At 39.3% G+C, this 72,089-nt stretch overlaps 4 pseudogenes; 3 read left to right on the top strand and 1 right to left on the bottom strand.

Moving 5' to 3' along the window:
- Window positions 1-863: 863 nt before the first annotated feature.
- On the bottom strand, window positions 864-1,682 carry LOC124973286 (zinc finger protein 24-like; annotated as a pseudogene).
- A 15,855-nt stretch (window positions 1,683-17,537) lies between these two features.
- On the top strand, window positions 17,538-18,176 carry LOC124973285 (homer protein homolog 1-like; annotated as a pseudogene).
- An 11,596-nt stretch (window positions 18,177-29,772) lies between these two features.
- On the top strand, window positions 29,773-42,511 carry LOC124973284 (ELAV-like protein 1; annotated as a pseudogene).
- A 1,525-nt stretch (window positions 42,512-44,036) lies between these two features.
- On the top strand, window positions 44,037-45,417 carry LOC124973291 (elongation factor 1-alpha 1-like; annotated as a pseudogene).
- The last annotated feature ends 26,672 nt before the right edge of the window (window positions 45,418-72,089 follow it).

Here is a 72,089-nt window from a genome sequence, read left to right as displayed (position 1 = left end):
GTACCTAGCACAGTGCCTTGTCGGTAGAAAATGTTTTAATAATAAATGCATGGTTGTTTTAGCCTGGTGTTCAACCCTTTTGTACCAAAGGAATAAAAATAGCAAACCTGATACTTGATGCCTGTTAGTTAATCTTCTGTCCTTAACAAAGATGAAGGCAAAAAGAATGACAAATTAGATCTTTGAGTTTCTTTTCCCAAAAGCCAAAACAGACCATTAACTTGTTTACATTTGCCTTTCAACATTGCCATTCCTAGTGTTAAAATTTCTACCTTCAAACTTACAATTATTGTTTAAACTACTTTTAAATAATAAATGGAAGAATAATTATTTTCATTAGTAACAGGCCCCAAATTAAGATAGAATGACCAGTTTTTCAGTTCCTTGTGGGAGAGGGACTATACTTAAATTCATACATTTAAATGCAGAGATCAAAGTATTTGTATATCTTCCCCAATCTAGACATCCCATTCACTTTTTTGAAATTTTATCACAATCACTTCTCTGAGATCGTAAGGCTCCTTTTACTTTGATGCTTTCAGCCATTGTTTATCTTCTATTTTCTCAAATGTATATTCTAATTGGGTAAAAGAAAACAGAAAGGTATATTTTAAAAAGACCATTTTTAAATTGTTTAAGATGGTTTTCAGACATAATAGTTCCTATGTTACCCTTTAAAGTAGAAGGGAATGTATCCTTACAAAGAACATTTCAATGATCAACACAGAAAAAACATATTTGTCTAGAAATGAAACTCAAAAGATATGGAAAAACAATCAGGTAGCTCATTATTTGGAAAAAATAGAGAATATAAAAATCACATGGAAAAATTAGGCATTAACACCTGAATTAAGTTTAAAATTTCAGTTTATTTGATGAAGAATAAGAGCTGAACCCTGACTGAAGTGTTTTCCACATTCATCACATATATGCTGTTTCTTCTGGGAGGAATTTCTCTTTCTTTCAAACCTGCCCTTTGGAAAACAGGATTCTCCATATTTAAAAATTTGAGGAACACCTATATTGAGAGTACCAGGAACTTTATGAGATTCTACTGCCGAAGGAATTTCCTGTTTTGGAGCTAGTGCTCCATTTTCAGTTTGAACATCATCATCACAGTGCCTTAAGAAATGGAGCTCCCAGGAAGGCCATTTGAGCTGTTTCTCCACAGCATCAAGCTCAGGACTCAGCAATCCCTGAGCTTCTTCTTGAGATACTATCTCCTCTACTAGTACTTCCCATTTCCGACGACGGAGAGAAACCGGCTGTCCAGGGTCATCTAGTTCACTCTCCAAATCCTCTAGCTCTGTCACTGCCTCTTCTCCATTCTCTGGATGATGATCTCAAACCCAAGTCTGTAGCTCTTTGGGTAGGATGGCAACAAACTGCTCCAGCACTACTAGTTCCAAGATTTGTTCTTTTGTGTGCGTCTCCAGCATGAGCCATAGACAACAAAGTTCTCTGAGCTGGCTTACTGCTTCATGGGGCCCTGCTGAATCCTGGTATCCAAACTGCCTGAATCACTGCCAGAAAACCTCTGGGTCAGGGAGATGGTTCCAGGTGATACTTGATCCCTCTTCACCATCAGGATACTCTTCCAATTTCACTCTGAGAATTTTTTCTTCTTCATCTGGAGTTGGGATGATAAATATTGAATCTTCTTCCACTGACTGTGCAGACATCCTGATTTGTAATACTCTAGCTCAGGAACCGCAGCAGCTTCGCAGTCCAAGGCAGATGCAGAAACCTTATTCCTGTTTTTATTGTTCTCTTTTTTCAGTGTTAAAGTACTTGAAACAATGAGAAATTGATGTATCAATGCAATAACATTGTGGAAAGAGTTCTTTAACTATGTGATCTTGATTTTTACAAAAGATACTGGGGCTTTCTTGGTGAGTCTGCACACAGATGGGTGGGCTACCTGAAGTTTTCCAGAAGCCACTGTGGTGACAGCTGTGGCAATACATGCCAGACTACACTGCTCAGAAACCCTGGGGGTACTTGGACATACATACAGCTACAGATCCCACAGTCCTTTATGGAGAAGGCTAGGAAGATAGGATTCTGAGCTACACTACTCAGAATCCTTGGGATACCAGGGAAAGAACATAGTCCAAAGTTTCTGGGGGCCATATTTGTCATTGCTGGGTAGCAGAATGCTGGACCACATTGCCCAGAGTTCTCAGGGTAGACTGGTGGGGAATGTAGCAAGAAGCTCCTAGGAGGCTCTCAGGTGCAATGAACTGCACTGCCCAGAGTCCTTCAGGGTCTATAGTATCCAGGGCCCAGTGTAATGAGGGCAGCAGAGACCAAATGACAGTGTGCACCACCAATAGCCCTTGGAGACCTGCAGCTCACAGAGACTTCTGCAGTTAGGGATTGGCAAGCAAAATGACTAACTGTGCTACATGTTACCCTTTGGTACCTGCTGTTCCCAGGAGCCTTTGGAGTAAGAACTGCAAGAACAGAATACCAAACTTCAGTGCACAAATACCCTGGGGATGCCTGTACTCTGAAACTTCTAGAGGTTTCTGTGATGGGGGCTGCAATGTTAGAGCACACTACCTGGAAACTTCAGGGTACCAGGAAAGCAGAGTTTGCAGTTACTGTGGCCCTTTTCCAAGCAGGTCTGTGCACATAAAATACTAGATTAAATTATCTAGAACTCTCAGGCGCTGCAACTCCCAGTATTCTCTGTGGTGATCAGATAAACAATTAGCCTTGTGTACCCACAATCCTCAGGTGCTCTAGCTTCCAAGATTATGTGTAATTATTGAGCAAGAACACTGTTCTTCATTACCTATAGTCCTATGGGACTGCCAGTATCCTCTGTGTTGAGTGAGCAAACCACTGGACTACATTACCCACAATTGTAATAGGACTTGAACTACCAGGTATCTCTGTGTGGAATGGGCAAAGCACAAGACTACATTATCCACAATACATAGTGCCAGAAACTCCCAAGCTCCTCTGCATTGAGAACTGTAGGGTTATACTATCTAAAATCCTTGAGAGTGTTGCTGAGGTGAGTTTCAGTCTGCAACTTTAAGAGGACGCCACAGTGAGGGCTGGACATACTTAAGGTCAAACTACACTACCCATAAGTCCTGACTAACTTACATGTGAAGCCTAGAGTTTCCAGAGACCTCCACAGTGAGGACTGCATTGGTACAGGACTGTATTCCATTAGAATTCTCAGGGTACCAAGGCAAACATACGCCTTGATGTTCTCATGGCTCTTCCAGCAGGGGCACATGGGCAAAACACTGAAATACATTGCTTAGAATCCTCAGGGACCAGAATATCCCAGAATTCTCATTGTTGATTACAATGGGGTAGAGAAATAAACTTCACTACCCAAGATTCTTGGAGGAGCCCAGGTGCCTGTGTGGCCTACCACTCACAAAGGGCTCCACAGTGAGGGTTCTTCAGACAGAAGGCCAGACTACAATATCCAGAATACCCCAGGGCCTGTAGTTCCTACACCACTTCCTATTGAGGACTACATGTATGAGCTTTGCATTGCACTATCCAGACTCCTCAGGGATATAGAGGCAGGCTTGCAGTATTCAAATCCTGGGAGTCTTCAAATCTGAAGGTTAGTTTTGCTGAGTATAGCATTCTTGATTGGAAACCATGTTCTTTCAGAGATTGAAATATGTTGTTCCAGGCACTTCTAGCTTTTAGTCTGGGTTGAGAAGTCAGCTGGTATCCGTATTGGTTTTCCCCTATAGGTAATCTGATGCTTTTCTCTCCCAGCCTTCAAAATTATATCTTTATTTTGAATGTTAAACATTTTCATTATAATGTGCCTTGCTGTGGATCTGTTGTGATTTTGTGCATTTGGTGTTCTGTAAGCCTCTTGTAATTGATTTTCCATTTCAGTCTTCAAGCTTGGGAAATTTTCTGGTATTATTTCATTGAATAAGTTATTCAATCCTTTGGTTTGTATCTCAGTGCCTTCCTCAATCCCAATAATTCTTAAATTTGGTCTTTTCATGATGTCCCATTGTTCTTGAAGATTCTGTTCATGATTTCTTACTATCTTCTCTGTTTGGGAAACTTTATTTTTAAGATGAAATATTTTGTCTTCATTATCTGAGGTTCTGTCTTCCAAGTGGTCTAGTCTTTTGGTGATGTTTTCCATTGGGTTTTTTATTTGGTTTTTTCCATCCAGCAGAACCAGCTTGGAGAAAGGAGACACCACCAATCTTTAGTTGACCAGATTTATTGCGGCCTCCCTGTTTTTCTGCCTCCTGTGTTCTGCCACTATCTCCCTTCTTCTACCCTCTCCCTCTCTCCTCCCCCAGGCTCCTAGTTCATCAGCCAATTACAGCAAAGCTTTCTCTCATGCAGGATAGCATGCAGAGGAATGTCAGCATAGCACTGTATGAATCATGAACTTCCACACACAGCATGATATTGGATAGCCAATCCTAGAGCCTGGCATTGACATGTCATAAGTTTCCAAGGAACTAGTAGACAAGCAATCTTTTTGGGTACTTTCTTATTTGGGTAGCCAGTGCCCTTTGGCTCACTGCCAGGTGCCATCTGGTCCAAGATGGTGCTCAACAGGCTCCCCCTTTTTGTTATAAAAAGAAAAGTACAGCAACTGTGCCTGTCTTAGGTGCCAGAGTCAGACTTTATCCTTACCTGTTATTGGGAGTCAAAGAGCTGTTGGCATGCTTTGATCCCTGTCTTAGGTTGGTATAAAGTCCACCCTGTGCTTACTCATCATTAACTACCAGTCCTGTAATTGGGAGAGCCAAATCTGAGAATCAGAGCCTAGGTCCATGGCAATAAGGGCTTGCCGTACCACTAAGGCTTGCCATCTTTGATGACTCCTTAGAGACACCAATATCTGAGCAGCAATAATAACAGCAAGAACAACAATCTCATCATAGAAAATTTCCCATCCATTGTTTACCAAATTTTAACACTGACTGTAAGAAACTAATGACTTCTTCCATACCCGGGACCTTGACCTGAGTACACCTTACCACAAATATAGAATTTCTTAATAGGGTAGTCAAATTAGTAAACTCTTTAGTCAATGTCCCATTAAGCATGTTTCCAAGCTGTTTGAACAGATTTGTAGCAGCAGTAATATTAGAATAGGGTATAGGGGTAACACATAGTGCTTGGGTGTGCACTAGACAGCCCGTCTGTGTGGTAACAGTCAAAATGTACTTATTCTTGTAGTAAGTCCACTCTTTGGTTTAGAATCAGGATTCCCATGGCGAAATGGGAATTGATGTTTTTCTGGGTTGTCAATGTTTCAGCAGTGACTTGTGACAGATTGTTGAGTGCATGAGCAGTAGGAATAGCAGTTCCTAGGGCAAGTCCAGCATCAGTGGCAGCAGCCGCAGCAGCCACCACAGCAACAGCGATGGCTATAATGGCTGAGAGATCAAAATCTCTTTTTGCTTTCACGGGTAGGAAATTCCACTCACTATGAATTAAGGTCACTGGGACTGGAATGAATTTTGGAATCCTGGCAATCACAGAGGAAATAGTGAAGTATCCCAACAACTAGACACATAACACTCTTAACACATAAAACATATCACTCTTAACACATAACACAGTTAAGGACTTCAGTATCATTATTATTGTTATTAGTAATGTTAATATTAAACTTAGAACTGTTAGACAGAATGAACACAAATGTAGTTGTGACACATACGGGAGTAGCGGGGAAAGCCTGAAAAAAGGAAGAGTAATTGGCCTCGCACCCTGTATAACTATAAACAGGTGTATTACTTCCCTATATATAGGTTTGCTTTAGACTATACCTTCATTGAATGAGAGAGAGATTGCCTCCCTGTATTATGGCAGTTTCTGAGGTGGCTAACCAGAGGAAGCAAAGACTATCTCTTAACTTGAAGCTTAGACTAATAATAAGTGGCTTTACAGTGGAACCAGCTGGTAGGTAAGGAATACCTAGAAGTTATGAACTAGGAAATAATTGAGGGAAAACTTGTGTGCCATGAATGATATATCCCCAAAAGTTTTAGGAAGAGCTAACAACAGCAGGCTTACCACCATCACCATCATTCTGTGTTTCGGTGCCATTTTCTTTATTATGGATAGTTCTTACCAAGCGCTCCAGGACCCAGATAGGTTGTGTTGGTCCTGAGGAAAAACACAAACAGATCCTCTCTCCCAAATTAATACTGGGTCAGGTCCTTTCCAGGACACAGTCAAGATGTCTTTCCACATTGCTTGTGGATGGCCACCAGACTTTCCACTAAAATGTCTATCAGTAGCAGTACAGCCCGTAGCATCCAAAGTTAAGAAATTGAGGGTGAGTAAAGCAAGGTTAAGTCTGTTCTTGGGAGGGGCTAATGCCCCTATTCCCCCTTTTTGTTTAGTTAAGCAGACTTTCAATGTTTGATTGGCCCTTTCTATGATAGCTTGTCCTTGTGGATTATAGGACAATCCTGTAGAATGATAGATATTAAACTTTGAGCAAAACTGTTAAAATGAAGAAGTATACACAGGCCCATTATCTATTTTAAATGATTTTGGCCTTCCCATAGTAGCAAAGGCTTGAGGGCAATGACTGATTACATCTTTTGTCTTTTCCCCTGTATGGGCGGTAGCAAATATGTATCCTGAGTAGGTATCTACAGTTACATGTACAAATCTTAAAGTAACAAATTCAGGGATATGGGTGACATCCATCTGCCATAGATGATTTGGAAGGAGTCCTCTAGGATTGACTCCAAAATTAGGAACAGATAAATGAGGCACACAGGCAGGACACTGTTTTACTATATTTCTGGCTTGTTCTTTTGTAATGTTATATTTTATTTTGAGAGTAGTAGCATTGACATGAAAATCTTTATGGAAATTAATTGATTTTTGTACAATGTTAAAGACATGAGGATCTCGAGTAGCTGAGTCTGCAGTAGAATTTCCTTGAGCTAAAGGCCCAGGTAAGCCGAAATGTGCTCTGATATGGCCTATATATAAAGGTTCTTTGCAAGCCCACAGAAGAGTTTGTACTTGATAAAAGCATTGTTGTAAAGTAGATAGAGGACTAATGGGTCCAGCTGTCTCAAGTTGGGGCACAAGCTGGGCAATATAGGGACTGTCAGTGTAAATATTTAAAGGTTCCTCAGAAAATGTTTGTAAGGCAGTTATTATTGCTTCAGGTTTTTGAGCAGACTTATGAGAAGTAATAATAGTCTGTACTTTATCAGAAACTACTGTAGCTGTACCGTAGGAGGAGCCATCTGTAAAGATTTTATTTGCTGCTGGGATAGACTGAGCCTTAACAACCTGAGGGAAAATAACAGGATGTCTTTTAAAGAAGCTGACAATAGGTGAACTTGGCAAGTGATTGTCAAATGTGGCCATGGTGGAACAATAGACAATTGTTCAATCTTTATTATTGTTAGTAAGTATTTCAATCTGTTTAGCCGTGTATGTGACAATAACTGTCTGGGGATAAACTCCAAAAACTTGAAGGGCTGTCTTAAGTACTAATGTAACTAGATTTTCTACCATCACAGGATACAGGAAAACAACATTTTTTGAGGACGTTGGTAAATGGATCCATATCAGGGCTCCAGTTTGCCACAACAGATCTGTAGGAGTATATTCAGTATCTAACATTATGAGGCTAAAAGGCAAGGATAGATCAACTCTATCACTATGAACATTTTCTAAAGCTTGTTCTACTTACCTCAAGGCTTTTCTACCTTCAGGAGTTAAATTTCTGGGAGATGTAGGGTCTGAATCTTGGAGAATACCAAAGAGATGTTCAAGTTGACCAGTGGTGATTTCCAAATTTGGTCTTACCCAATTTATATCACCTAATAATTTTTGGAAATCATTATGCTTTCCTGTGGCTAATAGAATTTTTTGTGGCCTAACACAGGTATCTAATATTTGATGTCCTAGAAAGGTAATAGGCCTGCAGGTTTGCACCTTTTCTAGGGCCACATGTAATCCCCATTTTTTTAGGGTTTTGATAATATCATCAAATACCCCTAATAAGGTCTCCTGTTACTTATGAGCCAAAAGAATATCATCCATATAATGGAGACAATAAAGTCCTTTACAATTTTGTCTAATCTGTGATATAGCCTGGCCAACATATATTTGACACATAGTGAGACTATTTGCCATTCCCTGGGGAAGGACCATGCATTGGTATCTAGTATTAGGCCCTTCATTATTTAAAGAGGGAATGGAAAAGGCAAATCAAGGGCTATCCTCAGGATGCACAGGAATGGAAAAGAAACAATCTTTTATGTCTATAGAAATGATATGATATTGTTTTAGAATAGCAGCTAATGAGGGGAGAATCAGTTGCACCGGGCCCATAATCTGCATACTGGAATTTATGGCTCTCAGATCTCGCAAGAGTTACCATTTCCCAGACTATGACAAAAATGGATGTATTCCAAGGGGAAGTGGAAGGAATGATATGGTTTTCCTTCAATTGCTGATTAACTATTTCCTGGGCCACCTCTATTTTTTCTTTAGAAAGGGGCCACTGGGGGACCCAGATAGGATTATTGAATTTCCATGTTATCTTTAATTGTTCAGTGGCCCCTCCAGAAAACCCAGCCCCTTAGTCCCTATTTGTCCTTCGGCTTGAATGGGGCAGGTAATACCTTGTAGATTCTTGCCTAGTCTTTTTCCAGGGGTATAACCTTGTCCCTCCATGACTGGTAAAATGGTTGGGTTTGGACAGGAAATATTTTGTTCAACTGAGGAAGAAATGACAACATCCATCTGTGTTAAAATGTCTCTTCCCCAAAGAGTGAAAGGCAGGTGAGCTAATACCTAAGTTTGGAATGTCCCCCTTTTCCCATCAGGGTCCTCCCAAGATAACACAGATGAATATTGTCATGGGGTTTAGGCAAATCCAAGTCCCTGTAAGGTAGTACTGGATGCTGTAACAGGCCATGATTTGTTCCAGTCCTTCTGTCTTATAATAGAGATGTCAGCACCTGTGTCTATTAGACCCACTATGGGAGTACTATTAACTTTCAATTTAAGCATAGGTCTATTTTTTGTTGATTGTGCCCAAAAGACACCCAATCCTATGGATCCAAACCTGTTGTCTCCTCCAGTCCTTTGTGAACTGTGAAAAGTCCCATGATGGTCAGGCAATATCAATATTTGTGCTATTTTGTCTCCTGGAGAAACAACAGATACCCCTTGAGGGGAAGATAACATAATCTTTATTTCCCCAGTATAATCAGAATCAATGACTCCTGGAAATACTTGTAATCCTGACAGAGTTGTGGAACTCCGCCACAACAATAATCCTACTGTGCCCTCAGGGAGTGGTCCATGTATGCCCGTGGGGACCACTTGTACTCCCATCTCTGGGGTTAGAACAAGTGCATTGGAGCCACAGAGGTCCAATCTCCCACTCCCTGATGTTCCTCGGGACAACAAGGAGATAGTTGGAAAGGATTGTGAGTGGGGATCTGGACTATGGGATTCTGAAAGGTCCCGTATATTTGAGTGCCCTGGGTTGGGACCCCTGGCTGTTTTTTGACTGGGTATGAAGAGGATTTCTCTCTATGTCAATTCTTGATGTACAAAATCTCACCCAGTGCCTTCCTTTCTGGCACCAGGGACATAGACCTGGGGCAGGTTGATTTGTCCCTTGCTGTTCTCTAGTCTTAGGTGTTCCCCTGGGCTTTAATACTGTGGGCCCTTCAGGGCAGTCTCTTCTGAAGTGCCCTTCTTGCCCACACTTAATGCATATTATTCCTTTAGTTCTTGATTGTCCCTGATTTGGCCATGAAGAGCAGCAGCTATTACTTGTCCTGTAATGACTGCATCATTGATATCCCTGAAGACCTCTATATAGGTACTTAAATCTTTATTTTTCCATGGTCTTATAGCTTCTTTACACCATCTATTTGCTTGCTCATAAGCTAATTTTTTTTTTTTATTAAGGGCATAGCTTGTTCTGAATCCCCAAATACTCTAGTAGCTGTTTGGATTGGTCTATCAACAAAATCTGCAAATGGTTCCTTACTCCCCTGAATCACCTTAGACAACTGCCCCTGTAAATCTCCTGACCCTTGAATTAACTTCCAGGCTTTCGTGGCAGCAGCAGCAATTTGTGCATATACCCCAGGATCATAAATAATCTTCTGTTGAATACCTTCATAGTTTCCTTCTTCTGTTAGCATTTCTACATTTCTTTGAGAAAAGCCTGTGGCAGTGTTATGGCGTGCCATTTCTAATGAGGCTTCCTGCCATGCAGTTTTCCACACTAGGTACTGCCCCCCTGATAGCACAGCTTTACATAGCCTTTTCCAATCTTCCAGCATAAATTTAGCCCCAGTACTGATTCCAACATACTAATTGTAAATGGGGCCTGTGGACCATACGTAGCCACTGCTTCCTTAAATTATTTACTGTTTTGAAATCCAGAGGTTGGTGGAATCTTTGTCTATTTTGGTCCCCTAGCACAGGGAAGATTTGTGGGACTGCTGAGGTTTCCTTAAGGGGGATTTCTCCCCTTGGTAAAAAACTCATCTGATTTATAGCATAAGATAACTCCTCCCAAGGGTACTTTGGGGGATATAGGAGGCAGGCTACTTGAGGGGGAATGACTGCCTCCAGGAAGGGCTTGGTATTCCTTCCCGATATAACTGATGGGGGCGACCGTGTCTTTGATGCTCTTTCTAATTCCCCCCAGTAAGCCCCTCCTCCTCCTCTTCCTCTTTATGAGAAGTTACACTTAGTTGTTTCTTTATCTCTTCCAGACACATATTTCCTTTTTTACTAAAGTTATTATTTTACCTTTTTTAGATGTTAGACATTCCTTAATGAGCTGCCACATGGGAAAAGTACCTCTAGGTAATGGGGATTGCTTTTCTGCTTTAATAAGATCCTCTTTATCATGTTTCCATTGTGGAATATTTAGGACTCTCTCTTCCAAAAAACAAGGACTAACCTTGGCCAGTGTAGTTACATATGCTGTTACAGTAGATCATTTTACAGCAGTTCCATTAGACTTAAGTACATATTGTATGATTCCTATCATTTGATTTCTTGACACTTGTGACCCCATCCTGAGTTACGAGATCTCCCTTTACCGGGCTATGCAGGCTCCCTTCACCGGGGTTATGTGGCCTCCCTTTACCGGGGTTATCCTACAGTTTTCCTATAGCTTACCTAAAGTTACTTAGTTTTCTTATAGCTTACTTTAAGTTACTTATGTGGGAGAATGCAGAAAGAGGAAGAAGTTCCCTGTGCAGGCCACCACTTGTTCTGTCCGGTGGAACCAGCATGGAGAAAGGAGACACCACCAATCTTTAGTTGACCAGATTTATTGTGTCCTCCCTGTTTTCCTGCCTCCTTTGTTCTGCCACTATCTCCCTTCTTCTACCCTCTCCCTCTCTCCTCCCCCAGGCTCTTAGCTTATCAGCCAATTATAGCAAAGCTTTCTCTCACACAGGAGAGCATGCAGAGGAATATCAGCATAGCACTATATGAATCACGAACTGTCCACTCCCGGCATGATATTAGATAGCCAATCCTGGAGCCTGTAGTCAACATGTCATAAGTCTCCAAGGAACTAGTAGGCAAGCAACCTTTTTGGGCACTTCCTTATTTTGGTATCCAGTGCCCTTTGACTCACTGCCAGGTGCCATCTTGTCCAAGATGGCCCTCAACAGTAAAGTATAGCTGAAAATAAATACTTTTTTTTGGAGGGGAATTAATGGACAGTCTGGTCAAATTCAAAGATTTTGATGTATAAACTTTATATATGGAACTGTTCCATCAATAGGTAAAGTGTAACAAAACCTGTCTAGATGGACAGTGTATAATTTCTTCACAGGTGTCTGCTTATAAATATATCACTGTATACCAGGCAGGAATCTTGCTCCGGTACTGGAACATAAAGATTTGGGGTTGAGGGGAAGAAAAACAGGGAAAGGGAGAAAATAGTGGTAGAAATTTATTTATATGTATGTTGCCTCACCAACTAACACTAGAGCTATAGCCTCTAATTTTTTTATTCTTCATAGCTGTCTGGGGAAGCATGAAAAGTCAGATGCACTTAAATTTTATGCTGTCTTTAGTTTTCAAAAATTCAAGGTAAAATAGTAGTTATTTTGAGAAAATATTATACACATGAACCAGACATAGTTAGAAAAATAGCTAAGAATAAAATTAGATTACTCTTCTTTTTCCTTTCTTATCTACAAATTGAATCATTACTATTTTGAGCATGTTCTATGTGTTAAATGCCAGATTCTTGTCTTGCCTATCCAACCTCTATAGGTCTTTTTCAGTGAATTCAAAGGAATTTCTGTGGTCAAGAAGGTATGAGCATGTATAACAGAAAAATGAGGCTTCATTTTTATTTGGTATAAAGGAGATATCAATGGAACAACAAAGATAAAATAAAAGGAAATAGTTCATCATTGCAAATGTAGGTACTGGTACACTGTTAAACACAATGAAATAAAATATAAAATAAGAACCTAAACTTTTAAGGCATAAAAGGTGAGTGTTTTATACTAGTGTTAGTTTGAAAATATACTTTTGTATCTTTTTTTCCATGGCATCAAAATAACCTTGAATGCTGTAACACAATAAATGCTTGATTCAATTTGGATCACAAGCAAAGTCAAAAATATTTCTAATTTTAATTTATATTGTTTTCTTAGAAATATATTAAATTAATAGCCATTTTACCTTTTCCATTTAATATTTTTTTTTAAAAATAACCAACATCCTTGTTTTAATTTATTTTTTTTTAGTTTGACCTATTCCAGAACTTTACCAGAAACTTATACCTGGATTTGAGAAACTGTGGTGAACAATATCAATAAGACTTTCATTTTCCATAAAGTTGAATAGTGTAAGGCTCCACCCTGAAGTGACTGTAACACACAGGATTCAGCAGCATCTCCCAACATCTTGCAATATGTTTATACAATGATACAAGTAAGAGGTAAGCAATTCCAAGACACAGGAATCTTATTCCCTCTTTTATGTTTAATACACTAGCATACATTTGATAATAAAATCTTGATTTTTTTGTTTATATAAGCCCATTTTATTTTTAATTGATTCTTACAGGAAATAATAATTATATGAAAACTCAGTTTTAGTTCTTGTCACAGAGGTGAGGGGTGACAATAGCTCCTTGCTAAAAGGTATTACTTTTATATGGCACAAGTTCTGTTCTGGCACAAGTCCATTTTCTTTCAAAAACCAATATTATTTCTTAAAATAATTTGACTATTTGCTACAAATTTCTTGAAAACTGTTTTTAAAAATAAATGGTTTTAAGGAAATGAATCAAATCTTATGGGTAATTTCAAACACTATAAAAGCTGTTCACCTTTCATGGAATTTAAATTATTTACCATGTGATAATATGCAGTCAAAAAAATAAATAAATGAAAACAACAACAGAAACAGTCTATGCTGAACTAGTGATTAGTACTGAAAATATCCACGCTAAAGAGGATATTTCCTTTGTTTTATCTACATAACTTATTTAGTTGTATGGCCTATAAAATGTTTCTAATTTTGAAATATCTATTTTTAAAATCCTATGTTAATGATTTTCTTAGTCCCAATTTTGATAACTGATTAGCAGTATTCCCTGTGTAAAATGTAGCACAGCTTAGTTCATTGCAAAATCAATTAGTCTTACTTCCTTTCTTCAAAATAATTAAGAGGCAGTATAGAGATAATCTCCATTGACCAACTTAATATATACATTTCAATTTTATTTCTCTGTTATTTCTCCCCCTCACTGCACAAAAAGAAAGACAAGAAAAAATTAAGGATTATTCTTGTTTCTTTTCTTTCCTATATTTGTGGATTCAGATGAAAATCAATATTAATAATTAATACAAGTACTTAAAGAAGAAAAATCATATTAAAAGTGTTTGATTTATCTTCTACATGAAAGAAGCCAGACTCAGAGAGTCAAAGTTTGAATGTGGAAGCTCAGGATTGGGGGAATAAGAAAAAAGGTGTCTCAGGCAAATAGAAAAAGACCAATAGAAGAGAAGATGAGAATCAAGATGAAGGGAGGAAAGGAGGACGTAAAGAAGTCTTAGGTACAAAATCTACCAAATGATGCTATGTTCATGTATAAACATACTACAGTGAGTCATTGTGTGTGTGTGTATAACTATAATGCACTAACTAAAATAAAAGCAATAATAGAAGAGAGATTAGCAGAGTACTGCAAAAAGGTTGGAAGGAAAGTAGGGAGGGAAAGGGAAAGTACTGGGGAATGAGATTAATCCAATTATGTTATGTGACTATACGAATATAGTGTAATGAATCCCTATACTACCCATAATTAAAATATACCAAAATGTTTTACAAAGATTTTAATTTAGATCTGTCCAAATTCAACCACTGACTTATGTTATGACTTTGTATGAGTCACTTAGCTTTTCATATTGTTTTCCTACCCTAAAATAAGATACCCCCTCTTCCTCTATTGAGGGATATGAAAATTATTCCATGTTGGCATAACACTTAGAGATTATGAGAAAGAAAATGACATAGGGGAATTGAGCATCTTTATGGGATAGGTTACTCTAAGTACAGACACTGAGATGGAGACAAAAGTTCCACTAGAACTATCAAAAAATAAAGCCAGAGGAGTGGGTTTATCCCCATGTCCAGGATAGTAACTGGCATACAGTAAATGCTAAATTACCCACAAGGTGTCTTTCACAATGCTGTGTTCCAAATGAAAGAGAAAACTGCAACTATATGCTATATATAGACACATTATCATGCTTATGTGTTTACATCAATGCATTTCATCACAAATACTGCTCAAGAAAATTAAATTGAAATGAGAATAATGTATATCATTAAAGACCAATGTGAGAAATTTAAATCACATTTGGAAAAGCAGCATCTAAACAATAAAACTTGGGGCTCTCTATATTTGTCTTTCAATTGATAGTTCCAATTTTAGTGATGGATCAACACAATTTACTGTTCAGTTTTTAAAAACATAGACATTAGCCAGGCGTGGTGGTGCACACCTGTGATCTCAGCAGCTTGGGAGGCTAAGGCAGAAGGATCAGGAGTTTATCAACCTCAGCAATTTAGTAACTCACTGGGACCCTGTCTCTAAATAAAAGATAAAAAAGGGCTGTGGATGTGGCTCAGTGGTTAAGCACCCCTAGGTTCAATCCCCATTACCAAAAACAAAAGTAAATCAAATAAAATAGACATTAGCATTTTGAACAACTGAATCCCCATTTTTTTTTTTAATACAAGAGAAGGAGTGGATTCAGGAAGACTGTATAATATAAAGGAATAAGATGATACCTTTTTAAGGGCACAATAAAAAAAATGAGTGAACAGATGACCTGGAAAATGAGAAAAGGACAATTTATTAGAATAATTGTTATCAAACACTTATGCTCACCAACAAATGGGCTTGCCTCCACTCCTCAAGGATACTTACATATGTTAATAGGGAAAAAAGTTTTCTACTTAGTTCATTACACTCTCAAAGAGCAAATTCAATTGAGACACAAACTAGAGTCAATCTTCAGCATTCAAACAGATTTTGTTCTATTGTTTTATAAACTTTTTTTTCAGAGAAAACATTTGGCCTTTGGTTTCTTGGGTTTGAATTTTAATAAAAATATTTCATATTTTTTAAATTTTTTCATTTTTTCTAACTATTGCTTTTAAAGGGATATTTTAGAATTACTAGATTTAGGCCTGGAATGGTGGCACACACCTGTTATCTCAGTGGCTTGGGAGACTGAGGCAGGAGGCTCACAATTTCAAAGCCAACCTCAGCCATTTAGCAAGGCCCTAAGCAACTTAGTGAGACCCTGTCTCAAAGTTAAAAATTAAAAGGACTAGTGATGTAACCGTGTGGTTAAGTGCATCTGGATTCAATCCCCAGTATTAAATAATGATAATGATGACAATAATTACAAGACATATCCACACAGATTTATTTTTTTCATTTGACCCCTCTCAAGAATCTATTCATTTCTATCAGTAAAGTCACTAATCATAGCAAAATTAAAATGGAAAGTGGATTACCAAATTGATCTTGAAGAACAGGCTCATGAATTGTAATTAGTATGCTCTGAGAACGAAAGGTTTATTTCTGATAAATAGAGGAAAGAGCTACAGTGATCACGTTGTCATTTAATAAATTTTGCTATCCAAATGGCATTCTCCATAAGACGTCTCAGGAACAGGCCCCTTAGATATATCATACCTGCCCCCTGCAGCCCACTGAGCTGCCTGCTCACTTCGCGCCCCTGGTGCTGATCCAGCAAGCAGCGCCTATCCGGGAAGCAGTGTCCTCTACTCTGCATGCGGGACCTTGGAGGCAGAGGCAGCGGTGGCTTCAGGCTGCTGAGGCTGGCATTGCTCTGCTCAGCGGGAGCAGGAGCCCTATGGAGGCAGGTGGTGAGGCAAGTGTGAGGAGACAGCAGGCGCCAGCAATGTGAGGTGGCCTGTTGGGGGTGGAGGGTGCGCGGAGCATGAGAGAGAGCAGAGGGGCTCTGGAGCTGTGGTTCTCCCAAAGTTTCCAGCCTTGCTCCCTGCCCCCAACGTGGAGTTAGCCTCCCACCTCAGCTCAGGCTTGTGCCAGTCACCTCTTCAGCGCCCTCCACCTCCACTTGTGCTATCCAGGAGCTTGGGGCAGAGAGCCAGGGGAAAGATCGAGCGTGGCTCTCTTCTTCATTCATTCCCCACCAGCAGGAACTGCAGAATCGCTTCCTAGAGAGAAGAGTGAAGAGGGGCCAGCCTCTGATGAAGAGCCAGGCACAAGCAAGCTGGCCTCCACTGAGCTTGGAGGCACCAGGCAAGAAGGGGCTGAGGGAGTTGGGATCCACCCCATGTCCTGCTCCCAGGCGTGCACTAGGCACCCATCTCTCCTGAAAATGGCTCCTTTTTACTCTTAAGAGAATGAATCCACCCAGCACAACCTTCTCTTTCTCCTCCCCACCTCCTTTCCGTTCCAAGTCTTAGGGGGAAATTAAAAAGACAGATTCCATTGTGGAGTACCCTGAACGCTGCAAGCAGCTGGGTTTGCACTTCAAGGAGATTGTTCTATGGAGTTTTTTTCTAATGTGAGCACAGGAAAGAATGGCATTACTGTTTTTAGGATTTTTATTAAAATGTGGCACATTGGGTTGCACAGCTCATCCCCAGGGACGTGGTGTGGTGAAGAAATTTGAACCCACAGCCTTAGCACCAAAAAGGCTGAATTAGCAGACCCTCCCTGAGTGTTGTGGAGAACATGAGCAAAATGACCAGCAAACTCATTTTTCAGAGGACTCCGCGAGGGGGGCTTCTGCATTTTCCTACTATACACTCATTTTGTGGGATACAGTTGACGCTATCTCCTCCAGGCAGCATTTTAACTCTTAATAAGCAAATGCCACCTCTGTTTGAAGGTTTTGGTACTGATGAGAGAAATAATTTGTCCTAAGAGAAATAATTGAATTATCAGCATCATTGAAATATCTTTGGTAAAGGATGGGGGGGGGGAGTGGAAAGCAACTGTGAAGTAGCAAATGGAGAAATTCCTTTGGAAGTTATTCCATAGCATAGTAACAGAAACTCCACAACAGATTTTCATTGGGCAAAGTGGGGGAAAACCTATCTTCAGCACTGGAACTCCTGTCTTCCAGATTGACCCAAACACAGGAAGAACTGGGCAGCCATCAGCAAGCACACGGTTACTGTGACTTATTTTTATGATGGCACAAGAAAAGTGTAGGATAATCAGTTTAGATGACTGAAAGGCAACAGTAAATAGCACCATCGCTCCAAACAGGACACTTACTAAAACATCTCAGAAGTTTGGCCAGTGGGCCTTCAGCCCAGCAAACACATTTTATGGATTAGGGATTCTCTTCTGAGCATCATCTTTCAAAATTTGTAGAACAGTGTCAGGAGTTTAAAGAAACTGCTCCACTAGCAAAGGAGAAATCCCAAGAGAAGATGGAACTTATTAGTACACCTTCACAGCAATCAGCAGGTGGACTCTTCAGTCTCCTTTAACACCATGAAGTATCAATGGAAAAGAAGATGAAAGAACACATGATGGGACATAGAACTCAGAGCTAAGGGCTGAACCAACTCAGAATGCATTGTCCTTTTAACCTAGGTACAGATTCCATTCACCAATCATGGTTAAGTATAATGTGTAAATATGGGAATGTATTTTGTTTCAGAAACTCTGTAGTTACTTCAGAATTTATAAACTTTGAGTGAAAAATTCCAGGTCAGACTTCTTTTAATTTATTGTTTATAGTTGTCTGGATGGGCCAGAGCAAACATTTCCTTTACCTGTGTAGAAAAAGGAGTATAGACCTAATTACAGAGGAGTTGTTTTTCAGTGAAACAAAATACTGTTAATCCCTTCTATTTTTAAAAACATTGACCCTTAAAGACCTCCTTTGTTAGCCTGATTTCTATTAAATTGTATTTTTATAGGTCTTCCACTCTGAAATTAAGCTATATCTTAGTCTTAGAGGTGACATTGTCCCATGATTTCAAAGAAGGAAAAATTAGATAATTGTAGCATGGCAGATTTGTTTTTGGAAACCAATAGGAGATAAATTCATTGCCTTTCTAAATTTTTTAAATAATTTGGTAATATAAAAAAGACAGTTTGTCCTAAATGTGTCCCAAACCAGTTACATAAATTATTGGTCATACTGTGGTAGCTTTAGAATGTAAGGAAATCTATGACATTGTAGTATTGTAGACAAAAAAAAAAACAAAAAAAACAAAACAACAACAACAAAAAAAAAAACAAATATCTGTCAGTTATCTGTCTTGAAGTTAATTTATATGCTTCCTTGAATGCTTTTCATTAGGTTTTGGTTAAAATTAAGGAAAGATTTTTCTAGGATCATGCTTCCAAACAGGGCAATAATAGTACCATTAAAATCAATCTCCATGAAATGAGCCATTAATAGAATGCAGACTAAAATAAAGGGGAGCATTCAATTTAAACCCAAAGGCCTTTTTAAATACACTGCTCTATCTTCATTCTTGGAATGCTACACCAGGGCAATGGATCAGGGTCCCTCTGCAGATAAAGGGGAGATTAAGGAGGTAAATCTCAGGAGGTGGGGAAGTGGTTCCGGCCAGAAGCAAAGGGAACCAAGGTTTATCCAGTGCCCACTGCATGCCAGATGCTTGACATACAATTCTTTCATTTGGTCTCTGCTCCAGTCCTAGAGGGAGGTATTATTATTCCCAGATTACAGGGGCAGTATAAAACTGCAATTGAGAGCTTAGTGCATACAGCAGAGTGCCCTCATTTAGATTCAAGATTCACTTTTTACTAACTGTGTGAACTTGGGCAAGAGGCCTTATCTACCTGTGCCTCAGTTTCTTCTTCTTTAAAATAGGAAAATTCTAGTTATTCTCCCCCCACAACATAGACTTACTGGGAGATTCATGTAGACTCTTATACCCTGCAGGCAGCAGAGGCAAGGGCCTGGACTCAGCAAGAGTTTGCTGTTACTAGGGTCAGAGAATGGGACTGGGTGAAGGTCAAGGCCACAAGTATCAGATAGCCCAGTTCAGTCTGAGTCCTGAATTTGTCATTGTACCATGTTACAGGCCAAGGGGGAAGTAATCTCTCCTCACAACAATCATACCAAAAGTAAGTCCAATATCTTAATAATTCTTTTCAAAGGCACCAAAAATGAATCAGGTCATGGCAACACTGCCATTGGGAAAGAGAGCACTAACATGCCCCCCATCGGTTCCCAGATCCCTGGCTTGGAACTACCTCTGGGCTTCTCCAGCTGTCTGAATCCTAAAGGATTTAACATTGAAGAATTTGCTCCCACCTGCATTCTGGGACCCTCTTGACCATCAGCACCTTCTCCAGCAGTCCACTCCAAATTTCCCAGAGTCTAGAAGGGCATTGAGCAGTCATTGGATTGGAAAGCTGGGGGTGAGGAGGCTAAAGTCCCCCACACCACATCCCCCTACCTCACCAGCTCCAGCCCCTTAGGGACTTCACTGCACATTAAATCTGGGTCACCATCACAAACCATAACCCCAGCAGGAAAATAATATTCACAAATAAAGAAGGCAAAAAGAAGTTTCCATCTAGAAAGCACCTGTGAGTGTTTTTGGGTGCATTGCATTAAGTTCATTGCACCTGAGCTCAGAACTGACCCATCCAGGCAGCCATCTTGCCTCCATCAAGGGCTCTAGGCACACAACAGGGTCCACAGACCCTTTAGGGTCAGGCTGTCAGGCACAGCAGGGCTGGAGACAGGCATCAAGTGTCTTCAAACAAGAAATCTACATGTAACAAGTCAGACATAAAATGAAGAACACTGGGTAGAATCTGGCCCTCTCACAAGATTTTTGAGTCCACCTACCTTCCCAAAACAAAACAACAGCTTTGAAATATTTTTTTGAAATATGCAGCTGTATTCAATATCAGCTTCACCCCCAAGGCAAAGAAGCCATCTTCTGTCACCAAATGGGCTGGAGCTGAATTCAGGGAAAGAAGACAACCTTGCCTCATACCTCTCTGCAGTGGGGGTCTCTGAGACCCCCCAAAGCCTGTTAATACCAAAGGGAGACTTCTCCAGTCCCAGGTGTCAGGCTGTGCTCTTCCTCTCCAGAGTCTCATGCCCTCTTGCTGCCAGCACATTTAGTGTTCCATAGTGAAGGTTCTTAGTGCCACTAAACTGTACACTTCAGAATAGGTGTGGTGATGTGTTTATGTATAATGTATCAAAGTAAAAAATAAAATTCCCTCTTTCTTTTCAATGGTTTTAATTTAATTTCTATTGGGGCTTCTTTTCAATGTTTTATGGGATTTTGACTAAAATATTTGTAAAATAACCCATTCGTGGAAATTTCATTTTGGATCACCGAGGACAGGCCATTACCTGTTGCACTATCAATTAATTTAAGATATTGGAGGATACTGGCAGATTTGCTGGATATAAAACACAAAATAGGGCTGGTGATGTGGCTCAGTAGTTGAGTGCTCCTGAGTTCAATCACCTGTACCCCCAAAAAATTCCCACTGTCAATAGAACCAAATCTAGATTATGTGCCCATTGCAAAATATACTCTACCACAGTTGCTTTTATGTACTAACCATATACCATGAGATAGAATAAGGGCAATGTTGTATGTATCTATTTCATTCTTTACCATTCCACCATTACCACTATCAAATTCCACAACATTTATATCACTCCAAAAAGAAACTCCTGGTCCATTATTCATCATACTGTAATCTCTCATCCCTCAATCACAACTAATATACCTTTCATCTCTGTGGATTTGTATCTTTTGAGCAGTTTTTATAAATTAAATCACCTAACATGTGTCTTTGTGTCAGAGTGTGAACAAAAGAGGGGCTCAATAAATATTTGCTGAACCAATGGAAAAGCACTAAAAAAAGAAAGAATTCATGGTGTAGAAAAAGATTACACAATTTTAGAGGTTGGAGGAACTTTAAATGACATCTAGACCAATTATCTAATTTTCTAGGTGAGAAAATCCATGAAAATCCTTGACTAACCCATGGGCAGTCAACCATTTAGTGACAGAAGTGAGACTTACTAATATAAAAAGTTTGATTCAAAATGTAGGAATTTTACTGGACTGACTCCCCAAAATAAAAGTTCCCTTTTTCTTTCACTTCATCAAATAGGATTCATTGACCTTACCTCCCTAGGTATTGGACTTGCTTACTTGCTTTTGTTTAAACATGGTTGGGTCTTTTTCTGCTGTTTTAGGATGAGTGTTCTTCAAGAAAAAGACCCAAATCATTTTATCAAAATAATCAGCACCTTTCAACCTCTAATTTTCTGTTGCTACTGTTGTTTTTCCCTTTGAACAGGTGTTTTGTGGTGGTCTCCTACTATAGTAAGAGCCCTGTTTAATTTTGAAATCTCACAGCATGACAGTCCCAGGAAGTATGACTCTAGCTGGAGTTCACACACTCTAAGAGAGTAGATCTGATGTGTGTTGTATCACCTTGCTCTGATTCATTATCTAAAAACCAAAAAGAGATTTCACAACGATGGGTTTAGGAACAGAACTCTAAAATGTCATTTGCTGGGGCGATCCAAGATGGCGGCGTAGAGGGAGACTGCACCCCCAGTCGCTCCAGAACCGGGAGTTAAGAAGGGGAGGCATTGAGAGACTCGGACTGAAATAGAGCCACAGGTGAGTCTGCCCACTGGGTAAATCTTGGCCCGGGTGGCAGGCCCAGATAGAGGTGGCTTATCGGAGCCGGGCAGGGCAGCTAGAGTCATCCACAGGAAGCCCTGCACACTCCGGCGGTGGGCTCCGCCCACACAGCCAGCTTCTCCAGGTTCTCAGAATGGAACTGGCCCGCTAGTGAGAACCTTTCTGACCAGAACAAGCTCTGAGTCCCAGAGCCAGTGCAGCACAACGTACTCCGGCACACAAGCAGCTTCAGGGACCAGGATAGGGCAGTCAGAGACCTCCCCAAGTAGCCTGGACCCCTGCGATGGGAGGTGCCTTCCAAGGCTAGCTTCTCAGAACAGACCGCCCAGTGAGAGGTTTTCTACATAGAACCAGCCACAAGTCCCCGAACCAACGGAGAGCTTCGATCTGCAAGCAGCCTCTGGGATCAGGGCAGGGCAGCCAGAGAACTCCTCAGGCGGCTCTGCCCACTCCGGCTGCAGACTCTCTTCACGGGGCGATCCAATGGTGGCCTAGAGGGAGACTGCACCCCCAGTCGCTCCAAAACCCAGGAGTTAAGAAGGGGAGGCATTGAGAGACTCGGACTGAAATAGAGCCACAGGTGAGTCTGCCCACTGGGTAAAGCTCGGCCTGGGTGGCAGGCCCAGATAGAGGTGACTTATCGGAGCCAGGCAGGGCAGCTAGAGTGTCCCAAGGTAGCCTTCCACACTCCGGCAGTGGGCTCCTCCCACATGGCCAGCTGCACGGTGCAGGCCCACAGTGAGAGCATTTCCGCACAGAACCAGCTCCAAACCATGGAACCAGTAGGGGGCTAGGGGCAGTTTTCTTCAGATGCGCTGCTTTATCAGATACCTCCAAGACATCAGGCTACTGAAGGCTGGGAGGTGAAACACTGGAAATCTACCGGGACACTATAAGCCCAGTAGCGGAAAACTGCAATATCTCAGGGTCCCAATGACAGCTGACCAATATGAGGAAACAAGGGAAGAAAATGTCCCAAACAAACCTAGATACTACATCAATAAAACCCAATGACAGCACAGCAGAAGAAATGTCAGAAAGGGAGTTCAGAATGTACGTAATTAAAACAATCAGGGAAGCTAATGAGGAGATGAAAGAGCAAATGCAGGCATTGAAGGAGGAGATGAAAGAGCAAATGCAGGCATTAAATGATCACACCAATCAACAGTTAAAAGACCAAATATGGGAAGCAAGAGATCATTTCAATAAAGAGTTAGAAATACTGAAAAAAAAAAAACAAACTGAAATACTTGAAATGAAGGAAACAATAAACCAAGTTAAAAACTCCATAGAAAGCATAACCAATAGGATAGAACACCTGGAAGACAGAACCTCAGACATTGAAGACAAATTATTTAATCTTGAAAGCAAAGTTGGCCAAACAGAAAAGATGGTAAGAAATCATGAACAGAATCTACAAGAATTATGGGATATCATGAAAAGGCCAAATTTAAGAATTATTGGGATTGAGGAAGGCTTAGAGAAACAAACCAAAGGAATGAACAATCTATTCAATGAAATAATAACAGAAAATTTCCCAAATCTGAAGAATGAAATGGAAAACCAAGTACAAGAGGCTTATAGAACTCCAAACATACAAAATTACAACAGACCCACACCAAGGCACATTATTATGAAAATACCTAACATACAAAATAAAGACAGAATTTTAAAGGCCACGAGAGAAAAGAATCAAGTTACATTCAGAGGGAAACCAATAAGAATATCAGCAGATTTTTCAATCCAGACCCTAAAAGCTAGAAGGACCTGGAACAACATATACCAAGCCCTGAAAGAAAATGGATGCCAACCAAGAATCTTATACCCAGCAAAACTTACCTTCAAATTTGACGATGAAATAAGATCCTTCCATGATAAACAAAAGCTAAAGGAATTTACAAAAAGAAAGCCAGCATTACAGAACATTCTCAGCAAAATATTCCATGAGGAAGAGATGAAAAACAACGATGCAAATCAGCAACAGGAGGCGCTAGCCTAAAGGAATAGCCAAATAAAGGAGAAACCAAATCATGTCAAAAACAAATATGAGTCAATTGACAGGGAATACAAATCATATCACAAAATAACCCTGAATGTTAATGGCCTGAATTCATCAATCAAAAGACACAGACTGGCAGATTGGATTAAAAAGAAAAATCCAACAATATGCTGCCTGCAAGAGACTCATCTCATAGAAAGAGACACCCATAGACTAAAGGTGAAAGGATGGGGAAAAACATACCATGCACACGGACACAGCAAAAAAGCTGGAGTATCCATCCTCATTTCAGATAATGTGGACTTCAAACCAAAACTAGTCAGAAGGGATAAAGAAGGACATTACATGCTGCTTAAGGGAAGCATAAATCAGCAAGACATAACAATCATAAATATCTATGCCCCGAACATTGGCTCATCCACGTACGTCAAACAAATCCTTCTCAATTCCAGAATTCAAATAGACCACAACACAATAATACTAGGCAATTTTAACACACCTCTCTCACCACTGGATAGATCGTCCAAACAAAAATTGAATAAAGAAACTATAGATCTCAACAACACAATCAGCAATTTAGACTTAACGGACATATATAGAATATACCATCCAACAAAGAACGAATACACTTTCTTCTCAGCAGCACATGGATCCTTCTCTAAAATAGACCATATTTTATGCCACAAAGCTGCTATTAGCAAATACAAGAAGATAGAGATACTACCTTGTACTCTATCAGATCATAATGGATTGAAATTAGAAATAAATGACAGAATAAAAAACAGAAACTTCTCCAATACCTGGAGATTAAATAATACACTATTATATGATGAATGGATAACAGAAGACATCAGGAGGGAAATAAAAAATTCTTAGAAGTAAACGAGAACAAAGACACATCATATCAAAATCTCTGGGACACTATGAAAGCAGTACTTAGAGGAAGATTTATTTCATGGGGTGCATTCAAAAAAGAAGTAGAAATCAACAAATAAACTGACTTAACACTACAGCTCAAAGCACTAGAAAAAGAAGAGCAGACCAATACCAAAAGTAGTAGAAGACAGGAAATAGTCAAAATCAGAGCCGAAATCAACGAAATTGAAACAAAAGAATCAATTGGAAAAATTAACAAAATAAATAGTTGGTTCTTTGAAATACTAAATAAAATTGATAAAACCTTAGCCACACTAACAAAGAGAAAGAGGGAGAAAACACAAATTACTAAAATTCGGAATGAACAAGGAAACATCACAACAGACACGAGTGAAATACAAAACATAATTAGAAGCTATTTCAAAAATCTATACTCCAACAAAACAGAAAACCTCGAAGACATCAACAAATTTCTAGAGACATATGAATTACCTAAACTGAATGAGGAGGACATACACAACTTAAATAAACCAACTTCAAGCAATGAAATAGAAGAGGTCATCAAAAGCCTACCAACAAAGAAAAGTCCAGGACTAGATGGGTTCTCAGCCAAGTTCTACAAAACCTTTAAAGAAGAGCTCATTCCAATACTCCTCAAACTATTCCATGAAATAGAAGAGGAGGGAACCCTCCCAAACTCGTTCTATGAAGCCAATATCACCCTGATACCTAAACCAGACAGAGACACATCGAGGAAAGAAAATTTCAGACCAATATCCTTAATGAACATCGACGCAAAATTCTCAACAAAATTTTAGCAAATTGCATACAAATATATATTAAAAAGATAGTGCACCACGATCAAGTGGGTTTTATCCCAGGGATGCAAGGTTGGTTCAACATTCGGAAATCAACAAATGTCATTCACCATATCAACAGACTTAAAGTTAAGAATCACATGATTATTTCAATAGATGCAGAAAAAGCATTCGATAAAATACAGCATCCCTTCATGCTCAAAACACTAGAAAAAATTGGGGTAGTAGGAACATTCCTTAACATTATAAAGGCAATCTACGCTAAGCCCATGACTAATATCATTCTAAATGGTGAAAAACTGAAAGCGTTCCCCCTAAAAACTGGAACAAGGCAGGGATGCCCTCTTTCACCGCTTCTATTCAACATCGTCCTTGAGACTCTAGCCAGAGCAATCAGACAAATCAAAGAAATTAAAGGGATACGAATAGGAAAAGAAGAACTCAAACTATCCCTGTTCACTGATGACATGATTATATATTTAGAGGAACCTGGAAATTCCACCAGAAAACTTTTAGAACTCATAAGTGAATTCAGTAAAGTAGCAGGTTACAAGATCAATGCTCATAAATCCAATGCATTTTTATACATAAGTGATGAATCTTCAGAAAGAGAAATTAGGAAAACTACCCCATTCACAATAGCATCGAAAAAAATAAAATACTTGGGAATCAATCTCACAAAAGAGGTGAAAGACCTCTACAATGAGAACTACAGAACACTAAAGAAAGAAATTAAAGAAAACCTTAGAAGATGGAAAGATCTCTCATGTTCCTGGATAGGTAGAATTAATATTGTCAAAATGGCTATAATACCTAAAGTGCTATACAGATTCAATGCAATTCCAATTAAAATCCCAATGATGTACCTTGCAGAAATAGAGCAAGCAATTATGAAATTCATCTGGAACCTAGAATAGCTAAAGCAATCCTCAGTAGCAAGAGCAAAGCAGTGGGTATTGCTATACCAAATCTTCAACTCTACTGAAAAGCAATAGTAAGAAAAATGGCATGGTATTGGTACCAAAATAGACAGGTAGATCAATGGTACAGAATAGAGGACATGGACACAAACCCAAATAAATACAATTTTCTCATACTAGACAAAGGTTCCAACAATATGCAATGGAGGAAAGATAGCCTCTTCAACAAATGGTGCTGGGAAAACTGGAAAACCATATGCAATAGAATGAAATTAAACCCCTATCTCTCACCCTACACAAAACTCAACTCAAAATGGATCAAGGACCTCGGAATCAGACCAGAGACCCTGTATCATATAGAAGAAAAAGTAGGTCCAAATCTTCAACTTGTTGGCTTAGGATCAGACTTCCTTAACAGGACTCCCATAGCACAAGAAATAAAAGCAAGAATCAACAACTGGGATAGATTCAAACTAAAAAGCTTTCTCTCAGCAAAGGAAACTATCAGAAATGTGAAGAGAGAGCCTACAGAGTGGGAGAATATCTTTGCCAACCATACCTCAGATAGAGCGCTAATTTCCAGAATCTATAAAGAACTCAAAAAACTCTACACGAAGAATACAAATAATCCAATCAACAAATGGGCTAAGGAAATGAACAGACACTTCACAGAAGAAGATGTACAAGTAATCAACAGATATATGAAGAAATGTTCAACATCCCTAGTAATAAGGGAAATGCAAATCAAAACTACCCTAAGATTTCATCTCACCCCAATTAGAATGGTGATTATCAAGAATACAAGCAACAATAGGTGTTGGCGAGGATGTGGTGTAAAAGGAACACTCATACATTGCTGGTGGGGTTGCAAATTAGTGCAGCCACTCTGGAAAGCAGTGTGGAGATTCCTCAGAAAGCTTGGAATGGAAACACCATTTGACCCCGCTATCCCACTCCTTGGCCTATACCCAAAGGACTTAAAATCATCATACTACAGAGATACAGCCACATCAATGTTCATTGCTGCTCAATTCACCATAGCCAGATTGTGGAACCAACCTAGATGCCCTTCAGTTGGTGAATGGATAAAGAAAGTGTGGCATATTTCTACAATGGAATATTACTCCACAATGAAGAATGATAAAATTATGGCATTTGTAGGCAAATGGATGAAATTGGAGAATATCATGCTAAGTGAGATAAGCCAATCTCAAAAAACTAAAGGACGAATGATCTCGCTGATAAGCGGATGAGGACATATAATGGGGGGTGGGAGGGGTTAGCATTAGGTTTAGGGTTAGGTTTAGGGTTAGGGATAAGGAGAGCGGTAAGAATGAAGGAAAGAAGGACTGTATAGAGGGAAAAGAGGGGTGGGAGGGGCAGGGGGAAGGGAAATAAAATAAACATCATTGCCCTATGTAAACATATGATTACACAAATGGTATGCCTTGACTCTATGTACAAATAGAGAAACATGTATCCCATTTGTATACAATTAAAAATAAAAAATAAATAAATAAATAAATAAATAAAATAAAATGTCATTTGCTTATCTATTCGATTGTATACTGGATCCACAAACATCTGATACTTCACAGGGCATCCATATCACTGATTTGCTTGATATGTTGTCTCTGTAATTAATCATCTGCAGAGTCAAGATTTCTGTGTTCCTTTGGGAAAACAATTTACTCCAGGCTTACCTCCTGACCTACATCTCAACTACTCTGTTTTTAATGGGCACAATTACTGTTTTACCCCATCTGTGTGTGAAGCCAAAATAAAGGAGAGCCAGCTGTTGTTTTGCTAGTGGGACCTAAACCACCTTTCTTCCCCCATTCCAAGTGAACCATAATCCACAGTTTGTTAGTTTTTGTCCTAGAAATTCATATTAGATACTCTAAGAATTTCTATACATTTTCACCAAACTTCCAAACATAGTTCCAAAACCATAGCTTTTACAGGAAAATTCCCTATCAACTGAACAATATCCAATAGATGAATTCTGAATTTCAACCAGATGACCTTCTTTACATATATATGATATGAAGGATGACTTTGCTCAAAGGGAGTACATGTCAGGAGAAATGGGTTGAAAAAATTTACAAAGCTGGGTGGGAACAGATATTTCTTGTAATATTAATATGACCCCTTCATTTTTGAAGATGAGGAAAGTGAACTTAGTGAAGAAAGGACAGTCTTTTCAACAAAGAGTGTTAGAACAAGAGGATGTCCCAAGCAGAAAGGGCGAAGGGCAAAAGGAAGGAAGAAAGGAGAGAAGAAATGAAACACCCTAAAACTCACACCATGTACAAGTATTAATTCAAAGTGGATTATGGATTTCAATTTAAACATAAAGCCATAAAGAAAAGGAAAGTTAAGTTCATCAAGGGAACTTTGTTTGCCAAAGCTCACCTAGTGACTTAGACCTGACACAGAGCTTGCTTTGATAAATTATTATTCACTAATTTAACAAATTCCATTTGGCTCTAATTCTGCTATTCCTTGCTCATTCAGAGTAAATGGTTTCCACTCTATTAACGAGATATTTGTTCATGCTCTTTCGGTCTTGAAATACCTTTTTCATGCTACTTCAATTACTCATTCATCATTAACTGGGCAACTTCCCTGGGCTAGGTATCCTGCAGGATCAAAAGTCTTAGGACATGGTTCAAGGGTCAAGGGACTCAGTCCATATTGGAGAGAGTGCATTCTCAGCCTAATGAGATTTAAACCCATGTAGGGGCACCAATTGAGGTTTTCCTTTCTTTTCACCAGGTGAGCACCGTCAGCCGGTACTCTGCACACCTGACACATTTTGGTGATTGGTCATCTTGAGTTCCAGGACACTGGATGCCCCTCCTCTTTGGATGACTGAAGTCCATGGAACACATGCTCCATAAGGTGAAAGAAGAGCATGGGCTATCCCAGGGGACTGGCGGCCATGTCATTTATTTCTTGGTCTGCACCAGACGTTGGTGACAGGGAGACAAACCAATGGCAGAGGGAACCTGGCCAGGTCACGGAAACCAACCCCAAAGCCCCACAGGCGGCTCCTCCAAGTGCACAGCCCGGCTGCCTGGTGGATAATGATGACTGCCACGTCCTCACCCATGCCCATCCTACAGCTCCTCGAAAGTGAATCTTAAAGCTGCTGGATGGTGGGATGTGCGTGTCCCTCTGCATTTCTATTTCCTTCTCCATCTCCTTTTAGTAATGTGTGGAATTTTTGCTCTGCAAAGTCAGGGTGGGGAGGAGTCACCTATAAGCCTCCCTTCTGCTGCCTCCTCAGCCTGGAGTTTTTACTTCTCAGAAAATCTTGTACCCCCGTGAAAACTAATGAGGCCCAAGCACCCTTTCTCCAGAGACCTGGACACTGCACAGCGCTCACTTCAATGCTGGAACCTCCAACTCACCAGACTCCTAGGCCTTTTCCAGCCCCAACCGACATCCTCAGGCTCATGAATAATCAGGCCGGCCTTCCTGGGCGGGGCGACACTTCCCGATGAATAATGTATTGTCTCTCCGCCTTTCCCCAGCAGGAGGCGGAGCTCACCCTCATGAATATGCAAAACAGAGGCGAGTAGCTGATAATTCTCGGTTGACAGGCGGGCCCCTCATGGCAGGTTCTGGCGCCAGCTTGGGCTCCTAGTCTGAAGTCCTACAGCAGCCGGCCCAGCATCTCTCCCGCCCTTTGAAGGGCTCACGCTGCTCCAGGGCTTGAAGGACCCTCACGGGGTTCAGAGTTCATGCTGCCTTTGGAGTCAGGTGTGGTCAGGAACACCCAACACATTCATAGGGGACTCCGGAAGCTTGTGCCCCAAGCCTCCCTGCCTGGGAAACCTGTATGAAGATGACAGCCTCCTGGGGTTTCCCAAGGCAGTGCCTGCCCTCTAAGATGAGGCGCTGACCTGGGCAGGTGAGGGCCCCAGGGACTTTGGGGCTGATAGGACCGGCTGCTCTGTTGTGGTCCCAGAGATGCCAGAGGTCAGTGCAGGGCAGCGGGGGTGGGGCATACTAGACCCTGCAGGGACCTGGGGTGGAACAGAAGGATGGATTAGGGATCCAAAGCAAATTTGACCCAGAAATAGAAATGGAAGCAGAGAGAGTGACAAAGAGAAAGTGTCCAGACCATGGGCTTGATTTGAGCACCTATGGCCAGTAAGACAGGCACCTCATCTGTGTCCAGTTATCAGTATTCACCAGGACCACCAGCCCTCCACTCTAGAGAAGCCTTTGAGGAACTAAAAGTACATAGTGGACATTGAGCACTCAGGCCTAGGGATCAGGACAGCTGGGTTTCAATTGAGATGACCTAGCAATAACTACATGGATTTGTCCTTCAAAAGCTAGACTCTTCAACTTGTTGGGAGCTGGTTTTATTCACCCTTTTTGGTTGAACAACTTTGAGAATCACATGAAGGTATGAAGTTTAACCTGAGAAAAAATACAGTACATACAAAATCTAATATAAAATTTCTGAAAAATCACAAGCCTCTGGTCTCTGCATCCCAGGCAAAGCATCCTTGAAAGTTTTTGACCCCACTTTGGCCAGTCTCCAAAGCATCACCATTGTTAAAACTAGTGCCTTGACTGAGCGTTCTTGGTAAGGGGATCTCTGCCTACTTAGAAACAGGAAACCATGAATTTGTCAAGTGAATCCAAGCGGTGATTCCTCCACAAGGAAGATTCCCTAGCTTAGTGATTTCCCTAATGACCGTGTGTTTTGTATTGCTGCTTTCAATGGTTCATCATGTTTGAAACTTGGTAGGAGAGTAGAGGGCAAGGGACAAATGGGGGTAGAAATGAAGATTCTCAGATTCTCTGCCTGGGCTTTTACTTATCTTGTACCTTACTGGTACCCTAAGTACAGTGTTTGGCAAGTAGTAAAATTGAGTAAATGTTTGTTGAAGGATTGAATTTGCAGATGTATTTGTATCATGAATAATTACAACAAGCAACAGAACCTTGTTGTTAGTCAAGTTGAGAAGTTTGTGTGATCAGCATTTAGTGATCAGTACATTAGTACATGTTGTCATAGTATGATGACTTTTGCTCCCTAAGCCTTACAGTTCCTGGCATTCTGATAACAAAAATTGTTTTGGTACTGGGAATCGCACCCAGGGGAGCTTTACCACTGAGCCATACCCACTTTTTTTTTTTTTTTTTAATTTTGAGACAGAGCCTTGCCAAGTTGCTAAGGGTCTTGTTAAGTTGCTAAGGCAGGCCTCTAACTTGTGATCCTCCTGTCCCAGCCTCCTAAGTCTCTAGAATTGCAGGCATGTGCCATTGCACCTAGCTGGATAACATATATTTTGATAATGAAGATCGCTTGTATTAAGATTTTTTCTTTCTTATTCCTCTTATTATTGTAATGCACACATTCAGAAAGTGCACAAAAACAAGCACAGTATCAATTGTAGATCAAATAGTGATATAACCTCCACCCAGGTAAGAAATAGAATATTACTAGCAATATTGACACCACTCATGTCCTTTTCCAGTTACAACCATCTCTGTTCCCCATAGGTAAACATTATCCTGACTTTGGAGTAGTTTCCTTGCTTATCTTTATACTTTCACCAGCTACGTGTGCTTTCCTAAATTTACTTGAACTTCACACTATTGGTATTTTGTTTTTCTTATGCATTCTTTTGAGTTTTGCTTCTTTATTTTAAAATGTTTGTGATGTTCATCCTTTGAGTATGGTTCATTTTCATTATTGTATGGAAGTTCATTTTATGAATATGCCACAAGTTACTTATTGACTTATTGTCATAACTGAACATTTTTGGAGTTTTGGGCTATTACAGTGTAGGTACAAAACTCTCATTTATGTGTCCTGGTACATGGTTACTTGTATTTTTTTAAATGGACTATGAATCTAGGAGTGAAATGGCTGGGTCAGAGACTATGCCTATTTTCAGTAGTGCTGGATGTTCTCAACTGTATTCCAAAATGCTTGTACCAATTTGCACCATCATGAAGAGTATGAATTTCTGTTGCTCTATATCTTCACCACCACGTGCTGTTATGGAGTTTTTAGCTTTTGTCAATCTCATGGGTATTTCATGAATGGTATCTTATTGTGGTTTTCTTTTGCATTTCTCTGGTTACTTATGACTTTGAGTATCTTTTGTATTTTCTATTTTTGTGAAGTACCCAGTCAGGTCTTTTGCACATTTTCTATTAGATTGTGTATCTTTTTCATCTCATTAATTTACAGTTTTCCATGTATTTGTTTTTGATTTCTTTGTTGTTTTATATGGGTTTTCAATATCTTCTCATTGGTATTTTTAGTTTTTTAAATAATTGGTCCTTGGACAATGATTTTAACATGCTAAGATTTATCAATTCTTTTTGTTTATGGTTTGAACTTTTTTGATCTTATTCCATTTAGTGTCAATTATTGTTAAATGGAAGTAGGGATCAATTTCAATTTTTCTCTAGACAGATAAGCTGTTACTCTAGCAGCATTTATTGAAAAGAACACCTTTGGTCAGGGATGGTGGTGCATACCTGTAATCCCAGGGACTTCCAAGGCTGAGGCAGGAGATTTGTAAGTTCAAGGCCAGGAAGGGCAATTTAACTGGACCTTGTCTACAAAAAAAAAAAAAAAGAAAAAAAAAAAAGCCCCTCTATATACTGATCTGCTGTGCCATCTGTTATCTATCAAGTGTTTGTGAGCATGTTTCTTAACTCCTCTCTATGCTTTTGTAGTACATTCCTTTGTGAACAAGATGTTTTCTCAGTTAACCAAAGTTTTTAATATCTGGTAGAGCAGGTCCTTATACTTTATTCTTCTACCAGAGTATCTCAATCAGCCTTGTCCTTTACATTTTGTAAATAGCACTATAAAAACTTTTTTTCTGGATTTCTGGGGGTATATTTTGAATATTGTATTGAATTTATAAACCAATTAAGGAGAATAAATACCATTACAATAAGAAGTCTTCTGATCCATATCTTTAGGTTTTGATGCCTCACAATAATATTTTATAATCTTTTTCCTGAAAGATTCTTTACATTGTGAAGTTTATTTTTAGATATTTCATAATTTTATGGTATTACAAAAATATTTTTAATTTTGGTTTTCTAATTATGATAGGAATTTGATTAACTTTTTATAGTGGTTTTTATATTAAACTATCTGATGAATTCTCTTACTTATTCTAATGATTTATTTGTACAATTATTCTGCACATGTGATCATATTTTCTAGGAAGATGGGCAATTTTTGTTTCTTTTCAATCATAATAACTGCTATTTGATTTTTCTTGCCTCATTGTTCTGGATAGGATCTTCAGTAAATGATGGATAGGTGTAATATTGGATATTTGGGCCTGTTCCTTATCTAAGGATAATTTAAATTTCACAAATAAGTATTTTACAGTTTTTAATAAACACACTTCATCAGATCAACAAGGTTCTCTTTCAGTCCTAGTTTGTTAAGTTTTTCTTAGATATTGATTACCAATGAGTTTTCTGCATTTGTTGGGATGATCATTTAAATTTATACTTTCACTATGTTGATGTGATGCATTATATTAATTGAGTTAAGTTTGTGGTTAACTAAAAATCAGTAATACACTCACATATCTCTGAAACCTCTGTCCCTTTGCTTTTTCCATCTTCTAATGGTAAACACTTTTATTAATTCTGCTTATTCAAGTGTTTATTTTTGAAAATAGAGGTATACATATGTATATGTGTGTATGTATATGGCCTTATTTCCATCTCTTTGTGTTAATGTGATTTATAATTAAATCAACCTTGCATTATCAGGATAAGAAAAGTTGAGGTATATCTTAAAAGTGTATGTACTTTACTACATATAAATTATATCTAAATTATATATATATATTTATACATATATATATATATAAATTGTTGCAACCTCCCTCAGAGGCTTTGTGTTTTATCTAACAAATTTTATCATTTCAGAAATCAAAGTGGAGAAATTTTAAAGTTTTTTAACTCATTAAAAATAACAATAACAAATTTATCATATGTTAACATCTTTATGAAAAATAACTATTTTCTAAAACAGAAAGTGAACAGTAACATTGATATTCTCTTTAGTGAGCGGAGTGACATTATATTTTTGCAAATTTCTTTAATGTCCGCCTTTAAAAAAAAGAGAGAGCTGGGTTATTAAACCTACTTTTGCATCTAATTTGTTAAAAACTCAGGTCATGCAACCTTTGAAAACTTTAGTTTACAATTGTACAAAAAAGCAAGTGGAAAGATGATAGCTTAGAATTATTAAGAAAATAGCTTAAACCTCAAAACCCTCTTAAGTAAGAGAAAAGGGGGATTAATATTTGATGAGCACTTTCTACACAAAACTCTATGCTAGGTGCTTTCCATATATGTATTTGCTTCTTGCAAGAGATGTTATTGGTTTCTCTCTATCATAAATGACTAAAGGAAATTAGAGAATCACACAACTATTAAGTGTCCAAGTTAAGATCCAGGTCTCTCCCATATGTTTCTGTTGAACTTGAACACATTACTTAATTTTTTTTTTTATGTGTAAATTGGGATAATTGCTTTTCATTGTCTGTAGGATGATGAAATAATGGATATTAAAGCTTCTGAAAAGCTCAAAGTCTCCATCAACCCTAACTTCTGGCATCCTTTCATAATCATTGCTCTGGGTTGTATATTCCTAGAGGCAGCTTGCAGAATGCTGAAGAGCACAGGCCTAAAACTCTGTTATTTGAATGGAGTTCTGGACCTTGTCATTTATCAGCTGGTGAGTTTGTGTAAATTTCTTAATCTCTTTGTACTCAACTGTAAAATGTGAATGTTGCTGTATATACCTCCTAGAAGGATTATACCTGTAACATTCTTAGAACAGTGATAGGCATTTGTAAGCTCAATGTGTTGACTTCTAATGCTTTTATGTTTGTCACTCACTTAAAGGTAGAATTTGAAAGCTGGAAATATAGTGCATAGATTAACAATTGAAACCAGAGTTTCTCAGACTAGGAGTAGTTCAGCAGAAATAACTATGATTTGATTTCTGTTTAGGGCTAAATAATTTACACAGATTCATGATGAAATAAGATGACACTAATTAGCATTATTTTAGCAGTCATTCACTGTGCAGTTCCTGTGCACTCAGTCTTGAGTACTTCGAACACACCCTTGGTAATGGGTGCACAACAATGTGACTGTGCTTAATGCTACAGAACTGTAACTTTAAAATAGTTTGAACTAAATTTATTTTGTGTGTCATACAATCTATTCTAATTCATGCTCTTGAAATGCCTATGAGGTATTATTTCTACTTTATAAGTGAGGAGACAGACCTAGAGGAATTTAATCACTTGCCCAAAGTCCCAAAGTTAATTTGCTGCAGAGATATGAACACTTGTGCAGCTGTGCCCCAAGAGGAGACCCTGTGGTACCCTGACTCCTCTAAGGTGCAGTTAGAATGGATAAGGTACATGAGGTTCAAGTACTGTGTCGTAGATGTAATGAACTGAAAATATGGACTTCTTAGAAGCTGTGTAGCAGCCATTTGTTTGGATGTAAAACTTCATTCCTTGATTTAGGAACATGGCTATATTAATAAGGATAAATTTCACATGGCCTAGACATATACACCAATCACCAATTTATGTTCCTTTGTCATTTGTTTTTATTTTTAGAGGTCAGTTTTGAATTTTTGAAGTTTGGTAATGAAATATATTTTGATAATTCCTACTACCACTAAAGTTAATATTCCAAATGTTACATCTTAACTCTGAATTTTAGTTCTTCTGATTGCAGATGACAATTGCTATATATATTTGTTCTCCAGTCAACTTTTTAATTAGTATATCTTTTATTTTACTTATTAATAAAAGAAGAAGGGTCTAAAATGCTTTTGTTTCCATTGTACTTTGGTTATTATTTTTTGAGGGGGTTACTGGGGATTGAATTCAGGGACACTGAACCACTGAGCCACATCACCAAACCTATTTCCTATTTTATTTAGAAACAGTGTCTCTCTGAGTAGCTTAGTGTCTCAATTTTGCTGAGGCTGGCTGTGAAGTGCCAATCCTCCTGCCTCAGCCTCTGGATCCACTAGGATTTCAGGCCTGCACCAGTGTTAAAATTTTCATTTTAACATTTTATTTTCATTGTATTGCTATTTTTGAGGCCATACTCAGGAATAGCACTGTGATGTATTTATCTCCTATTCTGCCAATATTCTGATAAAGGAATTTCTTGAACACTCAAAATTGTCTTCTGCAATAGAGCTACTTTTGTTTTTTGGTACTGGGGATTGAACTCAGAAGCATTCGACTACTGAACCACATCTGCAGTCTTATTTTGTATTTTATTTAGAGAGAGGGTCAAACCAAGTTGCTTAGAATGTTGATTTTACTGAGGCTGGCTTGGAACTCCTGATGCTCTTGCCTCTGCCTCCTGAACCACTGAGATTACAGATGTGGGCCACCATGCCCAGCCTAGATACATGTTTTAAATCAGTGTAGACTATCTTGATTTTTCTTACACCAGTATTTGAGAAATGATAAATGGTTAAGTTTAGAGATTATAATTTCTTAACATTAAAAATTGATAATTATGAATATTTAACTTCTCATCTTGAAGCTTTTTATAATGGACTTAAATATAAACTGATTAAAGATCTGATCAAGTTGATAGTCTCAAAATATTTGACTGGGGTTGTCTCTGAGAGGAGTACACTAGCACTTTACCCTTGATCTTAACATTATTGTAACAAAATGTAACAATAGTTTATGTCATTAATAATAATATTTATTATATAATTACAATGTGCCACACAGCATACAAGACTTCTCATGTTTTATATAATTTGTTTTATTGTATAATGCTGAAATAGATACAAATACTATTCCAAATTTTTATAGATAAGGGAATTGAGGCACACAGAATTTAAGCTAATTTGTTCATGATGTCATTGCTATTATATAGTACCAACATTCGAATTGGCTCTGGAGCCCTCACTAGTCTTCACAAGATAGAAAATTAGAAAGAATAGTCAATCTGAGACAGATGCAATTACAATTCAAAACATTTTGGTAGGTAGAAGCACTATACTTAAGCAAATGAAAGACTATTAATAGGATTATTAATACAGTGTGATAGTATTGAAGTTTTATCTTTGGTTCAACACAAAACCTGTTGGGAATGCAGCTTTGAAAAGCAAATTAAATAGCCACTTGCAGTGGTGCACTCCTGTCATCCCAGCCCTGAGTCAGAATCTGGGACACTAAGCCTCTAATGATCTTTGCTAGTTGGCAACATCTCACATATGTTGCTATAACTCATTGCTGGAGGAATTAAATATTCCTCTGTGATTCTGCTGGGAGAAGACTCTGGAAGCCTGCAGCTGATTTCCTCTGAGCTTTACCTCCTATGACTTTTTCCTTTGCTGATTTTGGATTATGTTTTTCAGTGTAGTAAATCTTAGCAAAGATGGTGACTACATTTTGAGTCCTCTGTGTTCTAGCAAATCATTGAAACTGGAAGTGGTCTTGGGACTCCTGACACAGATAGATTAGTGATATTCTTGTTTGTGAAAAGGCAGAATTAGTAGCAGTGGATGGGGATTAGAGAAAATAGTTGATTGACTGTAAAGATAATTTTCTGCCACTTAAGCTTTCTTCAGTCGTGGATCAGGCTGCTTTCTGGTAGCAGATTCCTCCACTGTTTAAAAGGTTCCAATAAACTGTGGATGCAAGATAAGTAATGTGTGCATTGAGTACAAGAACAGTGGATCAATTTTTTGGATGCTTTACTCTTAAAATTTGATTACATAATATCTAAACAGGTTCCATGTCATGAAAATCAAATAACACACAGTTTTTAAAAGCCCACCCTGGTTGCTTGATTCCTTGAGCCTATCAGACCCCTTTCTGTAGAGAAACCACTTATATAACCAGTCCTGTGTATCCTTTCAGTTCTTTCTCTGGAGATAGATGCAGATAGGTAGATAGTAGTGTTTTGTGAGTTTTAAAAATACAGATAGCACTATTCTGTGTGTATTGTACAACTTGCTTTCAATAACTTGTCTTAGAGTGTCAGGGACCAAGAAGAAGTTCTCATTCTGAGAGTGTTCTGACCTTTACAATAAGCAGCAGCCCAGGGAACATTTTGCGGTTGCCTCCCCTGCGCAAACACCCTGCAGCTGATTCAGGCACCCTGCAGCTGATGGCTGACGGATTCCTGGAGCACACCCCTTCCCACTCCCGGCTGATAGTTCTGCCTATGGCCCGCCCCTGCTTCTCTTCCGGGTTTTCACCTTCCTGCTGGCTCTAACTTGTACCTTATCAGGAGCCCAAAAGAAAAACACAGCCAACCAGCCTGTGTCTCATCATACCCCTCATTCCCTCAGCATAAATTTCTGGGAGAACAATAAAAATTTGCAGCTTGATCAGAATTCCTGTCTTGCTGTAACTCCCTGTGTCTCTTGTCCCTTTCATTCCTCCTCTCTTAGGTTCACCATCCTGCATTGATGTCCCACGGGTCGGGACATTAGAGGTTTTACTGTGTCAGGATACATGATGAGGTTGTTCTATAGATACTGAGAGTATCAGCTTTGAGTCCAGAATACCTGTGTGAGGATCCCTGACCCCCCCCCAGCTCCTTCCCTTCTTTTTTCTTTCAGTGCTAGAGATATTAAACCAGGGACTTCAGCATGTGAGGGAAGTGCTCTACCATATCAGTCCAGTAATACTTCTTTCTAAAAATAACAATAAAATGTATTGTGATGTGTTCTGATGTAGTTATCTTTGTTCCAATCTCAGAAACAGTTTTAACTTCACGGTGTTGGGTGTTTTGTTTTCCCCAAATATTTGGGATTTGGGGATTGTGTATGCATTTTTCCCTATTACTTTTAAATGATTTTGAGTGACCAGAGGTTTCTTGAGTGTGTGGATAATCTTCCATCTATCTCAAAATTCTTCCTAATTGTTTTTACACTGTGAGAGAGAAGCACCTGGGGTCAGAAGAAGTGCTTCAGTGGACAATTGGGAAGTACTCTATGTTCATTTTCTGACTTCACCCATAAAAGTTCTGTTTTTATCTAATTAACATATTAGGGTCTCAGGTAAGAATTTTGCTTGGAAACAAAATTTTAAAAAATTTAAAAATAAAAAAATGTTAAAAAAATAGTTCAATCTAAATGATTCATCTAGAGTCCGTTCTAAGAAGCCATCATTTCTGGATATTTATTATGAATCATGACCTAAGAATGTATGAGTAAAATTTTCCATGTGTAATTATTGTTACCTATAAGAAAAACCAAACTTGAGTTTGTAAGTGAACTTGATGTTAGATTCTAGTTAAAATCTAGTCATGAGTAGTTATTTTAGACATGTGATTGTCTTTTAGGACTTTATTTCACTTATGATAATTTCAAATATCAGAATAGTATTTTAATATTAAATGATCTTAGTTTTCCATATTTGAAATGTTTTAAAAATGTTTTACACAGGAATATCTTGTATAGCATTCAGTGTGAGAGAAGATAGAAAAACGGTATTTTAGCATACCATGTAGTTAATAGTCATGATCATGGCTTGGGTCATCAGTAAAGATTGATACCATTAGTATGCTCTTTAAAGACAGCAGAAAGATCATAGCTTAAGGAGCATCTCTTCCAGGAAGCACACCATGAGGTTTTTCCCATCCCATCGCCGGTTTTGTTGTTGTCAGTTAGGCGTTGGGAGGGGGAAGCTTCTAAGAGTCCTGTGTTTACCATTTCTGGTCCAAAAACACGCTTCTTAATTCCCCCTCTGCCTTTGCTTGCCAGTATAGCACAGACCATGGAATGAAGGCTTTCAAAAACAAATGCTTATGAAATGATGAAAAACATCAGAACTCATTTTATAAGTAGAAGGTTTCTGGCAAAATGGGAGACAAAATTTGTATTCTTATCACCATAACAAATCTCATAGCTGTGTGGTTTAAACAATAGAAATTCATTTTCTCACAGTTCTGGAGAATGGAAGTCCCATGTCAGCATGTGAGCATGAAGGGTTTCTCATGAGGCTATTTTTCTGGCTTCGCATAGACACATTTTCACTGTGTTCACCTGGCTCTCTCTCTATGGAGAGAGACAAAGAAACAGAGAGATCTTGTGTTTCCTTATCTTGTAAGGTCACAGTATTATGGAAATGGAATGTCTCCCTTATAATCATTCATTTAAGCTTAATTACCTCTTCAAATAACCATGAAAGGAATGTGAGATTGCTGGACAATTAATTGTTACCAGATCATAATTCTCTTATAAAGGTTTTGACCAGGACTAATTAAGGAATTTGGGGTTAGTACCTTAGGCTTGATATACCTTAGTGAGCATGCAAAATGAGTCTGTCACAGAACTAGATGTGAACCAAGTTTAATTGCATTATTCAAGAAATATTTTACCTAACTAGGTTAATTTAGTATTTGGAGGAACTTTGAAGCAAAACCAAGGTATGAAGAAAGAAATCATTTGTCATATGCAGAATCACTCCTTCATTTTTCTTGTTATGGTGAGATAAATAAGTGCAGATTTTACAGGTCAATTTTGTATCTCAAAAAATTCCAGGTCACCGCTGCCGCCACCACTGCTGCTGCTACCAGTCCCAAGAATAGAGAGGTTAGTGTGCACTGGGCCGTTGGCCCACCCACCCTGGAGCAGCCCGGGGCCACCTGCCCATGTCCAGATTTTTAAGAAATACATTGTTCTAATGGTTGTGAAGGCCACATGGCTGAAGACTGCAGGGAGGAGATTGGTAGAACAAATCTGATTGTCAACTACCTCCCTCAGAACATGACCCAGTACGAGTGTGAAGTCTACTCAGCAGCATTGGTGAAGGTGAATCTGCAAAACTTATTTGAGAAAAAGTAGTAGGGCACAGCTTAGGCTCTGGCTTTGTGAAGTACGTGACTGACAAGGATGCAGAAAGGGTGATCAAGATGCTGAATGGCCTGAGGCTCCAAAAAAAAAATCAAGGTGTCATATGCTCTCCCAAACTCAGAGGTCATCAAAGATACCAACTTGCACATCAGTGGGCTCCCAAGGACCATGACCCAGAAGGACGTGGAGGACATGTTTTCTCAGTTCAGGCAAATCAACTCCCACATCCTTGTGGATCAGACCACAGGTTTGTCCAGAGGGGTTGCGCTTATCAGTTTTGAAAAGCAGCTGGAAGCCGAAGAGGCAATTACCAGTTTCAATGCTCATAAACCCCCAGGTTCCTCCAAGCCCATCACAGTGAAGTTTGCAGCAAATCCCAACCAGAACAAAAACAGGACACTCCTCTCGCAGCTGTACCACTCGCCTGTAGGAGATTCGGAGATGCTGTGCATCACCAGGTGCAGAGGTTCAGGTCTCCCTGATAGGTGTAGTTTACATGAGTGGACTTTCTGGTGTCAATGCCCCAGGAAATGATCCTTTGGGCTGGCGCATCATCTTCTACAACCTTGGGCAAGACTATGATGAGGGAATCTTCTGACAGATGTTTGGACCCTTTGGCACAGTCACCAATGTGAAAGTGATTTGTGATTTCAACACCAACAAGTGCAAAGGGTTTGGTTTTGTGACCATGACAAACTATGAAGAAGCCACAATGGCCTTAGCAAGTCTGAATGGCTACCACCTGGGAGAAAAAATCTTACAAATTTCCTTTAAAACCAACAAGTCCCACAAATAACTTGCTCATGCTTTTTTTGTAGGTAATTAAGTAATTAAGAGTGAAGTAGGTAATTAAGAGTGAAGAAGTTGAAAAAAAATTCCAAGAGTGAAAAACTTTAAGCATTTGACTCTTCTCAAATAATTTAATGCTGAAGTATCTGCTTGTGCACATCTAGCCACTCTCCCAATCATCAAGGATTATTGAGGACTTACTACATTCAGACAGGCTGTGCCAGGATCTAGGGTAGAGACACCGGGGAAGAGAACTGTATTCCAAAAGGGGGCTTTTAGGAAAACAGAACTGGAACATCTCTGTCTTTGTGTCTGATTAATGCCTCCAAAAGAGTTTATGGTTTAAAATTTTAAGTCCAGTTGTTTACTTCTCTATATATTATTGTAATTTTTGGTATAAATAATAAATTTAATGTACTTTATACTTACTTTATACATATAGCTATATCTGTAGCTATTCATTATTAAAATTTGATTATACACTACAGAGAAAAACATTTTGAGACTGAGGGCTGAACCCAGGGGTGCTCTACAATCAAGTTAACTCTGAGTCCTTTTTAGTTTTTTGAGACAGGGTCTCACTACATTGGCAAGTTTAGCCTTGAACTTGCCATCCTCCTGCCTCAGTCTTACAAGTTGCTGATTATAGATTATATGAATCCACTCTTTTATTTTTTTTGAAAACTATGGGAATATTCCAGTTATTATTTTAAATGATTAAATATAAAATTGTATTACCTATAATACACAAATTTTGTCTCTTTGATTCTAATTCCTATGGCTCTACACTTTTGTTCAAGTTTATACATATGTGTATACACATACATATTAATTCTTGTTCATTACATGAAGTCATGTTGCAATTTGAAAGTATTAAGCTTATCTTCTGCATTTATAAAGACTAAAAAATGATGCTGCCATTTAGATATTTTTAAAAAGTGGACTCTACTAATGGATTTCTTCATACTGACTCACTCTTGCATTCCTGGAATTCATCCCAGTTAAGGGTGATATACCATATTCCTCAATGTATGTTTAATACAACTTTGCTGATGCAAGATATTGAGGACACTTATTCCCCTATCTCAAGTGTATATAGGGGAAACTGGCTGCCACTCAGCTTGCAATGATGGCAGTGAGCAGGGGTATCTAGCTTTCCATTCTTCACTTTACTGAGTGCTTCCTAAAGTAGGAAGGGTCTGCTAAACAGAATGCCCCTCCAAGAGTGGAGAAGATGATGTGTTGCAAAGCAGAGGAGATGTCCCTGTTCTGCAGCCTGGTTCAAGGAAAGGAACATGAACACCCTTCTTGGTAGAATTTCAGGCTTTGCAGAGATATCCTGTGGGAAACTGGAAAGGAGACAATACCAGGGAGAAATTTACTGTCATTTACTGTCGTATTGTAGTTCTCTTTCTCTCCTTTGTACTTACCCTTTTTACTGAGCCTCAAAAATTGATTCATCCAGCTTTTTTGCAACAGGTTTGCCACCATAACACAGGTTTCATGAAAACCACCACTAAATTAAAGCCAAAATGGAAAAGGAAAAGACTCATATCAACATCGTTTTGATCAGACATGTGGATTTGGGCAAGTCTACCACTACTGGTCATTTGATCTATAAGTGTGGTGGGATTGACAAAAGAACCACTGAAAATTTTGAGAAGGAAGCTGCTAAGATGGGAAAGGGCTCATTCAAGTATGCTTGGGTCTTGGATAAACTGAAAGCTGAGCATGAGTGTGGCATCACCGCTGACATCTCCCTGTGGAAATTTGAGACCAGCAAGTATTATGTGAATATCATTGATGCCCCATGACACAGAGACTTTAGCAAAAACAAGATTACAAGCATATCTCAGGCTGACTGTATTATTCCTGCTGCTGTTGGTGAATTTGAAGCTGGTATCTCCAAGAATGGGCAGACTCGTGAGCATGCCCTCTGGCTTACACACTGGGTGTGAAACAACTAATTGTTGGTGTTAACAAAATGGATTCCACTGAGCCACCCTGCAGTCAGAAGAGATATGAGAAAATCATTAAGGAAGTCAGTACCTATATTAAGAAAATTGACTACAATCCTGACACAGTAGCATTTGTGCCAATTTCTGTTTGGAATGGTGATAGCATGTTGGAGCCAAGTACTAATATGCCTTGGTTCAAGGGATGGAAAGTCACCCATAAAGATGGCAATGTCAGTGGAACCACACTGCTTGAAGCTTTAGATTGCATTCTGCCACCAACTCATCCAACTGACAAGCCTTTTTGTCTGCCCCTCCAGGATGTCTACAAGATTGTTGGTATTGGTACTATTCCTGTGGGTCAAGTGGAGACTGGAGTTCTCAAACCTGGCATGGTGGTCACCTTTGCTCCAGTCAATGTCACAACTAAAGTAAAGTCTGTTTAAATGCACCATGAAGCTCTGAGTGAAGCTCTTTCTGGTGACAATGTGAGTTTCAATGTCAAGAACATGTCAAAGATGTTCATCGTGGCAATGTTGCTGGTGATAGCAAAAATGACCCAGCAATGGAAGCAGCTGGTTTCACTGCTCAGCTGATTATCCTGAACCATCCAGGCCAAATCAGTTCTGGCTATGCCCCTGTACTGGATTGTCACACAGCTCACATTGCTTGCAAGTTTGCTGAGCTGAAAGAAAAGAAATGATTGATCGTCATTCTGGTAAGAAGCTGGAAGATGGTCCTAAATTCTTGAAGTCTGGTGATGCTGCCATCATTGATATGGTTCCAGGAAAGCCCATGGGTGTTGAGAGCTTCTCTGACTATCCTCCTCTGGGTCATTTTGCTGTTTGTAATATGAGGCAGACAGTTGCTCTGGGTGTCATCAATGCAGTGGATAAAGAAGGCTGCTGGAGCTGGTAAGGTCACCAAGTCTGTCCAGAAAGTTCAGAAGGCTAAATGAATATTACCCCTAACACCTGCCATCCCAGTCTTAACCAGTTGTGGAAGAACTGTCTCAAAACTGTTTGTCTCAATTGGTCATTTAAGTTTAATGGTGAAAGACTGGTTAATGATAACAATGCATCATAAAACCTTCAGAAGGAAAGGAGAATGTTTTGTAGATCATTTGTGTGTGTGTGTGTGTGTGTGTGTGTGTGGCAGTTTTAAGTTATTAGCTTTTAAAATCAGTACTTTGTTTTGTTTTTTGAGGATGAAAAATATGTTTTATTATTTCTCAATTTAAAAACTTAGGATATACCATTGAACTGATGAGAAAGTTTTTTTTATTATTGTATACAAATGGGAAAAATCAGTAATTTTTAATGGAAACAACTTGATCAAAAATCTGTCACAGAATTTTGAGACCCATTAAAACAAAAGTTTAATGAGGAAAAAAAAATAGACTCATCCAAATTTTGATGCCAGCTTTCTCAAAAGTCAAGGACTTCAAGCAGAAAAATATATTAATATTTCTGCTAAAGGTATAATTCTCAGATATAATTCAGGGTGAAAGTGCTTTGGCCTCCTGTTATTCTTTTCTTTGCAGTGGTACTTCATGAGAACATTTTGTAATTTATTTTGAGAGAAAGAAGGGGGTATTTTCCTACTGAGGAATCATAGGAAAATAACAAAAACTCTTCTTTGACACAGAGATGAGAAAATGGAAAATATGGAACACATGGACTTAATATCCATTCCATTTCCAAAACTCAGGGCTCCTTAAATTCCCAGACTAGAAAAGTCTATATGAACTAAAAGCATCTTTGCCTTGACATTGATTTTTCCTCTTTTTCCAACTGCTTCAACTTTTTTCCCTAGTCAACTGTCTTTCACTCTCTGCCAATCATCAGCAGATTCTCTCTCTCCTGGAGAAATAAATCCTCACTATGAGCAAATGCCATGTCAAGTACTTTCAAAAGACAAAGTTGTATAGTTTTCCTCTAGTCACATTCCTTCTTAATTGGAACAGTGGCCTTGTGTAACCTCCAGTCATTCCTCAGTTGGACACAGTATCCAGCAAACCCAGAAATTATGACAGCAAAAATGATTGATTCATGTATTAAAATTCTATACTATCTTGTTCCAGTAACCTTTAAGGGAAGCTATTTGTGGGTACATATGCTTAAAATTCTTGAATAATCCATCTCTGATGCGTCTTTGACAGACATGGATATAATTCCCTAAGCATTTTTATAAATATTTATAAAATATCCTTGGGGTATATTTTTTAAAACCATCCACCTGTTATTTTCCTGACAGAGCTGTCCTACCACAAGGAATACCCAGATCCTGTCTTGCATTTGAACTTTTGTCTTAAGGGAGCCAAAGGCTTGAATAGTCCAACTGTAACCTGGAGAGGTTGCAGGACTGTGGTGTGTGGTCCCAGGAGATCAGGTAGACAATCAGAGAGAGAATCCACTACCAGATTCAAATACACACCCAAAGTCAGTCCCCAATTCCCACCTCCTCCAGTCACACCCACCACTTCAGTTACCACTCAGTTAATCCCTATCAAGGGAGTAATTCACTGACTGGTTTAAGACTTTTAAAACCCAATAATTTCTCTTTGAACCTTCCTGCATTGTCTTACACATGAGGTTTTGGGTGACACCTCACATTCAAACCATAAGTCAGTGATGTTGACAGCATGTGTTTCTGACTTATGCTTCATCTGACTGAAGTAGCACATGCGTGTGAATATCATGCACCAGTGCAGGTTTCTAACAAATGGCTCATGAACTGCTGATGTGCACACATTTGCCTAATTTAAAGCATCAGCAGTCAGACCTCAAGGACACTCCACAAGTCTTCTGCCACTTGATTTGCATGGCTGTAATTCTCTAGGAGCATTACCAGTCCCTACAGCAGCATTTGACACTCTCCACAGAGTGTCATTCTGCTTTTTACATCCTCTGCAACACACTGAAACTTTTCAGGTCTCCTCTTCATTTTAAAATCATAGTTATCTTTCTGGAGCTTATACATTTTATTTCCAGAATTAGGTTGACTTATTTCTTTTGTCACTTTTTTCAAAACAGCTCTTTTTTCTGCTTATAAAATTAATGACTGTTCATGAAAGAAAATCACATATATAAAAGTTATTTAATATAGCACCTACTATTCCAAAATTTTTATACACACATGTACTCATACATGCAATTACAAGGTGGGTGGCAGTGAATAAACACACCTTCTCTGTGTGAGAATCTTGAGGAGCTGGCATTGGTTCACCAAAGCCTCCTGCTTCCTTCAGCCTGCACATCCCCCTGTCAACCACTCCTACTTGTTTCCACCTCTGTAGACAAGCAGTGCAATCACCCCAGAAATTGATGGCATCCACCTTTGTTCTCTTATACCAGCTTTACACCACATGACCCTGGCCCATTAATTCTTAAGAACTTGGCTTCTAGTTCTGCTCTAGATTTCTTACCACCTGCCTTACTACTGACCTTGTTGTTTCTCCCCAACAGGGTCCTGAGCTTCTGCTTTCCTGAATTCTTGCTGGGGCACAGCTAACTCCCACTGCTAAGATTCATAGCTGACGTGGATGTGCCATAGCGCAGCTGTCTGCTTTAATCACATGACCCTGGAACTCTGCCTGCTTGACTCACAGCTTCCAGAACCTGCTCCAAAAACAGGGCTTCTCCATGGACATGTTCCTCAAATCTCACATCCTGGGCCTGTATCTCTCACTGGTTTATAACTCTGACACAAACTAAGCATTTTTACTGAAATTAGAAATGAGAGAAACAAGCCTCTGAGGCGGTGTATTAGCTTTTTAGGAGTGTCACAACACATTACTACATGTGTGGGTGTTTAAAACAGTGGAGCTTAATTCTCACACAGTTCTGGAGGCCAGAAGTCTGAGACCATGATGCCAGTACAGTCATGCTCCCTGCAAAGGTGCTAGGGAAGGATTCTTCCCAGTTTCTTCAGTGTCTAGTGACTTTAGGTGACCTCATCTTTTGGAGGTGTCACTTCAGTCTCTGCCACATCTTCATGAGATCTTCCCTATGTGTCCCTGTGTCCCCTCCTCATTTTATGCAGACCTTTGTCATCAGCTTTCAGGTTCACCCCGACCCAGGAGGACTTTCTATTGAGATCCTTAACCAACTACACCTTCAAAGGTTCTTTTTCCACGTGAGATCAGTTCTAAAGTTCTAAAATTACACAATTTTGGGGGGAACCATCCAACCCACTACAGATAGAAATTTATATTTTCACACCCATGACCTGAACAGAATTTACAGAGAACAAGGGGAAATTAAGGGCACGTCCTCAGATTTGAATGCCATGTGTTTTTAAAGTAAATACAGCATCCCATCCTAACCACAGAGCAATTTAGACAATCATTCCCTAAGACCATTATGTGAAACTGGGAGAACCTCTGGTCTGTGTGACATTTTGGTTTCAAGATCTGGGTAGGTATTGAGACTGAGCACATGCATTCACCTCCAGTGTGTTCCAGCACCTCTAAAATGACATACAAGCAAAATCCAGAGTGGATACAACTGGAAGCATTCACAGAAGTGTGGAAAGTGGAAGGTGGATGATGAGGGACCACCAACATAAAACTCTGAATGCTGTCATCAGGCACAAGCAACAAAAGACACAGGAAGCAAGTGAAGCCTCACCACAAGGCCATAGAAAGGTCCAGGAAGCAAGAATGGATTGTGGGTGGGGCAGAAACATGATGACTGGATACAAGTCTACACAAGAAACAGAGTCCCAATCACCTTCCTCAAACTACACCACCAGATGAACACCAAGGCCCCCGAGGAGTAGAAGATTGGAGTCCAACATACTGCCAGTTGAACCAAAAAGGCCCTGGACACAGGGACCAAAAATCACTAAGTAATGCAGGTCCTTAGGGAAACAGGGAAACTGAATGGAAATCTGCATATCAAATGTGGAGTCATTCCCATCCTCCTTCCTGCCTAACTAAAAATGCTGGGAAAGACCCTTGAACTACCCCACCCAAACCTGAATTCCTCTCTTGGGGAACACCTGACCAAGTAAAAATCCCACATGTGAATAGTATATTTCTTTTTTCATTCACTATAAAAGCTTTGGAGCCCTAAATGACTATCCTTTGATGAAATTCACCTCTTTTTTTTTTTTTTGTATCACAGTGCTTGTATTAATCTTTTATTTTATTTAATAATGGCCCCAAAGGACAATAGTGATGCTGGCAATATATTACAGCATATTGTTATAATTACTCTAATTTATTATTGGTTATTATTAATCTCTTACTTTGCCTAACAAATTACATTTTAACAAAGGTATGTATGTATGGGAAAATAATATATATATGGTTTGGTACTATCTTGGGTTACAGCACCCAATGAGGGTCTGGGAACATATTATCTAAAATTTGAGTAAAAAGTGACACATATATAATTGTTTTCATCAGCAAGATTAGCGGTTACTGTGTAGTATGGTATTCTTTATTTTGAAAATGTACGCAGAATTATTAATAATTATCTATTTTTCTCCCTCATAGTAATGAAGGTTCCACTAAAGTACTTTTTATATCAGTTTAATCTTCATAAATAAATCGCTATTAAGATGACTGAGAAATGAAATTATTTGAGCTTTTTTAAAAAGACAGAGCACTTTTTAGCAATGTGATTTTAAATGAATTTTATCTATAGTGTCTTATGCATAAAATCCTTAGACAACCATTAAAACAAAAAATTCAGTCACAAAGTATTCATAAAACTCTATCACAGACTTCAGGAAATAGACATTCAGAAAAGATTTCAAGGCTACTCAGCAACAGCCTCTGATAAAACCCAACAAATCTTAAAATTGCAATTAGAATTCAAATGAATCAAAATATTAGTTTAAAACTGAGCCAAGATTAGGAAAGTGTTCCACTGTTGGTATTTTCATGTTCTTAGTTTTTCAATCAAATAATCGGTTGTGAAAAACCAGTAGGAATTTATTCTATAAACCAACTTGGATAAGAAGTCAAACTGACTGGCTGGTGCCAGAACATGAAGGTGCGAGTGAGAAATGGAACAAAATGGTGGTACATGAAAACCCATCCTCATATTTGAAAAGTCAGTGAAATCATTTTTTTTTTAGGATTGCTTTTTCCAACAGTTACCAAGTCCTCCACCAATTCTATTTGATCTCTCTTTAGATCATTGCAATTTCTAATATGCTTCTTTGGCACTGCAAGACAATGATGAGGTGCTGCTGGTTTTACATCTTTGAAGCACACAAGGTCTTCATTCTCATAGGGCAGGAGTTCAGTGCTGGTTTCACGCTGCCTAGCAATCCGATAGAACAAGCAGTTGCTGTTGTGGCCCAGGACTCCGGGGACCCTTTGGCGACCTTGGAGGTTTTCTGTGAGTTATTGTTGGAGGCTGAAGGTTTGTCGCTGATCAGCTGCTCCTCCGCCATGATACCTGGCCCTGCAGTCAAGAACCCTGGCTTCTCCAAGAATACTGCGCCGGCGCAGTCGGCCTCCCACACCTCCTGGGTTTAGCCTCCAGGCTCGCCCATCCACCTGCTTTGGGTCAGGCAGGAAGTGGGGTGCAGGCACCAATCCAGACTGACAGAAGCAAAATTCACCTCTTAATGAGCCCTGTCACTGCCCACTGGAGGTCCCTGCAGCTATTTGTGTCTCCCTCTTCAATATAAACAGGAACCAAGGAAGACTTAAGATTTTAAGGAAATCTACAATAAAAAAAGGCATGAAGGACAACAAAGAGGAAACAGAAAATTCAGACAATTCAGGGAACATTGAAGAATTATGTAAAAAATAATTGCTTCTGAAAGAAAAGGAAAAATGAAGAGTCTTAAAACAAAATTAGGTGTTTAAAAACAAAATTAATATTTCGAAAGAAAAGCACAAAGTGCTTGCAAAATTTAAGAGCAGAAACTAAGGTATTACTCTAAGCTCTCACCATGGTCGGGCTGGGGATAATTGTGAAACAAGTAGGGAACTTTGGTCAATACGGCTACTTTGGGCAGGCAAAGTGAGATCAAGCACGTCTTTCAAGTACTGACATGAGCTCTGGATTTAAACAGAAGAATTAGGGCAGGGGCAATAGATCCGTACAACTAAGCATTCTTGGTCAGACAGTGATCTGGATAATAATATCAGTTCTGGCCTGAGAAGGGTTTCCTGAGAAGCCTTATCACTTGAGGGGCAAACTCCATTTGCTCATCTAGCAGATCTGTGATCCTGAATGGGGAAATCCAACCACCATGAGGTGATTACTCCTGCTTAGGGGGCCAGTCTCATGGTAGGATGATCTGCCTGAGGTTTCACTGTTCCTGGATGGGGTAGGGCATGACCACAAGCTTCAATGTGCCACTCCAGGCATCAGGATGAGGACATAGAAGCAGGAACCTTTAAAAATCTTAGTTATTCTTTTCTTGGTGCCCTCAGTCTTTAAGGGAATAAGATAGGCTAGATAAAGTTAGGGCTTCTAACCTTATATTGCCAATCTCTAGATGAGCACTACTTAAATGATTAGTGTGCCTACATGCAGAGTTGAGTGGGAATCTGAAGACAGATGCAAAATGAAGACAGAGATGCCAGGATCTCTCCTGCTTCTACCCACTGAGCATATCCAGGTCAAATGAAACATCACTGCTTTTAGCAAAGTCAGTTTCTAATTCTCTGTGATGTTCCAACTTTACGTTCTACTACTTCCATATTTATTTTAATTTGAGTTATAAATATCACATTTCAAAAGAATTTCAGAAAAAGTTTGCTATGATTTTAGTATTTTTTTACATATTTAGAGATCAGTCCTCTCCACCCACCTGAAGTTTTGTCTTAACTTCAATTTTATTTTATCCAAGCTGGATTCTCTATCATCTCCAAGCACTGGAGTAAAAACATGGTAGAATTATTAGCTAAGTATTATTGATGTTTTTAAACTCTAAGTCGTGCCTTCAGTCTTCAGGTTTTCCTCCTTCATTGTGTTAGGAAATATTCTCAGAGAATCTGAGAACATAACATTTTTCATTACTTAGGAATGTAAAATTTCTATGCACCTGCCATTTCATAATTTCAATGAGACCAAGAGTAATTTTCACAAGGGCTTGACATTAAAGGTAACATAATTCTTCGTGGACTCTGTAACCCTGAGAGCTGAAAAACACAATATAGATTTTATACCTCTTCAGAAAAAAAATGTGTTTTCTTATACTTTTTTAATTTTTAAATTTTTTATCCAAATTGTTTAAATTTTATTTGTTCTAATTAGTTGTACATGAGAGTGAATGCATTTGTACATTTTGATAGATCACACATAAATGGAGTGTAATCTCTCATTTTTCTGATTATACATATTATAGGATCACTTTGTTCATGCAGTTATATATGTAAATGAGGTAATAATGTCTGTTTAGTAAAATAAGTAAAGCACTTTCTTACTGGAAGAAAATGTTACATAAATTCAAAATTTTCTATAAAATTCAGTTATCTTTAAAATTATACCTGTTGGTGTAAAAAGTTACCAGAAAGTACCCTTGTAAATAAAATAAATATTCTGATGATAATGCAACTCTTTTAGAAGAAACTGATCTTTCCTCTGTGTCTCTGTGTCCTTTCCTCATTTCATGCAGACACTTGGCATTGGTTTTCAGGTGCACCATGATCCAGGATAACTTTATCTTGAGATTCTTAACCAACTACATCTTGAAAGCTCCTATTTCAATGTGAGATCAGTTCTATGGTTCTAAGTAGACATTAATTTGGGGGGGAATCTTTCAATCCACTATAGACAAGAATATATATTTTTCACACCTACAATATGAACAGAATTTAGAATATAAGGGAAAATTAAGGGCACTTGTAAACAGGTGTGAAGGTCATGTAAAATTTTGTCATTTGCAGTAGCAGGCCCAGAACTGGAGGCAATGATGTTAAGTGAAGTGAACCAGGCACAGAAAGACAAATACTACATGATCTCTCATTTGTAGAATATGAAAAGTCAACTGCAAAGAAGAACAGAGCATAATAGTGCTCACTGGAGCCTGGAAAGGGAAAAGGGGAGAGGAGTTGGAAAGAAGTTAGGGAAAGGGACAACATAACATTTAGAAAGGACTAATACTTGCTTCTACTGCACAGTAGGATAATTATTAGTTGTATCTCTCTCAGATGTATTTCACAATAACTCAAAGAACACAAAATTCCTGAAACAGATGTGATTGATGTTTGAGGAGACAAAAGTGCTTGTGACCCTGTATAGATCATTACATGTCAGAATCCTTTCCATTTTTTAACTACATTTTTGACAGCAGAAAGATTTTAATGTAATCAAGTCCAATTCACCATTTCCTTCTTTATTGGTTATATCCTTTGTGTAAACCAACACCACAAAGAAGTCTTTTTATGCTTCAAAGAGTCTTAACTTCTGAATTTAAGTGGGAAATGCATTTTGAGTTAATTTTTATGTTATCATGAAGTGTCCATCATACTTCATCTTTTTTTTTTGCAGCTTTTTTTTTAAATTTATTTTTATTTATTTATTTTTTTATTTTTTTTACATTTACATAGGGTAATGATGTTTATTTTATTTTTCCCCACCCCCCACCCCTCCCACCCCTCTTTTCCCTCTACACAGTCCTTCTTTTCTTCATTCTTGCTGCTCTCCTTAGCCTAACTCTAAAACTAACCCTAAACCTAATGCTAGCCCCTCCCACTCCCCATTATATGTCCTCATCCGCTTATCAGCGAGATCATTCGTCCTTTAGTTTTTTGAGATTGGCTTATCTCACTTAGCATGATATTATCCAATTTCGACCATTTGCCTACAAATGCCATAATTTTATCATTCTTCATTGCGGAGTAATATTCCATTGTATAAATATGCCAGTTTCTTTATCCATTCATCAACTGAAGGGCATCTAGGTTGGTTCCACAATCTGGCTATGGTGAATTGAGCAGCAATGAACATTGATGTGGCTGTATCTCTGTAGTATGCTGATTTTAAGTCCTTTGGGTATAGGCCAAGGAGTGGGATAGCTGGGTCAAATGGTGTTTCCATTCCAAGCTTTCTGAGGAATCTCCACACTGCTTTCCAGAGTGGTTGCACTAATTTGCAACCCCACCAGCAATGTATGAGTGTTCCTTTTTCACCACATCCTCGCCAACACCTATTGTTGCTTGTATTCTTGATAATCACCATTCTAATTGGGGTGAGATGAAATCTTAGGGTAGTTTTGATTTGCATTTCCCTTATTACTAGGGATGTTGAACATTTTTTCATATATCTGTTGATTACTTGTACATCTTCTTCTGTGAAGTGTCTGTTCATTTCCTTAGCCCATTTGTTGATTGGATTATTTGTATTCTTCATGTAGAGTTTTTTGAGTTCTTTATAGATTCTGGAAATTAGCGCTCTATCTGAGGTATGGTTGGCAAAGATATTCTCCCACTCTGTAGGCTCTCTCTTCACATTTCTGATAGTTTCCTTTGCTGAGAGAAAGCTTTTAAGTTTGAATCTATCCCAGTTGTTGATTCTTGCTTTTATTTCTTGTGCTATGGGAGTCCTGTTAAGGAAATCTGATCCTGAGCCAACAAGTTGAAGATTTGGACCTACTTTTTCTTCTATAAGATGCAGGGTCTCTGGTCTGATTCCGAGGTCCTTGATCCATTTTGAGTTGAGTTTTGTGTAGGGTGAGAGATAGGGGTTTAATTTCATTCTATTGCATATGGTTTTCCAGTTTTCCCAGCACCATTTGTTGAAGAGGCTATCTTTTCTCCATTGCATATTGTTGGAACCTTTGTCTAGTATGAGAAAATTGTATTTATTTGGGTTTGTGTCCATGTCCTCTATTCTGTACCATTGATCTACCTGTCTATTTTGGTACCAATACCATGCCGTTTTTGTTACTATTGCTTTGTAGTAGCGTTGAAGATCTGGTATTGCAATACCCCCTGCTTCGCTCTTGCTACTGAGGATTGCTTTAGCTATTCTAGGTTTCTTATTCTTCCAGATGAATTTCATAATTGCTTGCTCTATTTCTGCAAGGTACATCATTGGGATTTTAATTGGAATTGCATTGAATCTGTATAGTATTTTAGGTAGTATAGCCATTTTGACGATATTAATTCTGCCTATCCAGGAACATGGGAGATCTTTCCATCTTCTAAGGTTTTCTTTATTTTCTTTCTTTAGTGTTCTGTAGTTCTCATTGTAGAGGTCTTTCACCTCTTTTGTGAGATTGATTCCCAAGTATTTTATTTTTTTTGATGCTATTGTGAATGGGGTAGTTTTCCTAATTTCTCTTTCTGAAGATTCATCACTTATGTATAAAAATGCATTGGATTTATGAGCATTGATCTTGTAACCTGCTACTTTACTGAATTCACTTATGAGTTCTAAAAGTTTTCTGGTGGAATTTCCAGGTTCCTCTAAATATATAATCATGTCATCAGCGAACAGGGATAGTTTGAGTTCTTCTTTTCCTATTCATATCCCTTTAATTTCTTTGGTTTGTCTGATTGCTCTGGCTAGAGTCTCAAGGACGATGTTGAATAGAAGCAGTGAAAGAGGGCATCCCTGCCTTGTTCCAGTTTTTAGGGGGAACGCTTTTAGTTTTTCACCATTTAGAATGATATTAGCCATGGGCTTAGCGTAGATTGCCTTTATAATGTTTAGGAATGTTCCCACTACCCCAATTTTTTCTAGTGTTTTGAGCATGAAGGGATGCTGTATTTTATCAAATGCTTTTTCTGCATCTATTGAAATAATCATGTGATTCTTAACTTTAAGTCTGTTGATATGGTGAATGACATTTGTTGATTTCCAAATGTTGAACCAACCTTGCATCCCTGGGATAAAACCCACTTGATCGTGCTGCACTATCTTTTTAATATATATTTGTATGCGATTTGCTAAAATTTTGTTGAGAATTTTTGCATCGATATTCATTAAGGATATTGGTCTGAAATTTTCTTTCCTCGATGTGTCTCTGTCTGGTTTAGGTATCAGGGTGATATTGGCTTCATAGAACGAGTTTGGTAGGGTTCCCTCCTCTTCTATTTCATGGAATAATTTGAGAAGTATTGGAATGAGCTCTTCTTTAAAGGTTTTGTAGAACATGGCTGAGAACCCATCTGGTCCTGGACTTTTCTTTGTTGGTAGGCTTTTGATGACCTCTTCTATTTCATTGCTTGAAATTGGTTTATTTAAGTTGTTTATGTCCTCCTCGTTCAGTTTAGGTAGTTCATATGTCTCTAGAAATTTGTTGATGTCTTCGAGGTTTTCTGTTTTGTTGGAGTATAGATTTTTGAAATAGCTTCTAATTATGTTTTGTATTTCACTCGTGTCTGTTGTGATGTTTCCTTGTTCATTCCGAATTTTAGTAATTTGAGTTTTCTCCCTCTTTCTCTTTGTTAGTGTGGCTAAGGGTTTATCAATTTTATTTATTTTATCAAAGAACCAACTATTTATTTTGTTAATTTTTCCAATTGTTTCATTTGTTTCGATTTCGTTGATTTCGGCTCTGATTTTAACTATTTCCTGTCTTCTACTACTTTTGGTATTGGCCTGCTCTTCTTTTTCTAGTGCTTTGAGCTGTAGTGTTAAGTCGTTTATTTGTTGATTTCTACTTCTTTTTTTGGATGCACCCCATGAAATAAATCTTCCTCTAAGTACTGCTTTCATAGTGTCCCAGAGATTTTGATATGATGTGTCTTTGTTCTCGTTTACTTCTAAGAATTTTTTAATTGCCCTCCTGATGTCTTCTGTTATCCATTCATCATATAATAGTGTATTATTTAGTCTCCAGGTATTGGAGAAGTTTCTGTTTTTTATTCTGTCATTTATTTCTAATTTCAATCCATTATGATCTGATAGAGTACAAGGTAGTATCTCTATCTTCTTGTATTTGCTAACAGTAGCTTTGTGGCATAAAATATGGTCTATTTTAGAGAAGGATCCATGTGCTGCTGAGAAGAAAGTGTATTCGTTCTTTGTTGGATGGTATATTCTATATATGTCCGTTAAGTCTAAATTGCTGATTGTGTTGTTGAGATCTATAGTTTCTTTATTCAATTTTTGTTTGGACGATCTATCCAGTGGTGAGAGAGGTGTGTTAAAATTGCCTAGTATTATTGTGTTGTGGTCTATTTGAATTCTGGAATTGAGAAGGATTTGTTTGATGTACGTGGATGAGCCAATGTTCGGGACATAGATATTTATGATTGTTATGTCTTGCTGATTTATGCTTCCCTTAAGCAGCATGTAATGTCCTTCTTTATCCCTTCTGACTAGTTTTGGTTTGAAGTCCACATTATCTGAGATGAAGATGGATACTCCAGCTTTTTTGCTGTGTCCGTGTGCATGGTATGTTTTTCCCCATCCTTTCACCTTTAGTCTATGGGTGTCTCTTTCTATGAGGTGAGTCTCTTGCAGGCAGCATACTGTTGGATTTTTCTTTTTAATCCAATCTGCCAGTCTGTGTCTTTTGATTGATGAATTCAGGCCATTAACATTCAGGGTTATTTTGTGATATGATTTGTATTCCCAGTCAATTGACTCATATTTGTTTTTGACATGATTTGGTTTCTCCTTTATTTGGCTATTCCTTTAGGCTGGCGCCTCCTGTTGCTGATTTGCATCGTTGTTTTTCATCTCTTCCTCATGGAATATTTTGCTGAGAATGTTCTGTAATGCTGGCTTTCTTTTTGTAAATTCCTTTAGCTTTTGTTTATCATGGAAGGATCTTATTTCATCGTCAAATTTGAAGGTAAGTTTTGCTGGGTATAAGATTCTTGGTTGGCATCCGTTTTCTTTCAGGGCTTGGTATATGTTGTTCCAGGTCCTTCTAGCTTTTAGGGTCTGGATTGAAAAATCTGCTGATATTCTTATTGGTTTCCCTCTGAATGTAATTTGATTCTTTTCTCTCGTGGCCTTTAAAATTCTGTCTTTATTTTGTATGTTAGGTATTTTCATAATAATGTGCCTTGGTGTGGGTCTGTTGTAATTTTGTATGTTTGGAGTTCTATAAGCCTCTTGTACTTGGTTTTCCATTTCATTCTTCAGATTTGGGAAATTTTCTGTAATTATTTCATTGAATAGATTGTTCATTCCTTTGGTTTGTTTCTCTAAGCCTTCCTCAATCCCAATAATTCTTAAATTTGGCCTTTTCATGATATCCCATAATTCTTGTAGATTCTGTTCATGATTTCTTACCATCTTTTCTGTTTGGCCAACTTTGCTTTCAAGATTAAATAATTTGTCTTCAATGTCTGAGGTTCTGTCTTCCAGGTGTTCTATCCTATTGGTTATGCTTTCTATGGAGTTTTTAACTTGGTTTATTGTTTCCTTCATTTCAAGTATTTCAGTTTGTTTTTTTTTTTTCAGTATCTCTAACTCTTTATTGAAATGATCTCTTGCTTCCCTGTATTTGCTCTTTTAACTGTTGATTGGTGCGATCATTTAATGCCTGCATTTGCTCTTTCATCTCCTCATTAGCTTCCCTGATTGTTTTAATTACGTACATTCTGAACTCCCTTTCTGACATTTCTTCTGCTGTGCTGTCTTTGGGTTTTATTGATGTAGTATCTAGGTTTGTTTGGGACATTTTCTTCCCTTGTTTTCTCATATTGGTCAGTTGTCAGTGGGACCTTGAGATATTGCAGTTTTCTGCTACTGGCTTATAGTGTCCCGGTAGATTTCCAGTGTATCACCTCCCAGCCTTCAGTCGCCTGATGTCTTGGAGGAATCTGATAAAGCAGCTCATCTGAAGAAAACTGCCCCTAGCTCCCTACTGGTTCCACGGTTTGGAACTGGCTCTGTGCGGAAATGCTCTCATTGTGGGCCTGCACCGTGCAGCTGGCCGTGTGGGAGGAGCCCACTGCCGGAGTGTGGAAGGCTACCTTGGGAAGACTCTAGCTGCCCTGCCTGGGTCCAATAAGCCACCTCTATCTGGGCCTGCCACCCGGGCCGAGCTTTACCCAGTGGGCAGACTCACCCGTGGCTCTATTTCAGTCCGAGTCTCTCAATGCCTCCCCTTCTTAACTCCAGGTTTCTGGAGTGACTGGGGGTGCAGTCTCCCTCTAGGCCGCCATCTTGGATCACCCCGTGAAGAGAGCCTGCAGCCGGAGTGGGCAGAGCTGCCTGAAGAGGTCTCTGGCTGCCCTGCCCTCATGCCAGAGGCTGTTTGTGGATTGCGGCTCTCTGCTGGTTTTTTGCCAGAGTACGCTGTGCTGCAGGGGCTCTGGGACTCGGAGCTTGTTCTGGTCAGAAAGGCTCTCACTAGCGGGCCAGTTCCGTTCCGAGAAACTGGAGAAGCTGGCTGTGTGGGCGGGGCCCACCGCCGGAGTGCGCAGGGCTGCCTGTGGATGACTCTAGCTGCCCTGTCCGGCTCTGATAAGCCACCTCTATCTGGGCCTGCCACCCGGACCGAGCTTTACCCAGTGGGCAGACTCACCCGTGGCTCTATTTCAGTCTGAGTCTCTCAATGCCTCCCCTTCTTAACTCCAGGGTTCTGGAGTGACTGGGGGTACAGTCTCCCTCTAGGCCGCCATCTTGGATCACCCCATGAAGAGAGCCTACAGCCGGAGTGGTCAGAGCCCCCTGAAGAGGTCTTTGACTGCCCTGTCCTAATCCCAGAGGCTGTTTGCAGATCACGGCTCTCCGCTGGTTCTTTGCCAGAGTATGCTGCGCTGCAGGGGCTCCGGGACTCGGAGCTTGTTCTGGTCAGAAAGGCTCTCACTAGCGGGCCAGTTCCGTTCCGAGAACCTGGAGAAGCTGGCTGTGTCATACTTCATCTTTTGTGTGTCCCTCTCCTCCTGTGCTGGCACCATTGATTGAGCAGATGGCTTTCTCCCCACTAAGCCACCTCTGCAGTGCTGTACATGGAAGACACTCACCATGGTCTACTCTGAATCCCCAGCACTGACTGCTGTCTTCCACCCTTAATAGGTGTGTGCTGTGGTCTTACACTCTCTGTCAGAGATAAACCCACAACATGTTATTATTAAGCACTCAGTTTTTGAAGAGATTTAAAAATGACCATAATAAGGTCTGAGGTTGTAGCTCAGAGGTAGAGTGATTGCCTCGCACCTGTGAGGCACTGGGTTGGAGCCTCAGCACCACATATAATAAATAAATAAATAAAGGTTTTGTGTCCATCTACAACTAAAAAAATTTTCACTGTTATCCACATACTGAGGGTCCCTAGTAGCCCTGTTCCCCTTTTTCTCATGTGGTTTCATGTTTCCATCAGCATCATTTCTTCTTTGTAAAGTTTCCATTAACATTTTTAGTGCAAATCATCTGGTCCTGAGTTCTCTCAGCTTTTGTTTGATCAAGAAAAATTTTAAGAAGAAACACCTTTATGTTGCCTTATTTTCAAAATATATTTTGTTTAAATGAGAATTTGACATTGTTTTTAATTCCATTGCTTTAAAAATAATCTGCCATTCTCCTGCCTTATGTAGATGCTGACAAGAAATGTGCTCCTCTGATATAGTGAATAATGTTTTAATTTCAAATATTGCACTTGCTCTCTTTGCCATCATATTAACATAATGTGTGAGAATTACACATCACCATGCTTATTAAACCAAATTGAAAGGGAAAAAAAGATCCTTTAGTGAGCAAGCCAGGCAAGCAATTGGGAGCAGGTTATAGAGCCTCAAAGAACTCCCAGCTCCTAAATTTTGAAAGTACAGAGTTTATAAAGGTAAAAACCACAGGAGCAATTGAGGTACATGTAGGACAGAAAAGACCTTGTTGAGACATATCTTTATTGCATGAGAGAATTGTTTTGATTTCACATTTCAGTCATTTTTGTTATACATCAGAGTCATAGGGACACAGGAAGGTCCTTCTGTACTGTCAACATAGATATAGCTGTCAGGAGACTGAAAACATTACAAGCAAGCATACAATGGAGTCAGGTTAGAACAAAATAGCATTACTTAGGTTCTTTTTCATTTCACTGTGTCATTGACTTTTTTGAGAATATTGACACCACCAGTTCTTCTGATAGGAAACTTCTAACAAGATTTGGCTTACAGGCAAGTGATGCCATCTTTCTTTCTCTGCATGCATGTCTGTTTCTATAGATGCTTTCAGATAGTCTCTTTATTACTGGTTTTTAGAAATATGATTGCAAAACTCTTGATGTAATCTTTTTCCATTTTCTTCTGCTGGAAATTATTGGTTCTATAGATTTATCAGTTATACTTAATTTGGGAAATTTCTGGCCATTTATTTCTTAAAATATTTTCCATCTCCTATACTGGTCTTCTTCCCTGAGATTCTGATTCTATATGACCACTTTATGTAGCCACCACTGTCCTGTTCAATTCTATTACTGTCTCTTCTCTCTTTGTTTAATTTGAATAATTTCCATGGGTACACTATGTTTAATTCTGGATAATTTCCATGGGTCCACTATTTCTTTTACAGTGTGTGATTTGTGAATATTTCTTCACTTTCCAGTATTGCATTTATTCTTATCTGGGGACCATTTGGGATTTTTGGAAAGCTTTTATTTCTTATCATGTTCATATTTTCCTTCATAACCATGAGCATATTATTCACAGTAGCTCTTTAATGTCTTTAACTGCTAATGCCATCATTTCAAATTATTGCTATTTTTATAGTTTTGAGGTCATATTTTTCTGTTTATTTGCATATTCAATAGATTAATTCAATGTGAATGCTTTTCAGGGATTATGAGGTTTGTGTTGGTTGGGTGTTACAATTTTTCTAAGCATTTATAAGGAGGTACACTCCATTTATTAAGTTTATTTAACTACACATTCTTTTTTAATTGATTTGTTTTTAAAACTCATTTTGATGGGCTTACATCAGCCTTTAGTCTACAAAGAATAGTTCTCAACACATTTAGTTCTAAGTACTGTAAGAACTCCAAGTGGCTGCATATACAGGGTTAGAGGTTCTCATTCCTACGGGTTTCTGTTTTCAAAATAGTTCACAAGCAGGACCCCACATGAGCAGGGATTTCTATAAAGAGTGGGCAGAGGGTTTGGGGATCAAGGTTTTCTACATTCTTTCCTTAAAGTTTGGTTCTACCCCCATCACAACTCAAGAGGATACTGCCCTTCAGGACACAGGCACCCAGCACCTCAGGCAGTGTCTGTCTCTGATCCCTACTGTGAGGTTCTGATCCCATGTTCAATACTTTCAGGGCCCACTCAGGCTTTGGCTTCAAATCTGGTCTCATTTTGGTGCCTCTGTTTTATTTCTCTCTTGCAAGCTCAACTGTGCTTTGGTGTTTGACATTGACCAGAGATCACTCACTATTAGCCTGTTTTGACTTGTGTATTTCAGAAGTCCAGGGCAGGATACTTCTTGTCCATGCCCTCCCCCACAGGATGAAGTCCCCATGACACCACCTACAGAAGATGGTCCGGGGCTCATGGGGAGGTGCCTCATGTTTTAGACAGCTTTTTCACTACTGTGACTAAAAGACTCGACAAGAACATAGAGGAGGAAAAGTTTATTTGAAACACAGTTTCAGAGGTCTCTGTCTATAGATGACTGATTTCATTCCTCTTGATCCAAGATGAGGCAGAATTTTATGTCAGAAGGGTGCAGAGCAGGAAAGTGGTTCAGGACAGAGCAACAGGAAGCAGAGAGAGAAACTCCCCTCACTATGACAAAATGCAATCTCCAAAGGCATGTCCCCAGGGACTCACCTGCTCCAACCACACCCTGTCTGCCACCCAGTTAACACCTGTCAGAAGATTAATGCACAGATTAAGTTAAGACTTTCATAACCCCATCATTTCACCTCTATGCCTTCTTACACTGCCTCACACATGAGTTTTGAAGGGAAAACTCACATCTAAATCATAATATTCCATGGTTACTGGAAGGGCCACTGATCAAGGAATTTGGATCTGTATGTTAACCCTCATGTGCATCAATTGGAAAGTGCCTTGTTTTCCTCAGTGTCCAAAATAAATGCTGTGTGTTTTCATAGTATAGGCTGTACGTGCTGTGTCAGAAAAAAAAAAAAATACACAGGATACTCAAAAGTTTCATGTCTGTTAATCATTACTTACCCAAAGATGCCCTCTTGAGGCTTCCCCCTGTTCCTCATTTTAATTATACAAATCAATAAACCAGTAGCAGACTAAACACAGAAAACAAAACACTTTCCTCAATGTAACCCCTCTGCCTTCCTTGCAGTTAGCAGAACCTTCGGTTTTTAAGAAATTTTAGGCATTTTTTTATAAACCATTCTTTGTAGTGAAATTTTGGGTATCACAATGTCTTCTGTAGTTTTGTTTTACTTTTAGCAATTCTGTGAGTATCTGTTCTGGGGGCCCCCGTCACAGCACTTCAGAAGTGAAAAAGAAATGTAGACACCTTGACACCTTCCCCATAAGAAATGGTTTCTGTTCTCAAACCAATCTCATCAAACAAGGGGGAAAATAACATAATTTAGCACTTAAATAATCTTATTCCAAAAGAGACAATACTTGCCAACCTTCATCCCAATGAAACCAATTGAGTTAGAGATATTAACTTGGCTTTCTACTTCAGACTGTCAAAATTTTTGAGATGACCATGTCCAGTTCTGGCAGGGAGAATACAGGATTGAACATGTCCTGTATGGATGTCCTCAATTCCTCCTCCACAGTTTCCAAGAATCTATTTTTTTTCTTTCCACTTGCAAAATCAGCTTGGGCACAGTGGACAAAGTCCTGTCTTCACCTGAGTTGAATAATACCTAACTTGGCTTCAGATGGCTATATTCTCACAAAGAATGACTTTTACAAGTTCTGAAAATTCTACACAGTCTGAAATAGCTCTCATCTTAATATTGTTATGCTGGTGAAAACTGCTTTCTGAAAATCTTCTAGAAAATAGCCTGATTAATGTGGAAGTTAACAGTGACAGTGATGATTTTTTAGATAGACAAGACAGCTGGCTCTTTCCTAAGCCCTGAGCAGTCACTTCTACATCCTCACCTCCCAGTTTAGTGGGCTGGATTCTGCTGACTGCCAATACCATAGGCCCAGACTGAACTCAAGTTACAGTCCCCTGACCAAGGGGCCTTCAACAGACCATCCTAATCTCCACACACCTACCCACCTCCCCTCTTTCTCTCTTACAAACCCTGTTCCTCAGCCATGCTGTAGTTTCCACCCAGGGCCATGAATGGACAACCCCTCCAGGAACATTTCCAGGTGCTGATTCCTCAAAGCTGCCCTTGATTAGACTGGGGCTGTCAGCCACTTCCAGGGCAACAGCTCAGGAACAGTGGGTCTCCCACACACTGCAGCCTCACTTAGTCCCATCTCTAGGTGCTTGGTGATACATTTTTTACTATAAAAATAAAGGGGTCCCACAACTTAACAAAAAGGACTTGAAGCCATTAGGGAGGAATGTTGTTTTTGTTTTGAGAAAGGCACCCAAACTTTCATGTTGTCCTGCTTTCCATGATTCACCAGCAAAGTGAAGCATCCCACACTTCCTTGAGTGCTCCCTGCTGATGAGGATGTCACTGTCCTAGTTGTGAGGAAAGTCTTCCTTCCTAAGAGCTGAACTCTCATATACACTGGAGGAGAACCCCACCATCATCTGAGGGCAGGAAGTGGCCTTGCTCAGCAGGTGATTGGTGTTCCACAGACCTAGTAATGGAGAAAAAAACTGCTTCTTCCCATTACACCTCCACAGTACATCTCTGTATGTCTTTATGATCTTGCTGACCACTTAAAGGCCCTCAAGAGTAGGTGCCAAAAATCAGACCCCTTTCTTTCTGGACATGTGTTTTAAAGTACCCTTATACTCTTCAAATTCTGAATGTTATGTACTTTTTAACTGTATAATAGCCCAACAATTACTTATTAAAATATTACTTACACCTAGCCTAATAATAGTGAGCTTACATTCCTACCTGTCCAGAAATCTTTCTAAGGAATATATACATATATATAATATTCAATGAATCATCAAACTGTCCCTGTAAGATAGGCATTACTACTGTCCCCATTTTACAGATGGAAAGCTGAGGCAGAGACATTAGTTAGTGTCCCCAGGCCACAGCAATGGCAGACGTGGAGCTAGAGCCAAGGCTCTCCCCTCCTGTTCACATCCACTAAATGATCTTCATTCCTATATTCTATTAATAGCTTCCTTCACTACTTACCAGATGATTCTGATTATTTTCAGAATTCAAATTCTTAAGGGGCAGTGGGGTGCACCTATAGTCCCAGTGGTTCAGGAAGCTGAGGCAGGAAGCTCTCAAGTTCAAAATCAGTCTCAGCAACTCAGTGTGGCATTAAGCTAACTAGGGAGACCGTTTTCTAAATAAAATATAAAAAAGGACTGGGGATATGGCTCAGTGGTTAAGATTCCCTTTTACCTCCCCCAAAAATAGGCAAGAATACCTTTTGAAAAATTTAAAAATCAATATGCAAATACCAAATCTTACTTTCATATTTATAGTCAGTGACTGTATTTTCACTTTTTCTTCTCTAATATTTATATGGTGAATGAGAGGTTAAATAATTTATAAAAGAAAAATCTGAATGTAACAATAGGGATGCTTTAGATAGCGTGGTCATAACCTTCTTAAATTATTAAAATGTGAACTATCCCAAATAACCAATTCATTTCAAAGCAAAATAGTGTAGAAAATGACTCTAGGCAGCTCCCAGCCAGGCCATGGCCCAGTGGTCAATTCCTAGGGCCTGTTTTCCTAATTATGGTGAGTTTGCTGAGGGCAGAGAGTGGGAATCCTTAGCTTTGCTTCTGTGTCAACCCAGCATCTCTGGCATTAGTAGGAGCTGGTGGACTGACCTCTCTGCTGTTGCTGGCTCATTCCAGCTGAGGGGAGAGCTTTCCAGCACTTGCACAGCAGTGGAGCTCCCCTTCAGATGAAACTTGGGGCATTTTCTCCATCTCTACTGCTCCAGGCACTTTGCTGCCATGAGCTAGGTTTCAAGTTTCTTCCAATTTACTCAGGGTGAAAAGGCCACTCAGAAGCAGTCCCACACATGGACTTCATGATCGATGGGTTTGGTCTTGCTACAAGCAATTGGCTTTCCTCCCTACATTGCTTTCTCCTTAATACCACCTCAGTTTCTCTTCCCATCTTCAACCCACACAAGTACATTTCCCAGGTGCTGCCATAACTGCCCCCTGTGAATTCAGAGTTTCTCAAGGGTGCCTGGACTGATAAAAGGCCCAGCCTAACCCCTGCTCACCTCATGAGTCCTCAAGTGTTCTGAGGCTCCCTCAGTCACTTTGCACATAGGCATGTTCCCTAGACTATACCTGGGTGTCAGGAACACTGCTGTTCTTCCCCTTTGTCCCCTCTGCCTTCAACATGGCTATGATCCCAGAAGGACTGACCACCCTAAAACATGTGTCCCCTCCCCATCTTTAGAGAACATACTGATCCTCCAGTCCTGGAACCCCAGCAGCCCTACTGACCTGCACCCTCTAGGAACTGGCCCTTGCATCAGATGCACCCCGACCCCAGATGTTTAGGTGACTGTTCTTGCACTGTGTGGACTGCATCTGGGCTCCTCCATGAGAGTGCTGAATCAAAGTCCAAGCCTAGGGCTGAGTGTTAGAGCACTGGCCTAGCACATGTGAGGTACTGGGTTCAATTCTCAGCACCACATATAAAATAAATAAATAAAATAAGGGTATTGTGTCCATCTACAACTAGAAGTAATTTTAAAAATAAAAAGTGTCCAGACCTAGAAGATGCTCATGTCTTCCCAAAAAGTTGTCCCCTGAGCTTCCTTTAGCTACTATGTCAACCTCATAAATAAAGTAATTACATAAAACCAGCATTTTTAAGATTTTTCATTTTTATTAATTTTTTTTTGCTAAAAATGTACTTAGTTATCCTTTTTCTTTTTTGTCTTCACCTCTCATCTCCTGATGTGAGAAGTCAACATTCACTGAGCCTACTGTCACCATGCTCATCACAGTCACCCCTTTGTGACTGTGCATTTCATTCTTTATTGAATTTACAGTTCTCATGTAAAATTAGTCCATGCCATCTTCCAATGTCCCATGTCAGGATCTGTAGAGCAATAAGCAGGATGTCCATGTAGGCCTTGAGGGTTAGATTACATAAAACAGAGCACCTGCCCTCCAGGTGAGCATCTGCTCACCTCCACACACAGACAGAACATGTCTCAGCCATGCTCTTTAGAGTCTGATCATCTGCAAGGAAGAGGACCAAATGAGGTGGAAGAAAAGAATCCCTCATCAGTTTCTTACCCAATGACATTGAATTTACATTTGACCAAGTCAAATTAAGTACTGGGAATACTAAATCAGAAAATGCCTATCAAGCAAAACTCAAAGTATCTTCTCTCTGGCCCACATATGTCCTCTGAAGAACTGTCTTAGGACTGTTTTGCTATCACAGCTGTTCTTTTAGGACTAGGCACACTTTCTAGACTGCTCTAGGCAGAGTGGATGTCCAACACTGAAGCTTCAGGAGAAGGAGGCATGAGTCTGTGTGCCATGATCTCAGGAGAAATGCTGCTAACACTGCCTGATTTGATGTCCCTTGGGCATGGGTCTCTCAGACCTGAATGGGACATGCATCTTTCCTGTACCCTTCTCATCCTCCTGGATCAGACTGCTGGACCTAGCCTAGTCATGAAGTGCATTGACATGTGAGGACCCTCGATGCTGCTCTCCTGGGGGTTGAACCAGAGAGCAGGCCAAGGAAAGAGAGTCTCCTGATCCCAAAGGCCTAGAGAAACTAACATCCCATCCCAGACCTGATGACCTTGAGAGAGCTCTCAGACTGAATTGACTTACTGCCAGTCCACTTGTTCATTTCAACACCCTCAACACAAAGGTGAGGAAACAGGACTGAGAAAGAAGGAGGCAGAGTGGGAGAATAGGTGTGGGGCAAGAGTGAGACTGCACAGGACAGAGAGGTTTAGAAGAGATGATCACTGATGGTCATCACTTATGTGATGCTGTGGAGGAACAGGCTACATCATGTCCAGGGACTCATGGGATGTCTGCTTCAGCTCCACTTGTGACCAGCTCCTTCCCCAGAGCTCACAATCCAACCCATCTCTCTACCACCTACCAGGACCACCTGGTCAAAACCTCAGATGGGACTGTATGGGCATCAAGCAGTAAAACTCTGTGAAATTTCACCTGTAATCAGAGAGAGAGAGAGAGAGAAGAAGAAGAAGAAGAAGAAGAAGAAGAAGAAGAAGAAGAAGAAGAAGGAGGAGGAGGAGGAGGAGGAGGAGAAAAGAGAAGAGAAAGAGGGAGGGAGGGAGGAAGGATGAAGGAAGGGGGAAAAGGGAGGGAAGGAGGGAGGACAGGAAGCCAAGAAGGGTGGCTATGAATACTTTAAAATTACTCTTTATATAAAACAAAATTGACAAAGACTGCTTGGATATATTCATAGCATGGGCAGACTAATTTTTTTTTTTTTTAGTTTATGATTCAATGTGCACAAATGGGGTACAACTTTCATTTCTCTTGTTGTACAGGTGTGGAGTCACACTGTTTGTGGTGCAGCCACTCTGGAAAGTGGTGTGGAGATTCCTTAGAAAACTTGGAATGGAACCCTCCATTGACCCAGCTATCCCACTCCTTGTCCTACACCCAAATGACTTAAAATCAGCTTACTACAGTGATGCAGTCAAATCAATGTCTATAGCAGCTCAGTTCAAAATGATGAGAGTGTGGAACCAATACAGACTAATTTTTTTTTATCAGTCAATATTTGAAATGCTAAGTGAAGACATTGAAGCTGTTTCCATCACCTGATTCATTTACCAAAGTGGGAAAAGGCGAGATGTTTAAATTTTGATGTAGAAACTTGGTTATTTTTACTTATTTAATCAAGTTTTAAAAGTGCCTAATATCTTATAATTAATGAATTGAGGGTTTTTTTGTGTGTGTGGTGCTGAGGATTGAACCCAGGGCCTTGAACTTATAAGGAAAACACTCTACCAACTGAATGAAATCCCCAGCCAATGAATTGAGTTTTTAATCAGAAAATAGCAGGTTTTATTGCCTCTTTTATGATTTAAAAAAATTATGATCAAGTCTTCAAACAGAAGCACTTCATTTAAATACAAAGTGAGAGGCAGTGTGGCTCTGCTGAGGTCACAATGTTGCTAGAACTCCTCACTGGGTCTTTGTGCCTCCTCAGCCTGGGCGCCTGCACTGCCAGTGCTCACCGACTCCCACAGCCCACTCTGCCTCTGAGGGTGCCTCTCTGGGACTGGCAGAGGCTGGAGCCAGCTTGCTTTCCTTGGAAAGAAGTGTGCAGAGGCCTGACCCCTGCACCTAGGTTGGTGCCATCACTGGTTCATCGCAGTCGTGGAGTGAGTTGGTGGGTGAGTCAGGTTGCTTGCATTGCAGAGGTAGCAGGCACCCAACTCACCTGTCTTGTGGAGCTGGGCAGTGGGTAGCCAACCTGCCCAACCTCTAGGCCAAAGACAGATGCCATCACTGAACAACCCTGCCCGCCAGCACTCTGAGGTTTGTCGCCAACATGGAATTAGACAGAGGCTTCTTTTTAAGCTGGTACAGGCATTTTGAATTACCCCTGAGGACTTGGCCATCATCATTGGAAGGGCAACTCCCTTCCTCAAACACCTACAGGAGGCTAGAGGACCTTTGACAAGACCCAGGAGCCAAGAAGAGGAGTTATTGAGAGACTGGGGACCAACTCAGAGCCACTGGGGAATATACCTACCTCGAGGCCACCACCCCTAGAAGGCCAGCTTCCTAGGAGAGCACCACATTATCAAGTTCCTCCAAGACTTCAAGCTACTGAAGGCAAAGAGGTGAGATATTGGAAATCTACAGAGACAATATTAGTCAATAGAGGAAATCTGCAATATCTCAGAGTTTCACTACTACAGGGGTGGGTACCTGAACAATATGAGAAAACAAAGGAAGAAAATGTCCCAAACAAACCTAGATGGTATAGCAATAAAATCCAATGACAACATGGCAGAAGAAATGTCAGAAAGGGAGTTCAGAATGTACATAATTAAAACAATCAGGGAAGCAAAGAAGGAGATGAAAGAGCAAATGCAGGCATTGAAGGATGAGATGAAAGGGCAAATGCAGACATTGAATGACCACACCAATTGACAGTTAAAGAGCAAATACAGGAAGTAAAAGATCATTTCAATAAAGAGTTAGAGATATTGGATAAAAAGCAAACAGAAATCCTTGAAATGAAGGAAACAATAAACCAAATTAAAAACTCCATGGAAAGCATAACCAATAGGTTAGAACTCCTGGAAGACAGAACCTCAGATATCAAAGACAAAATATTTAATCTTGAAAACAAATTTGACCAAACAGAGAAGATGGTAAGAAATCATGAGCAGAATCGACAAGAAATATGGAATATCATGAAAAGTCCAAATTTAAGAAATATCAGGGTTGAGGAAGGCTTAGAGAAACAAACCAAAGGAATGAAAAACCTATTCAATGAAATAATATCAGAAAATTTCCCAAATCTGAAGGATGAAATGGAAAATCAAGTACTAGAGGCTCATACACTCCAAATACACAAAATTACAACAGATCAACAACGTGGCTCATTATAATGAAAACACCTAACATACAAAATAAAGACAATTTTAAAGACTGCGAGAGAAAAGAACCAAATTACATTCAGTGGAAACCAATACGGATATCAGCAGATTTTGCAATCCAGACTCTAAAAGCTAGAAGGGCCTGGAAAAATATTTTTCAAGCTCTGAAAGAAAATGGATGCCAACCAAGAATCTTATACCCAGCAACACAAAACTGACTTTCAGATTTGATGATGAAATAAAATCCTTCCATGATAAACCAAAGCTAAAAGAATTTACAAAAAGAGAGCTGGCATTACAGAACATTATCAGCAAAATATTCCATGAGGAAGAAATGAAAAAATAAACGATGTAAATCATCAAAGGGAGGAACTACCCTAAAGGATCAACCAAATAAAAGAGAAATCAAGTCATGCCCAAAAAAAAATCAAATCAGCCAAATGACCAGGAATACAAGTCATATCTCAATAATAACCCTGAATGTTAATGGCCTGAACTCATCAATCAAAAGACATAGACTGGCAGATTGGATTAAAAAGAAAGATCCAACAGTTTGCTGCCTGCAAGAGACTCATCTCATAGAAAGACATACCACAGACTAAATGCAAAAGGATGGGGAAAAATATACCACATGCATGGACATAGCAAAAAAGCTGGAGTATCCATCCTCATATCAGATAATGTGGACTTCAAGCCAAAGTTAGTCAGAAGGGATAAAGAAGGACATTTCATATTGCTTAAGGGAAGCATAAATCAGCAAGACATAACAATCATAAATATTGATCTCCCAAGCAGTGGCTCATCCATATACATCAAACAAATCCTTCTCAATGCCAGAAATTAAATAGACCACAACACAATAATACTAGGTGATTTTAACACACCTCTCTCACCACTGGAAAGATCCTCCAAACAAAAAAATTGAAAAAACAAACCATAGATCTCAATAACACAATCAATAATTTAGACTTAATTGATATTTATAGAATATACCATCCAACAAAGAGCAAATACACTTTCTTCTTAGCAGCACAGGACCCTTCTCTAAAATAGACCATTTATTATGCCACAAAGCTATTGTTAGCAATTACAAGAAGATA

The sequence above is a fragment of the Sciurus carolinensis genome, assembly GCF_902686445.1.
Source record: "Sciurus carolinensis chromosome 14 unlocalized genomic scaffold, mSciCar1.2 scaffold_115_arrow_ctg1, whole genome shotgun sequence".
In the NCBI taxonomy this organism is placed as follows: domain Eukaryota; kingdom Metazoa; phylum Chordata; class Mammalia; order Rodentia; family Sciuridae; genus Sciurus; species Sciurus carolinensis.
Note: the sequence above shows the minus strand (reverse complement) of the source record. Positions and strands in the feature narration are given on the sequence as shown.